This window comes from Chiloscyllium punctatum, chromosome 3 (genome assembly GCF_047496795.1).
Source record: "Chiloscyllium punctatum isolate Juve2018m chromosome 3, sChiPun1.3, whole genome shotgun sequence".
NCBI classification, from domain to species: domain Eukaryota; kingdom Metazoa; phylum Chordata; class Chondrichthyes; order Orectolobiformes; family Hemiscylliidae; genus Chiloscyllium; species Chiloscyllium punctatum.
In genome coordinates this window covers 35260796-35321743 of record NC_092741.1, presented here as the reverse complement: position 1 = coordinate 35321743, position 60948 = coordinate 35260796, and the positions used below count along the sequence as shown (strand labels likewise).

Genomic DNA, 60948 nt, shown 5'->3' with positions numbered 1-60948 from the left:
GTCACCCTTATTTAATTTATGTTTTTTGCTCAAGCTAAAAATAGTGTAATTCTTAAAGCGTGCTTTGATATTCTTTTTAAGTAATTGTAAAGTTGAAGGCATGTTTTGGTCTAAATTTTACAAGCTTCCTCCCCACCCCCTTTCCGTAAAGGGGCGGACCAACATCATCCTCAGAGGAACCTCACTCAGCCTTTCCCACTCTGACCAGGCAGTCCTGCAGAGATCACCCCCAGCTCCCGCAGCAAGAAAACAAACCGCAGGTTTTGTTGTGGGTCCTGTCGCGTCTGGAAAAGGAGCCCGTGGTAAACACTGCCAGCTGTTCTCATGTTCTCTCAGGAGTGAAACTCACTGGAAGCGATGCTCTCGCTGTAAATGCACCTGCAAGTGAGAGCCAGGGGTTTTCCTGGTTTGGGTGGGTGGGGGGGGGTTAGGGTGAAAACCCGATCCTGAAGGAATTCCCCAGGATTAGAGGAGGTCTGGCGATATGGTTGCTGCTGTTCAGCACGGTGTTTTTCTGTACCTCGTGCTCTCCTGCTTTCCCCCATCCCACGCAGCACAGGTAAGCAGCGACTTCAGCCTTCACTCTTGTTTAGAAAAACCGTGAAGCGAGAATAGGAGGGAGATGAGAGTTTATTTGTGGAAAAAAAGGTGAATGATTTCCAAAGTAAATGCCTTGGGGCAGGGATGGACGCTCTTGTCGGTTTGCAGACTTTCCCGCAAGCATGTTTAAAATTGATACGTCCGAGCCGTTGGAACAAATTTTACAGAAGAAAAAAAACATTTCAGGCAGTTGTACGCGTGAAACCCTTTGTTTAACGCGTGTTTTAAGCATTTTCACCAGCTATTTATGTGTGTACATTAAGGAGGAGCTGCTCACACAGAATGGTTTAAACAGTGCTGGAAGTAGTCGTTGTGCACTTTACAGAGAGAGCTCTAAACTTGAGAGGAGCTGTCTGTGTAATGAAAACAAGAGTGGAGATGCAAGCGTATTATTTCCCAATGTTCGAGTATAAGGTACAGCTGCAGAAGAGTAAACAGCTGTAATTGAACAAGCGTCCACAGGACAGGACAAAATTACAATACAGCACATAGCTACTGTGCAGTACACGGCCATAGTGCAGTGCAGGCGACAGTGAGGTCTGCAGATACTGGAGATCAGAGTTGAGAGTGTGTTGCTGGAAAAGCATAGCAGGTCAGGCAGTATCCGAGGAGCAGGATGCTGCCTGACCTATAGTGCAGTACAAGGTAAAAACAAGGTAAAAAAGGTAAAAAGGGCTTTTGCCCGAAACGTTGATTTCGCTGCTCGTTGGATGCTGCCTGAACTGCTGTGCTCTTCCAGCACCACTAATCCAGTATAGTGCAGTACAGTCGCTTCTGCTATAACACGCGTTTCTTCAACGCGAATTGGCTTTAACGCGATTAATGATTTTCGACATTTATTTGTAGAACGCCAAATTTCCTTACCTGTATTGACAATAAGGCGGTTCCCATCCTCATTAATTTAAATGGCGCGGCTATTCTGCGACCTTACAATCCAAGATTATAGTTCAATACACAGTTATAGTGCAGCGCAGAGTTATAACGCAGCGCACAGTTATAGCGCAATACACAGCTATAGTGCAGCACACAGCTATTATGTAGCATATAGCTTAGTGCAGCACACAGTTATAATGCAATACACAGCTATAGCGCAGCACACAGTTATAATGCAATACACAGCTATAGCGCAGCACACAGTTATAACGCAATACACAGCTGTAGCGCAGCACACAGCTATAGTGCAATACACAGTTATATTGCAGCACACAGTTATAGTGCAATACAGAGCTTTGGTGCAGCACACAGCTATTGTGTAGCATATAGCTTAGTGCAGCACACAGTTATAATGCAATACACAGCTATAGCGCAGCACACAGTTATAACGCAATACACAGCTGTAGCGCAATACACAGCTGTAGCGCAGCACACAGCTATAGTGCAATACACAGTTATATTGCAGCACACAGTTATAGTGCAATACAGAGCTATAGTGCAGCACACAGCTATTGTGTAGCATATAGCTTAGTGCAGCAAACAGTTATAGTGCAGCACACAGCTATAGCGCAATACACAGCTGTAGCGCAGCACACAGCTATAGCGCAATACACAGCTGTAGCGCAGCACACAGTTATAGTGCAATACACAGCTGTAGGGCAGCACACAGCTATAGTGCAATACACAGTTATATTGCAGCACACAGTTATAGTGCAATACACAGCTATAGTGCAGCACACAGCTATAGTGTAGCATATAGCTTAGTGCAGCACACAGTTATAGTGCAATACACAGCTACAGTGTAGCACAGAGCGATAGTGCAGCACACAGCGATAGTGTAGCATACAGCTATAGTGCAATACACGGTAATAGTGCAGCACACCGTTATTGTGCAATACACAGCTATAGTGCAGCACACAATTGTAGTTCAATACACAGTTATAGTACAGCACACAGTTATAGTGCAGCACACAATTATAGTTCAATACACAGTTATAGTGCAGCACACAATTATAGTTCAATACACAGCTATAGTGCAGCACACAGCTATAGTGCAATACAGTTATAGTGCAATACATACTTATAGTGCAGCACACAGTTATAGTGCAATTCACAACTATAGTGCAGCACACGGTTATTGTGCAACACACAGCTATAGTGCAGCACACAATTATAGTTCAATACACAGCTATAGTGCAGCACAGAGTTATAGTTCACAGAGTTGTAGTGGAATACACAGCTATAGTGCAGCACACATCTATAGTGCAATACAGTTATAGTGCAATACATACTTATAGTGCAGCACACAGTTATAGTGCAATACACAACTATAGTGCAGCACACGGTTATTGTGCAACACACAGCTATAGTGCAGCACACAATTATAGTTCAATACACAGCTATAGTGCAGCACAGAGTTATAGTTCACAGAGTTGTAGTGGAATACACAGCTATAGTGCAGCACACATCTATAGTGCAATACAGTTATAGTGCAATACATACTTATAGTGCAGCACACAGTTATAGTGCAATACACAACTATAGTGCAGCACACAGTTATAGTGCAGTCCGCAGTTATAGTGCAATACACAGCTACAGTACAATACACAGCTCTAGTGCAGCACACAGCTATTGTGTAGCATATAGCTTAGTGCAGCACACAGTTATAGTGCAATACACAGCTATAGTGCAGCACAGCTATAGTGCAGCACACAGCTATAGTGCAATACACAGCTATAGTGCAGCACACAGTTATAGTGTAATGCACAGATATAGTGCAGCACACAGATATAGTGCAGCACACAGCTATAGTGCAATAGATAGCTATAGTGCTGCACACAGCTATAGTGCAGCACACAGTTACAGTGCAATACACAGCTACAGTTCAATACACAGCTATAGTGCAGCACACAGCTATTGTGTAGCATATAGCTTAGTGCAGCACACAGCTATAGCGCAATACACAGCTGTAGCACAGCACACAGTTATAGTGCAGCATACAGCTATAGTGCAATACACAGCTATAGGGCAGCATACAGTTATAGTGCAGCACACAGTTATAATGCAATACACCGTTACAGTGCAGCACACAGCTGTAGTGCAACACACAGCTATAGTGCAAGCACAGCTATAGTGCAGCATGTAGCTATAGTGCAATACACACCTATAGTGGAATACACAGTTATAGAGCAGCACACAGCTATAATGAGCATACATCTATAGTGCTATGCATAGCTATTGTGCCACACACAGCTATAGCGCAGCATACAGCTATAGTGCAATACACAGCTATAGTGCAATAAACAGTTGTAGTGCAGCCCACAGCTATAGTGCAATGCACTGCTATAGTGCAGCACACAGCTATAGTGCAATACACAGTTATAGTGCAATACACATCTATAGTATAGCACAGTTATTTTGCTATACACAGCTATAGTGATCACACAACTATAGTGTAGCACACAGCTATAGTGCAGCACACACCTATAGTGCAATACACAGCTATAGTGCAGCACACAATTATTGTGCAATACACAGCTGTAGTGCAGCACACAGCTATAGTGCAATGCACAGCTATATTGCAGCACACAGCTATAGTGCAGCATTTGGCTATAGTGCAATGCACAGCTGTAGTGTAGCACACAGCTAGAGTGCAGCACACAGCCATAGTGCAGCATGTAGCTATAGTGCAAAACACACCTATACTGCAGCACAGTTATATTGTGATACACAGCTATAGTGAGCACACAACTATAGTGGAATACACAGTTATAGTGCAGCACACAGCTATAGTGAGCACACAACTATAGTGCTATGCATAGTTACAGTGCAGCACACAGCTATAGTGCAATACACGGTAACAGTGCAGCACAGCTATAGTGCAATACACAGTTATAGTGCAATACACAGTTATAGTGCAATACACAGTTATTTTGCAATACACAGCTATAGTGAGCACACAACTATAGTGGAATACACAGTTACAGTGCAGCACACAGTTGTAGTGAGCACACAGCTATAGTGCAGCACACAGCTATAGTGCAGCATACAGTTATCATGCAATACACAGCTGTAGTGCAGCACACAGCTATAGTGCAGCACACAGCTATAGTGCAATACACAGTTATAGTGCAGCACACAGTTATCCTGCAGCACACAGTTATAGTGCAATACACAGTTATAGTGCAGCACACAGCTATAGTGCAATACACAGCTATAGTGAAGCATATAGCTGTAGTGCAGCACAGTTATAGTGCAATACACAACTATAGTGCAGCACACAGTTATAGTGCAGCAAGATGATTGAAGTCAATGCTGGCACATTGGCAGATGGTTGTGGTTTTGAAGGTCAGTCATCTCAGCGCTAGGACATCTTTGCAGAAGTTCCTCAGAGTGGTGTCCTATGCCTAACCATCTTCAGCTACTTCATGAATGACCTTCATTTCATCATCAGGTCATAAGTCAGAATGTTGGTCAATGATTGCACTATGTTCAGAACCATTTGCAACATCTCAGATATTGAAGCAGTCCACATTCAAGATCTGAACAATATCCAGGCTTGGACTGTAAAGTTTAAAGTAATGTTTGTGTCACACAAAAGCCAGGAAGTGGTCATCTCCAATAAGAAAAACCCATGCACAATAATAAAACAACAAATCACAATTTTCTGGAATAACTGTAGTGCAGCACATGGCTAGAATATAATATTAGCTAGATTATGGCACACAAATACAATATAGTTTACATCTTGAATACAACATGCGGGTATAATACAAAGCAGATCTAGAATAAAGCACACACCTCTGACGCAGTATGCAATTGTAGAATAATGTAGATTTAGAATACAGGACACAGTTGTGGAATAACAGTCTGACCACATTTTGACCACATGTTTAAACAGTAAATATTAGGACTAAGACCTGATTCACCTCTGTTTTCATTGTGTAGGGTTGCCTGAACAAACAGAAAGTCCTAACTGTCATCCGACAAATGCAACAGTTCTTAAAAGGACAAGAAACACATTTCACTGATGGAATTCGTACCATGAAAGCCAAGCTTTCAGCCTTACAGATCTCTGTGACCAAACTGACAGCAGACCAACCCTCAGGTATGTTAACATCAGACCCATATCAGCAGAAACCTGTTACACCAAACAAGTGTCTATAAAGAAAAATCCAAAAGAACTGCAAATGCTGGAAATCAGAAACAAAACCAGAATTGCTGGAAAAGGTCAGCAGGTCTGGCAGTATCTGAGGAGAGAAATCAGAGTTAACATTTCTTACCCTTCTTCAGACCCAAAACATTGACTACAATGTTGTGCTTTCCCAACTACCTACTGATAAGGTCTCCTAACAAAAAGATCCTCTATGCATATCTGGGCAGGCATCCTTGATTGCTACCCCAAGGAAGGAGAATGAAACAAATCCTACAAAAGTTGAATGATGTGACTTTTGAGAACTCTTGAGCAAAGGGTTCTGAGGGTAAGGGAATTGGGTGCTGCCACTTTAATTTTGTGGAAACTTTGAGTCAGTGATTCTTGGCAATCCAAGCAGCCTGAACAAATGATGTTTCAAAGTGGGCTGATTCAATTTTTACCACTTCTTGAATGAACTTGACCTTTAAAAACAAATCATGAATGTGGGTGTCAGTGGTAAAACCAGTATTGGTTTTCTGGAATAACTTGCAGGCTAGGCTGAGTAAAAGTGGAAGATCACCTTCCAGAACAGATGTTGGTGATCCAGATGGGTTCTTAATAACAATAAATCCAGTCTCATGGTCACCATTACTGAGACTAGATTTTAAGTTGCTGATTTATTAAATTGAATTTCATCAGCTACCACAGTGGGATTCAAAACCATGTCCTCAGAGCATTAGCCCGGGCTCTGAATTGCTCATCCAGTTACATGACCATCTCCCAACTGCCTTCAGAGCTGGGATCTTCAAACTCTGATGGAACAAGCTAGTTTAAAGCAATTTATAGATTCAGAGCACCATAACCGTTGTCACACTGGGTCTGTTTCTTTTTACTTCACTTGATATGAAATGCCTTAACCCCTAAACATCCTTGAGAATGGTGAATGATATTGGAGAGGAGGCTGCTGAGTGAAGATGAGCTAGACCGTCTCCCCTTAGCCAACATCATCCTTCATTCAGCAAGCTCATGTGCCCAATAAACTGAGATCTTAGGAGGAGATTCTTAAAAAATATTCATTCATAGTATGTGGACGACGTTGGCTGGGTCAGCAATTAAAGCCCATCCCTAATTGTTGAGTGGGTTGCTTGGCATTACAGAGGACAGTTAAAAGTCTCCTTCATTGCTGTGGGTCTGGAGTCTCATATAGACTAGACAAGAGCAGATTTCCTTTCCAAAAGGGCATTAGAGAGCCAGATGAATATTTACAACAGTCAGCAATGGCTACCTGCTTGTCATTGCACTGGTTTTTAATTCCAGACTTTATAGATTGAATACAAATGGCATCATGCTGGGATTAAATCTTATGTGTCCAGAACCTTAGTCTAGGGTTCTGCATGAATAGTCCGAAGACTTTATAACCATTCCACCTCCTCCCCAGATACTCTGAAGCAAGTAGTTAAGTGTCCTCAATATTGACATCATCTCAAGTTTCATTTCTCCCCTAAGACTGAGCCAAAGTTTATGGCATGGGAATTCTGTTTCTGTCTCAGTCTGTCTTAGGATTTAAGAGCATCCAAAGCTCATAACATCGAATAAACATAAAAAGTTTGTTCAAAAGCATGTATAAACTGAAGGCTGTGTAGAGAAAAATGTTAAAAGCAACTTGCTGTGCTTTGCCTTTCTACCTCTTGTAACTTGCAGGTACTTGGAGTAATAGCTATAGCTTAATGTCTGGGTTAACACAAAATCTTCATGGATTTATTATAGCTTAATAGTTCATATTATTTTACATCATACTTACTAATGTGCCGAATTACAAAGCAGTTGCGTAAGGATTTGCCAATTATATTGTTATAGAGTCATTGCAACACATTTCAACACGATCCAGTGTTCAAGGTGTCAAATGTTCTTATCATTACGGAGATACTGGGGATTAGAGGCTGGAGGTTGGAGTTTCCTTTGCATTAACATGCCAGGATAATAGCATAAAGTGGCAAAATCAGTGGTAAATCTTGGTAATGTGTTTCTGCATGGAGCCAAATTTATGACTCATTGCCTACACCGTACCCATTACTCTTTGTGACCTGCTCCATGTAAATAAAAGCCTTGGATCGCTGGTTTAGAGTACCTAGTGAGTTCTTCTACTGCCATCCTGTTGCAGACTCTTCCTGGGATCATGTGGTGACAGTGTTAGTAGGCTTGGGATAGCTGTGAAAAAGGTCAATAGTGCATTGATTACATTATTTAATCTGAGATGCAATAGAAGGGGAAGGCTGAAGCCAAACCCAAAACTTACCTTTTTAGGAGTCATTTCTTCTGATTGTGCTTTGTTCTGTTCAATAAAGTGACATAACATTTGATGCTTCAGCACAATCACAGCTTCATGCTGCTAATGGTTTGTAGGTTCTAAAGCTTCATGCATCTTTATTCCATTTGAGCAAATCTTGTAAAACAAATGGGTCAGCAGCCTCAGGATACAAGGCCCTTCTCTTGTTTGTCCCATCTTTAATTCTCCTGTGCAGAGTAGAATCCTATCTGTGGTATCCTGACACCATTTAGATTCAGATCTGATAATGGGATTGATACGTTAAGCTCCAAAGTTATTACAGCAGTGCAAACTGTTTGGTAAAGGTAAACCAAGGAATTGGAAGAATGGCAATCGAAAGTCTTGTACTAGTGCTAAATGTTGCTCCATATCTTGGATGGGATCTTAATCCGAGTTCCATGACAGATTCAAAAGTTTCAATACATGTCAAGAACTCTCCAAAGACAAAAATGGAAACAAATCCAGTGAAGAATTGTTGACATCTATCCAAGCATGGTTGCCGCTGTTTCTGATATAGAACATAGAACCTAGAACAATACAGCGCAGAACAGGCCCTTTGGCCCTCAATGTTGCGCCGACCCGTGAACTATTCTCAGTTCCCCCTACACTATCCCATCATGCATGTGCTTATCCAAGGATTGTTTAAATCTCCCTAATGTGGCTGAGTTAACTACATTAGCAGGTAGGGCATTCCACGCCCTTACCACTCTCTGAGTAAAGAATCTGCCTCTGACATTTGTCTTAAATCCATCACCCCTCAAATTGTAGTTATGCCCCCTCGTACAAGCTGACATCATCATTCTAGGAAAAAGACTTTCACTGTCTACCCTATCTAATCCTCTGATTATCCTGTGTATCTCTATCAAATCCCCTCTTAGCCTTCTTCTTTGCAATGAGAACAGACCCAAGTCTCTCAGCCTTTCCTCATAAGACCTTCCCTCCAGACCAGGCGACATCCTTGTAAATCTCCTCTGCACCTTTTCCAATGCTTCCACAACCTTCCCAAAATATTCCAAGTGTGGCCGTAATAACGTTTTGTATAGTTGCAGCATAATATTGCGGCTCCGGAACTCAATCCCTCTACAAATGAAACCTAACACACCATATGCCTTCTTAACAGCACTATCAACCTGGGTGGCAACTTTCAGGGATCTATGTACATGGACTCCGAGATCCCTCTGCACATCCACACTACCAAGAATCTTTCCATTGACTCAGTACTCTGCCTTCCTGTTATTCTTCCCAAAGTGCATCACCTCACATTTAGCTGCATTGAACTCCATTTGCCACCTCTCAGCCCAATTCTGCAGTTTATCTAAGTCCCCCTGCAATCTGTAACATTCTTACAAACTGTCCACTACTCCACCGACTTTAGGGTCATCTGCAAATTTACTAAACCATCCACCTATGTTTGCCACCTAAACCATCCACCTATCTAAGTCGTTTCTAAAAGTGACAAACAGCAGTGGTCCCAAAACAGATCCTTGTGCCATACCACTAGTAACTGGACTCCAGGCTGAATATTTTCCATCAACCACTACTCGCTGCTTTCTTTCAGAAAGCCAGTTTCTAATTCAAACTGCTAAATCACTCCCATGCCTCTGCATTTTTTCCAACAGCTTACCATGTAGAACTTTATCAAAGGCTTTACTGAAGTCCATGTATGTCACGTCAACTGCCCTACCTTCATCCACATGCTTGGTCACCTTCTCAAAAAACTCAATGAGGTTTGTGAGACACGACCTGCCCTTGACGACACCATGTTAACTATCTGAAATCAAATTGTTGCTTGCTAGATTATTATAAATTTCATCTCATAATCCTTTCCAAAACATTTCCTACAACAGAAGTAAGGCTCACTGGTCTATAATTACCTGGGTCATCTCTACTGCCCTTCTTGAACAAGGGCACAACATTTGCAATCCTCCAGTCCTCTGGTACTAAACCTGCAGACAATGATGACTCAAATATCAAAGCTAAAGGCTCTGCTATCTCCTCCCTAGCTTCCCAAAGAATCCTCGGATAGATCCCATCTGGCCCAGGGGACTTGTCTACTATCACTCCTTCTAGAATTGATAACACCTGTTTGTAACTAACCTCGATCCTTTCTAGTCTAATATCTCATACCTCATTCCTCTCCTCTACAATATTCTCTTTTTCCTGAGTGAAAACCGAGGAGAAATGTTCATTTAGCACCTCTCCAATCTCCACAGGGTCCACACTTAAGTTCCTACTTCTGTCTTTGACTGTCCCTATTCCGACGCTAGTCATTCTCTTTTTCTTCACATACCTATGGAAAGCTTTAGGATTCTCCTTTATTCTATTTGCTAAAGACTGCTCGAGTCCTCTCTTTACTCTTCTTAACTTTCTCTTTAAATCCTTCCGAGCTGATCTGTAACTCTCCATCGCCTCATCTGAACAACTTGCCTCATCAACACATAAGACTCCTTCTGCTTAACATGAGATGCAATTTCTGTAGTAAACCACAATTTCCTTATCTTATCATTCCCTCCCTGCTTGACAGAGATATACCTATCAAGGACATGCATTATCTGTTCCTTAAACCAGCTCTACATTTCGATTGTCCCCATCCCCTGCATTTTGCTACCCCATTCTGTGCATCCTAATTCTTGCCTAATCACATTATAATTGCCCTTGCCCCATCGGTAACTCTTGCCCTGTGCTAAGTACCTATCCCTTTCCATCGCAACACTAAACATAACTGAATTATGGTCACTCTATCCAAAGTGCTCACCTACAACTAAATCAAACACCTGGCCTGGTTCATTACCAAGTACCAGATCCAGTGTGGCCTCCCCTCTTGTCGGCCCTTCGACATACTGAGTCAGGAAACCCTCCTGTACACATTGAACAAAAACTGATCCATCCGACAGACTAGAGTTATAGCATTTCCAGTCAATGTTGGGGAAGTTAAAGTCCCCCATAATGACCACCCTGTTCCTTTCACTCCTACGCAGAATAATTTTGCCAATCCCCTCTTCCACCTCCCTGGAACTCTGCGGAGGCCTATTAAAAAAAACTCCAAGCAGTGTGACCTCTCCTCCTGTTTCTAACCTCAGCCCACCCTACCTCAGTAGACGAACCCTCATCAAAAGTTCTTTCAGCCACCGTTGTACTATCCTTGACTAACAAGGCCACACCTCTCCCCCCCCCTCTTTTACCGCCTTGCCTGTTCTTAATGAAAGATCTATACCCTGGAACCTGCAACATCCATTCCTCACCCTGCTCTATCCATGTCTCCAAAATGGCCATAACATCAAAGTCCTAGATACCTACCCAAGCTGCAAGCTCACCTACCTTATTTCGAATACTTCTGGCTTTGAAGTAGACACACTTCAAACCAGCTTGCTCTCTGCCAGCACATTCCTGTGAACCTGAAATCTTGTCCCTGTCCTCCCTACTCTCATCCCCCTCTGCATTGCAGCTACATCTCAGGTTCCCATCCCCCTGAGTAGAAGAAATTGCATTTCAGTTTCTCAAGATGTTCCAATGGGCTACTTGAAATAACTCCACAGCAAAGGTATCCTACCTCCCAGCCACCCTTTATTTATACATGCATAATATTTGTCGCTGGTCCAGCTGCTTCAGAGCCAGCTCTCTGAATGAGCTGAAGTTCTGACAGTCCTGTTTATATCTGTCAGCCAGGGCTCTGTGATTGCAATGAGTAACAACCCCAATCAAGAATTCATATTCTATGAGGTCCATCTCGCTGACTTCGTTACAATCACTACAAATACATAACACTACACAGATAATTATTTCTTAAGTATTGTTGCTTGCATATGGGTAGGTCTGCAAGAAGACAAAATGAATTGATCTGTTATTTGATGGTGTTGGTTAATTACTATGGGAGAATGTACTTGCTCTTTCTTGAATAATCATGTGGAATTTCTTTACATGGCCAACCCACCTGGGACCTTGGTTTAAAGATTATTTCGAAAGACCAGCAATGTAAATTTGTAATATGCAAGCTTGCTCAATGTTGTATGGAAGTGGCAAATAAGATTATGGGGTAGAACTTCACCTGAAATCAATCAGAACAATAACCAAGGAATTTCAGGCACAAAATGGTGTTTAGTACTAATTGAGTGTAATAACTTTTTGCACTACTTTTCACCCACTAAACAAAGCCATGCCCAAGGATAAGTTCATTGTGGGGTAGATTTGTGCCAATTAATCTTGTCTTTTCTCCCTCCCATGTTCTTTCATAGTATGTGGGTGTCACTGATAGGACCAGGGTTTGCCCATCTCTCAACATCCTTGGGCTGAGAGCTTTTCTTGTTTGTCATTTTCAGAAAGCAGTTAAGAGTTGACCCTATAGCTACAGGTCTGGAGGATGGCAGATTTCCTTCCCTAAAGAACTTCAACAAATTGCACCTATTACCAGTAGCTTTGCGGTTACCAGTGCTGAGACTGGCTGTCAGTTCCAGATGTATTAAGACATTTTATCCCTAGGGCAATAACCTATGATAGTGACACTATGGTACCATCTCCTCTTTGAGGAGGCTTTTAAAACATCCTTTGTTTAAGTGCAAATGCACTAATAGGTATCTTTTAAAGGCTTTTAAATGCAAACATGCACTTAACTTCCTAAGAACCTAACTACCAATGAATTTAGGAAAGGTTTAAGTATAATTTTTGAATGTCACTGTCATTGACCCAGTGAGGACAAAGTGGTCTGTGTTCAACTGAGCTTGGTCCATGACTTGGAAGGGAATTTGATGGTTCCTGACACTCCTGTTTAACATTTTGAATTTAAGGCAGTGTCTAAATTCACCAGAAGCTGCTTCTTATTCATATGGCAGGGGAAACAGAAAGTTTGATATTGTATTTTGGTAATATCATAGGCGTGTAATCCAGAACCCCAAATTAAGATTCTGTTTAATATATAATTAATTTAAATTAATATATTTGAACCTGGGTTCAAATCCTGCAATGGCAGATGGTGAAATTTGAATTCAATAAAACCTAGAATAAAAAGTTGATCTAATGATGACCATTGTCGTTTGTCATAAAAACCCACCTGGTTCATTTCTATCCTTTAGGGAAGGAAATATGCTATCCTTAGCTGGTCTGGCCTACCTGTGACTTCAGATCCACAGCAATGTTGTTGACTCTTAACTGCCTTCTGGGAAATTATGGACGGGCAATAAATGTTGACCTAGCCAGTGATGCCTATGCCCCACCAGCAAATAAAGAATCCACTCAGCTGACAATGGGAGTGATTGTGACTTCCACCAGGAGTGAATCTCTCAGGACAGATGTTCAGTTTATGGAGCATAATGTGGGAAAATGTAAGTGTTTCACCTTGGCAAGCAGAATAGGCAAGCTGAATATTATTTAAATGGAGAGAGATTGCAGAATGTTGTGCCGCACAGGGATTTGGAATCGAACTTGCATGTAAAACAAGTAATTAGGAAAGCAGGGCATTAGTGAGACAATAAGCTGAATCTTCCTAGTCCCTAAATGACGTGGACAATGGTGACTCAGTTGGGTAAATAAGATGTTTTGCTGAAATGAAATTCTCAATGCCAAGAGCAAATACTTTTAATCTTTAACCAAGTGGTGAATGGTGACACGAGAACCTCGCTATTGCCCAGCGTGAGACCTATTTGCTTGAATTGGCATGTTTTATTACTGAGCACACTTCATGATATGCAGTTTCCCATGTTCTTACCTGCTGAATAGAAACTTGATGGTTTCGAGGAAAGACAGACGACTCCATGCCGTTTGCTCCTCCAGACCTTCCTCTTGGACAATAATCACCAAGGTCTCAGGACATGCTCCCTTGGTTCATGGCACCCTCATGACACATCTCCGATTCACTTATAACATGGTTAGAATCAGAGAATCCCCACAGTGTCGAAACGGGCCTTCAACCCAACAAGTCCACACTGACCCTCCAATTAGCATCCCACCTAGACCTGTTCCCCTACCCTATTATTCTACATTTCCCATGACTAATTCCCCTGGACACTGTGGGCAATTTAACGCAGCCAGTTCACCTAACCTGCACATCTTTGGACTGTGGGAGGATACTGGAGCACCCGGGGGAAACCCACACAGACACGGGGAGAGAGTGCAAACTCCATAAAGACAGTTGCCCGTGACTGGAATGAAAGCCGGGTCCCTGGTGCTGTGAGACAGCAGTGCTAACCAATGAGCTAACATGCCAGCCTTCCATGCTGCTCTTCCGTGCTGTACTCTGGAGTGTCCCAGCATGTTCCATTGGACTTTTGCTGCCCGAACACGTGGCAAGCTCCCAGCTCACAGATTTGATCAGGGCATCTGTCAGGGAGTCCTGCTTACTCCTGAAACTGATGACTCACTTTGCACTGACTTGGACTCTCAAAGGATTCCTGCTTTCCCTTGTCTTTCTTGCACGTTGATTTTTCAGCCAGAGCAAAAGTCTCACAGTACTTCAGTCTTGCCTTGTTGTTTAGTGCAGACACGAAGTCAGGGAGCTTGCCTTGATTGTCATCATTGTTTTGGATCACAGTGTGTATCCAAGAGGTTTTTTAGGTACGGTTAAATGTAGTTAAGAGAAGACTCGACAACAGCAATTTGCTTAACTATGGATGTTTATTAAATAATAATATTGATAATAACAATACTAAAGAAAGGAAAAAATTGCAGTAAGTCTCACGCCCTTCTGCCCATCAGGGACTCCTCGATCAATGGCTGGTCTGGAGGCTTAAGTTTGTTCCTGGCACCATTCGCGATCCTAGTTCAAGGTGAAGTCCAAAATCTCAACGAAATCTTTCTCTTATACAGTGTAACAAACAGCCAGTGCAGAAAAGCAGATACAGAAAACAAGCTGCTTGCAAGTACAGAAAACAAGTTTTGATTTTGCCATCTGCAACATATACAGGAATGTTCACAGGGCTCATTCAAGGTCATGCAGCTGTCAAATATCATCAATAATTTTAGCCCTTCGGCCCATCCTATACAATCAGTCAGTCAGGCGGGTGTGTTGCTGTACAACACTGTATTACTACACCAATATCACATCTGCCATATACATGGAAACACACTGCAACCAAATGGCCATGTTACAAAAGTCTAACTGAAAAGTTCTTCACTCAGATCAAAGGTAACAGCCTTTAGTGAAGAGGTTCTGGCACAGTACGTTTAGGCTTAGTCAGCTGCTTGAGCAGGTAGGGTCAGAGGCATCCATTTCACAACCATTTCAGCGTGAGCAGAGTAAGTGTTTCATGATGTGAAGGAAGGGCTCCACTTTTGAGCAATATGAGACCCTTCAAGAGGAAATAGCATTAACCAGGTACTGTCACAATGCAGGTGAAAATGCTGTATGCGAGCCTTACACATTGACCTAGTGTGTAGACTCTCCCAGAAGTAGACATAGATAATCCTAAATGACATACAAGTCTCAATTGAAAACTTGTTTTTCTCTCTCTCTCTCTCTCTCTCTCTCTCTCTCTCTCTGCTTTGTTATAGTAACGTGGTGTCCATCGCTGGAGATTCCTAAACACGGCAAGAAGCTTGGCTCCAGGTACAGCGCAGATCATGAGGTGCATTTTGTCTGTCTGCCTGGCTACCAGCTCATCGGCTCCAGTACCAGGGTCTGTCAGCCCAACGGGCGCTGGACAGGGGTGAATGCTAGCTGCACAGGTACTCCAGTTTAAAGTTTCATAGTAGGTTGGCGCTGTTCACACCAAAGACTAAAGCACTAATTATTTACTTTAGTAGGTAACAAAACACCATCATTAGATATTAGCTGGAACCAAATCACCACAATAATGTGTTCCTTTAATACATTACACTTTCTCATTTACTCTTTTTTTTCTGAAATTTTAGAAGTAAAAGTGCGAACACTTACTTGCTGGATTGTCAGGGTGTGATTTCCAATTTTAGAAAATAGCTCTTGAATCAGAACAGCCATTCAGTCTCTCGAGTCTGTTCCACCTTTTTAATGGCTGATTTGCAACCTAACTCCATGTGATATTAACTTAATGCTTCCATGCACAATTACTATTTAAAAGGTGTTAAACCCTCCAATTTTTTTCCTTTTAACAAAATCAAGTTGAGATGCAATTATATGTCACGTGTGACACAGTTGTAACACTCTCTGAGTTAGGAGATTGTCCATCCAGAGAGTTGAACATAAAATCTATACTGACATCTCGGTGTGGTACTGAGGGTGTGCTGCACTTTTAGAGCTGCTATCTTTCAGTGAAAGTATTAAACCAATGTCCAATTTTCTCTCTCACAATAGTGCAAGATCCCATGCACTGTTCCAAACAGCTGGGTAGTTAGTTATCCCTGCTATCCTGACCAAAATTTATTTCTCAACCAAGTTCACTAAAAACAGACTATCTGTCACATATTGGCTTTTGCATGTCCTGCGCTATACATTGTTGATAACACTTCATGGACTGTGAAGGTTTTTGATGTTTTTAACCCTTTGTGGATTCAATATTTTCTTTTATTCATTCAAGGGATGTGGTCATCGCTGGTTATGGCCCACCTCTAATTGCCCAGAGGGCAGTCAAGAGTCAACCACATTGCTGTGGGTCTGGAGTCACATGTAGGTCAGATCAGGCAAAGATGGCAGATTACCTACGCTAAAGGATATCAGTGTTTTTCCGACAATTAGAATTTAATTTCCAGATTTGTTATTGAATTCAAATTCTACCACCTGCCATGGCAGGATTTGAACCCGGGTTTTGCTTTCCTAGAAAAATTATTTGGAAGAAATATACTTGTGCACAACGGTTTAGTGTATGGAATAATCACAATGAGTTATCCAAGTAAATTCAATCATAACGTCTTGAAACGAGTCAGATAAATACTTGGGAGTAGTTTCAATAACACCATTTAATATCCTTGTATAAGAACATCATAACAAGAGAAGGCCATTCAGTCGATTGGGTCTGCCCCACCAATCAACATGATCATATCTGATCAAACCCATTGATATCTGTTTTACCCATCCCCATAACATCATTGGTCAGCGGAAATCTATCAATCTCCAGAAAGATCTCTCCGGGGTGTTGCTAAGTAATGAATAATGGTTGGTTGAACAAATCTTTTCATATATTTATATGTATTTTTGGAGGATTATAATATTTTAAAAAGTATTGTGAAATACTAAAGCTAAATAAATTTGTTACCAAATCGACCATATAAGCATGCAGTTTGAAAAGAAAAAACTGACAATGCTCATGTGTGATACATTTTTATCAAAGGCATTGATTTAAAGTAAATGGGTTAATACCTCCATAACAATTGTAACATTAAGAACGTCTGCTGAACATTTGCACATTAATATAATATGATTTGAAGACTCACACCATTAGGTTGAATTGGGTCAGGAATTGATCATTAATTGTTGATAATTGTTCTTGATGGGATCCCAAATAGGAAACTCCTACATTACACAAATGTTTAGCCAAAAATGCATGTCGGTACCTAGATTAAAGAGGAGGCAATGAATAATGAGAGAGTTTGTGTCTCTTGTCACACAAAACTGCTTTGATCAAAGTCGGCAGAATGTTCTCACTCCTAAGTGTTAAAAAAAAAGACAACGTTATATTCCCCATGTGGGAATACCTGCATATCTCTCCTTAGCTTAATGATATTTGGTCACACATTCCACCCTGAGCTTTCTATCTTTCCCATCAAGCAGTCTTTGCCAGCGTGAAGTGGCCTGTGCTCACTTGTCCTGGTAACCCAGCCATGCTCCAGCTGCCGGGGTGATGGGTTTTGGAGGTCAAGGATGTATTTAGTTAATGGTCTCAGACATTTCATTAAATAATTTCATGGTCTAATGGTCTGGAGATATTCCAGGCATGCTATTGATAGCCAGCAGCACCTCGTTCTGGTGGAGTTAGTTCTCTGTGATGTTGCACTGGCTGGTTGTAGTGTAACGTAAACGAGCTCTGTGAGTCAGGATGCACAGGGCCTGGATCTTTTTGTCCTGTTTGAATGAAGCAAAATGTGGAGCCGATGCTATTGTGATTGAAATCCCTTAAGAAATGTTATAGGCTGCTTTACAAGATCACACATGTATAAAGATGAAGGAGATAATTCTGCTCACTTGGACTAATTCTTCCACAATAAATAGGAAAAGGAGGTGGTTGTTTAGCCCCTTAGAGTCTGTTCTACCATTCAGTTAGACCATGACTGATTTATACCTTGTTTCCTTTACCCACATTGGTTCCATTGCCTTTACTACCCTGGCAAAATGTTTAATAAATCCCCAGCCTCTGAGGCTTGTGAGAAAATACATTGAAGATTTGCACTTTGTGTGAAGAAGTGCTTTTTGACATCAGTCCTGAAAAGTTTGCTCTAATTTTAGTTTCAACTTATGTCCCCTTATTCAGGACTTCTCCACTAGAGGAGATAGTTTCCATTATTCTCATTTCAAATCCTTGAATCGTCTTAATCACCTCAAATAGATCATACCTCCTTCTTCTACATGAAAAGGTATACAAAGCTAATCCATGCATGTTGCTGTCAAATGTCACCTTTATTAGTTTCAATATCACTCTGGTGCATCTGGGCTGCATATCCTTCTCCCTCCTCATCCTCCTGAATCTCCCCAACACAAAATCGGTGTATCCATTCTGAGGGGCGTGACCAAGAAGTAGATAGGCTCAGACTTTTTTTCACTGGAATGTAGGAGGATGAGAGGTGAGAGATGTTTATAAAATCATGAGGGGGTAGAGATAAGATGACCGGCCGGTGTCTTTTCCCTAGACTGGACTATTTCAAGACTAGAGGCATATTTTTAAAGTGAGAGGAGAAAGATTTTAAAAAGACACAAGGGGCAATTTCTTTATACAAAGAGTGGTTCATGTGTGAAATGAACTTCCAGAGAAAATGGTGGATGTAGGTACAGTTTCAGCATTTAAAAGGCATTTAGAGAAGTCCATGAATAAGAAATGTTTGGAGGGATATATGGGCCAAGCGCAGGCAAGTGGGACGAGTTTAGTTTGGGATCATGGTCAACATGGACTGGTTGGACCGAAGGGTCTGTTTCTGTGCTGTATGACTTTACAACTGAATGCCATTCTTCATATTCAGTATAACCAGGGCTTTGTGGGTGGCACAGTGGCAAAGTGGTTAGCACTGCTGCCTCACAGCGCCAGAGACCTGGGTTCAAGTCCCGCCTCAGGCAATTGACTGTGTGGAGTTTGCACACTCTACCCGTGTCTGCATGGGTTTCCTCCAGGTGCTCCGGTTTCCTCCCACAGTCCAAAAAAAAATGCGCAGGTTAGGTGAATTGGCCATGCTAAATTGCCCGTAGTGTTATGGGGCCGGGGTAAATGTAGGGGAATGGGTCTGGGTGGGTTGCGGGTCGGTGTGGACTTGTTGGGCTGAAGGGCCTGTTTCCACACTAAGTAATCTAATCTAATTTTGTACAATCGTAATTAATTTTAATCAATACAAGCTCCACCTTCTCCTTTTCCTAAAGCACCTAATATCCTGACCTCCAGAACTTCCTTAGAAATTGTTTCACTTATTCCCCACCTTGTTTTTTTTTTAACTTGTGGGATATGGGTGTCACTGGCCAGGCCTAGTTGCCCTTAAGGTGGTGTTGAACCACTGCAGTCCACTATCGACAGCCCCACAATGCTGTTAGGGAGGAAGTTCCAGGATTTTGGCACAGTGACACTGAAGGAAGGGTGATATATTTTGCTGTAAGGAGGACTTGTGGCTTGGAGGGGAACTTGGTGGTGGTTCCCATGTATCTGCTACGCTGTTTTTCCAGATGAAAGTGATCATGGATTTAGAAGGCGCTGTTTGAGAATCCTTGGGGAATTTCTGCAGTGCATCATGTAGACAGTACATACTGCTGCTTCTGAACATTGGTGATGGAATGATTGAATATTTCTGGATATGGTGCCAATTAGGAGGGCTGCTTTGTCCTGGATGCTGTCAAACCTCTTGAGTGTCTTTGGAGCTGCACTCATCCAGGCAACTGCGAAATATTCCATCATTCTCCTGATTTGTGCCTTGTAGATGGTGGACAGACTTTGGAGAGTCAGGAGGTGAGTTACATGCCATACTATTCCTAGCCTGTGACCTACTTTTGTAGCCACACTATGTATATGGCAAGTTGAGTTGAGTCCAGTTGAGATTCTGGCCAATGGTAACTCCCAGAATGTTGTTAGTAGGGATTCAGTGACGATGGCAGTATTGAATGTCAAGGGGCAGTGGTTAGATTATTTCTTATTGGAGAGGGTGATTACTTGACATTTGTGTGGCATGAATGTAACTTGCCACTTGTCAGCCCAAGCCTGGATATTGCCCAGAACTTGCCACATTTGAACATGGATTGCTTCAGCATCTGAGGAGTCACAAAGGGTGCTGACCATTTTGCAATTATCAGTGAACATCTCCATTTTTGACCTTACGATGGAAGGAAGGTCATTGATAAAGTAGTAGAAGATGGTTGGGCCTAGGACACTGCCCTGAGGAACTCCTGCAGAGTTGTCCTGGAGATACAGATCATTACAGCACATTACAGGCCGTTCCGCTCTCAACCTTGCACCAACCTGTCAAACCAACCTGAAGCCCATCAACCTACACTCTTCCATTTTCATCCATATGTCTATCCAATTACCATTTAAATGCCCTTAAAGTTGGCGAGTCTACTACTGTTGCAGGCAGGCTGTTCCAAGCACCTACTCTGAGTAAAGAAACTACCCTGACATCTGTCCTATATCTATTACCCCTCAATTTAAAGCTGTGTCCCCTCGTGCTAGCCATCACCATCTGAGGAAAAAGGCTCTCACTGTCCATCCTGTCTACCCCTCTGATTATCTTCTATGTCTCAATTAAGTCACCTCTTGTTCCTGTTCGCTTAAGTCCACAGTCCCTAACCTATTTTCCTAACCAAATATTCTGCTAAGTTAAAAATCATACAACACCAGGTTAATGTTGAGTTAGACTAGTTCTATTTCCAAAGTGGGTTTTACAGGGTTTTACATGGATTCATGCAATTTTTGAGCAAAATAAAATAGAATTCTGCAAAAACAAATTCACCCCCATAAACTGTGCATGTGTAGGAGAGAGAGAGCGTGCACGTGGATGTGAGTGCATGTGATAGAGTGTGTGTGTGTAAACTTGGTTAAGTGTGTGTGTGTGTGTGTGTGTGTGTGTGTGTGTGTGTGTGTGTGTGAGATGAGGTATATGCCTGTGAGAGGGTGTGTAAAATTTGATCTTGCTTATTCAGCAGCCTTTGCCGAACCACCACTCATAAAACTTTCAATCAACATTGATTTACTTGCTGGAGTTTCTTTGTGATAATGCAAAGTGATTGCTCCACGGAGAGGCAGAGGATGGAGTCATGGCGACACCATGCGGATCTGCAGCATGGCCTGTGAGCTGCAAATTTGTACAGCTTTTATAAACCCCTTGTAGTTTATTGGGTACACAGATTTCAAAACAAGTGCCAGCAGTAAAGCTTCAGTCAAAAACAGGATAAAGGTGAGTTTATTGAGAAACTACTGGTGAAATTGCTGTGTAAAAGAAAATGGTACAATTATAGGTAAAATACAGATATAAAGATTAAAATCGTTATGGATACAGATGAAAGCAAGTTCTGTCTGTTATTGTTGCAAACCTGTTTCTTTGAGGTGAAGTGGTTGAAATCTTGAAGTCAGAATTCAGCAGCTGTGATGGTTTCTGTTGTTGAATAGTTGGATATTGCTTCAAGAGGTAGCCTGAGTAGAACAGGTGCAGGGAGGAAGTGAAGGCTGCTTTATTTTCCTTTCACGGCATTGCAGGTTCTAGTAGCTGGGTTTAGTACTCCAGTCCTTTTTTGCAGTTTGTTTTTTTTCCATCTCCCTTTTGAGAACCCTCTTTCTGGCTCTCCCTCCCCCTTTCTCACTGACCATCTGTCTATGATTGTGTCTCTTTCAGACCTTCTTGGAGTTATGTTTAACATGGTGTCTCACAATGTGTCCAATACAAATGGCTGCTCTGTTCATTTTTGATGCATCATTGTTTCACAAAGCAAAGTCAGTCGTGCTACAGTTTCCTACGGGATCATTCTAGTTTTCTGTTTCTCTTGGAAGCTTTGAATTTTCAGATCTTTAGGCAACGCATGGCATTGATCATGAATTAATTGAAGTTTTGATGTCTGCTTCTTGTGATTTAGTGCCATCAAAGCATACAGTGTAGGAACAGGTCCTTTGGTCTAGTATGTCTATGCTGACCAATAAGCCACCACACCACGCTAATCCCATTTACTTGCACTTGATCCATAGCTTACTATAACCTGGCATTTTAATTACTCATCCAGACGTTTTTTAAATGTTGGGCAGCACGTTCCATATTTTTAGCACCCTCTGTGTAATAAAATGTTTTCTCAAATCCCCTCTAAACTAGTCATTCCTCGCCCTCTGATATGAAATACATCTGCAATGGAAACATATTCTCACAATCTCCTAAGTTTCTCACAATTTTGTAAACCTCAATCAGATTCCCCCCCCTCAGCTTCAGTTGCTCCAGGTTCAGCAAACTCAGCCTATCCAGTCTCTCCTTGTAACTGTGACTTTTCATCTCAGGCAGCAACCTGGAGAATCTCCTCTGCACCCTCTCCAGTGCAGTCACGTCCTTCCGATAGTGTGTCCACCAGAGATAATACACGATCTGTCTGCTTAATGAATTGATAAGAACAGTAAAGTGACTTTTGGAGTCATATTGTAAGATGCTGCATTCATTTTGAAAATTCAGATTAACCTTTTATACAAATATAGTATTAATAAGATACATCTAATTTAAAATCAATCAGATGAGAATAAAACAGAAACACAAGAATACATACTATTATAGTTAGACAGTCATGACAAAAGACAACAGCAGAGTAGTTACAAAGACAACCGAGCACAAGGACTCTGTGGTACAAGAGCAATGCATAACACTGTTTAACTACACTGTTTAATATAGTCAAATAACAGTGATTTATTCATTGACAGTAGCTTTGTGCTATTCTTAAATATGAAATTAATTTAAAGCTGTATTTGTTTTAGAAAATCAAGGTGGAGTTACGGTATAGATCACTCATGATCCAAGTTAATTCCACTGGTAGCAAGTTTTTATCTGGACATTAAAAAATTGGAAATCAAAGAGCAATGGTCTTATTATCAATTTACTGTTCACTCTTCAGCTGCAGTATTGTGGTGTGACATTGGTGCCATGCAGACAGGTATGGTCTGTAAAGCAGCAATCTCTCCACTTTGGCTGAAAACTGTAGTTCCAACTTCCAGTGGGACACCAGAGGGGCAGAATCTTTAGTGGGCTGGGCAGGAGGCAAAGATGAATTTGCAGTGGGTTAAAGTTTTGTGATTAAGCTCCCGGAATGTTTGAAGCAGGTCAGCTCAATGGGCTGAAGGACCTTTCTCTGAACTGTAGGCCTCTCAGACTATGACCCCATGGTCAGGAACCTGTTGTGCATTCTGTAGCACATCATCAATACTCATGAACACCCCAGCCCATTGGAATTATATTCAGAGATTCAGCTCTATTAGTCAAAAAAGGGAAACATAAAGAGTTGGCTGTGTTAATCCACAATGAGATGTATAACTGGTCACATAGAGCCTACCTTCAAAGTCTGGTAAGTAGAAACCTCTTAATTCTTTCATAGACAAGGTGTTTATTTGAGAACAGTGTTTGGGTTTTATTTACAATAAAACAAGGTCAGACAGTCCTTTTGGAACAGGGGCCTAATCCAGCATTCTTCAGAAATGAAGTGGCTGGAGACTCCTGTGATGCGCTCAAAAAAAATTGTTTTTTATACTATGGTGGTTCATGACAGATGAATAAATATTGAAGGCCATTATCATGTTTTCAGTTCAGAATAATCAAGGATGATATTTAGTTTAGAAGACCCAGAGACTGAAAGATTTTACAGCAGCTCAGAGTAGACCTGACTGGAGTCATACAGTCGAGCAGACCCTTCGGTCCAAATCATCCATGCTGACCAGGTTTCCGAAGCTGAACTAGTCCCATTTGCCTGCATTTGGCCCATATCCCTCTAAACCTTTCTATTCATGTACATATCCAAATATCTTTTAAATGTAGTAACTGTACTTAGGTTCTCTCTCAGAAATGAGTCCTTCAGAGTGGTTCAAGGATAACGTTAGCATGGCTGACATTAGTTTTTTGCATAAATAACTTTTAAAAGGCATACTGACAGGACAAGAATTTGCAGGGCTGTAGGAACCAGGCAGGGGACAGGAATCAGTCGCTGTGTTCTTTTGACACCGATGGTCAAATGGACCCCTTCTTTGCTGCATCATTCATTGATTCTATAGTTAATAAGTGTTACTGGGATCTACATCCCAAGGAAATGATTTAAAATTCGTCTAAATGTTACCTGGACTGTAGTGTTTGGCTTACCCATTTTTTTTTCAACTCTGTTTGATTTCTCTCATAGAAATTAATGAATGTGCCAGTAACCCCTGTCAGAATGGAGGGATCTGTGTGGATGCTGTGAACCAATACACGTGTTCTTGCCCAAACAACTGGATGGGGCGCCACTGTCAATATCCGGGACAGACAGGTTTGTAATAGTGCGGAGGCTGAATACTGTCTGGATTTGAGTAGGTGAGAACAGTATGTCTTTATACTGAAAGTTGAGGAACAAATCTATTGACATGGAAAATGTGCTGTGAAGGATTTTAGAAAGCCAAGCATTTTTTAAAAAATCGACCTAATAATTGAAAAGTATTTTCTGCTCTGTTATGAAGTAATTTTGCACATGCTGTGGTTTTGACTTGTTTGAAAAGCCATGTGGATTCCGTTCCAGGAGCTTCCCTTTGAAGTGGTGTTATTATTGTGTGGGATGCAAGCACATTCCACTGCAGGGAACGTCATCCTGTGCTGTGAATAATATTTCTTTCCTTCTCGTTTGAGATGTATAAACAAACTATTGGAGAGCAGGATGAGAAGGCTGAATAGCTGAATAGCCTTTTCAGTAATACACTGCTCTGAGATTATAATTACTCCATGATCTTATTGAATAGTAAAGCAGACTCGATGGGCCGAATGGTCTAATTCTGCTCCTACATCTTAGGGCATCACATGTTTGCTGTTCCTGTCGGTAACTTTATCCAGGTGAGAATTACAGGCCTAATTCTGATTTCTGACCTTTTGTTGGAAAAAACCCTCAGTGTCTTTTTATTCATTCATGGGATGAACATGATACAGGTTAGGCCAGCGTTTATTATCCAGGCCTACCTGCCCAGAGCTTAGTAAAGAGTAATCCATATTGCTGTGGGTCTGCAGTCAAGGCCAGACCAAGTAAGAATGGTAGTTTCCTTCCCTAAATGACATTAGTGAACAAGTTGGGTTTTTCTAACAATCAACAGTAGATTCACGGTCATTGTTAGACTCTTAATCCCAGATTTTTAAAATTAAATTTAAATTCAACCATATACCGTGGCAGGATTGAACCCAAGATCCTGGAACATTACTTGGGTCTTTGGATTAATAGTCCAGCACTTACACCACAAGGCAATCACCTCCTCAAACCTAGACCAGATTGCATTGAACCACCTTCCTTACTCGGTGGTTTGTCTGAGGTTTCTTCCTTTATATACTAAACTATAATTTATGACCATTAAAGTGAAATAATTCTTTGTGACACTGGAACCAAATGTTGGCACCTTTCTGTGAAATCCCTGTCACTACTATTTTTACAAAAAAAAATCACTAACCAATTATTGTGAGCAAGAGGATTTTGGAGCATTTCATACTGTGTGATTCCAACTAACTTTGCAGGTTAAAGTAGAATGTGGTTATGTTGTAACTGTTATCTTTTCGTTATATTTTAAAAGAAACAATTGGGGAATTCATTTTGGGGTCCTAAGCGCCACTATTTTATTGCTGAGAGGTAGCCTTGGATATTATAATGATGGATATTATAAGTGAGGACTGCAGATGCTGGAAATCAGAGTCTAAATTAGAGTGGTGCTGGAAAAGCACAGCAGATCAGGCAGCATCCGAGGAGCAGGAAAATCGACGTTTCGGGCAAAAGCCCTTCATCAGGAATATTACAGTGATGCCTGACTGTTTAATTATCCATTACATATATTGACAGCATCTAAATCCTCAGGAACATAATAACCTGTACAAATATGTTTTGATCAGTGCATGATAGAATCCATTTGTTTTGCAAAGTTAACTTCTGAAATTTGCCTAACCTTAGGGGAGAACAATAAAACTTGCATTTACAAAGTGCCTTTCACAGCATTGGAATTTTCCAAAATACATTACAGCCAGTTTTGATGTCTGTTGTAGTCTAGAAAAAAGAGACAATTTGTAAAGTTGCAATGAAGTCCTATAAAACAACAATGTGTTAAGAAGTGATATTTGAGTGATATTGGCAGCAGGATGAATATTGGCCATCTTTGGAATAGTGACATGGGTTTTTAACATTGACCTGAGTTAATACCCCATACAAAGAGATAACATCTTCAACAATGCAGCACTCCCTCAGCACAATTTTGAAATGTCAGGTTAGATTTGGTTCTGGTAGGACTTGCATTCAGAAAAATCTAAAGCAAAAGATGAGCGTGCTTTGCAGTAAGAGGTAGAATTTTCATCCTGTCTGTGTTCAGTCAAGAAGCTGCAGAGGCATTTTAATAAACATTTTAGGTTTGGTTAGTTTTCTTTGTCAAAGAATTCTTACCAGAATGTCAACAATCCTAAATGTTCGAAGGCAGTGAGTAATGCTGCAAACTGCAGCCCTCTGATCATGTAAGATCCACAGAGCAAGGTCAAATCTGTCACAAAATTGGAACAGAAATAGCTGGAGAAACTTGTGGCAGCATTTGTGGAAAGACGAGCAGGGTTAACATTTTGGGTCTAGTGACCCTTCTTCAAATCTGTATCTATGGCTTCACTGTCTCAGCTCAATGTGCTGGAATTCCTTCCTACTCCGCTGCATCTTTCTCATCCATTAAGATGCCCCTCAAAACCTAATTTTTTGATGAACTGCTCGATATTTTTGTGGTGTTAGGGGTGGGGGCACTTGGTTGACTTTCTGAGCATGGTGCCTGGGGTCTGGTTGTAACAGTCCACTCCCATTCCTAACAGATCCAATTTTCGTAGGAAACACAAATTCAACACGACCTTCAAGTAGACACCATTTTGCCTGGTTCAAGCACATTGACCCAGAGAGTGAGTCACAGTTTGATGGAGCAGATGTTAATGCTCAGAAATGGTGAAGAAAGTCTGTTTTAAATGTCACATTCGCAAGGCTTTTTTTTTCAATATCCCTGGCTGTTTAAAAATGGAAAAAGTGTTTAACCTGTCAGTAAGAAATTTAAAAATGAATAAGCCTGACTGCTTTGGAAACAGGCCAATTGGAGAGAGTTAGAAAATAAATTGGCATTGTAGGCAGTTCAGAGAAGGTTCACTCGGCTGACTCTGGATACTGAAGGATTTTCTTGTGAGGACATGTGAGTAGTTTGGGCATGGATTCGTTTGAGTTTAGAAGAATGAGAGGTAGTCTTATTGAAATCTACAAGATTCTTAGAGGACTTGACAGGGTGGATGCAGAAAGGTTGTTATCCCTTGTTAGGAGTCTGTGACATAATCTCAGAATGGAGGGTCACACATTTAAGACAGAGATGAGGAGGAATTTCTTCTATCGGAGCATTGTGAATCAGTGGAATGTTTCATCATCAAGGGAATCAAGGGCTATCGGGAAAAGGCAAGAAAATAGAGTTTGAAATAACTCCACAGAGGCCAGTATCCTGTCACCAAATCATGTCTTATTTACAGAAGGGGAGTCCTTGACACTGACCCAGCTCCCTCAGAGCCAGCTGTCAGAGTGAACAGAAAACCTCTGACACTCCTGTTTTTTTTTTCTTTTTTTTTCTTCTTCCTTTGCTTGTTTTTCCCTGGCACCCATGTCGTGTATGTGTAGGTGTCAGACACAGTGAAGAACAACAAGTTTTTAAATCTTTATTTATATCCCACCACCAGGAAGAAAGGAAACACCTGAGTGGCCAGTGACAAGCAGTGCCCTTCTTAGAGGGCATTGCTGCATGATCAAACCGTGAAGGGGAAGGCAGGGCTTAAATAAAAACAGAGTTGGAGGGGGAAATAATGCACTCCACTCCCTGTCATGTCCACCTCTCCCTGAACAGCTCAAGGGTGTTGGTGGACACCGCGTGCTCCTCCTCCAGAGACACCCAGGCTCGGATGCAACCACGGAAGAGGGGAAGGCAATTGGCCCTAACGACCCCCTCCACGGCCTGCTGCCTGGACCTGTTTATGGTCAGTTTGACCAACATTCATGTTTTTATCTGTCAGCTAGGGCTCCCTGATTGGGGCTGTTAATGTGGTCCAATCAGGGAACTCATATCCACCTGACTGACCTCGTTATAATCTCTACAGAGCTGAGGGTATCAGACCACCCATCATCTCATCAAATGGCAGGGCAGACTTGACGGGCTGAATGGCCTAAAACTGTTTCTACATCTTAAAGTAATATTGCAGTCTGTACAATTTCAACAGAGAACTTTGTTGACAATTCCCAAGGGCTCAACTTAAGTTACTATGGATGCTTGGCTGAGCTCTAAAAACTACAATTATCGTAGCAAGGTATTCTGAGTTCACAGTTTGATTGATGATTTAAAGAAACTATTAAAGGATCAGTTGTCTTGGAGGTGGGGTCTGAATAGAAGTTTTCTTTTTTATAAGAGATTAATAATTTGAGGAGATTTAAAACCTTTCAATGAGTTTCCTGAATAGGAGTTGCTTTCACTATCAGATGTGTATGAGTAACAGTTATACAGTCAGTTCTTCTATAACGCAACCCCACATTATAGAAAGATCACACTTTAGAAACAACCTTGAAGTGTTGGTGATGTAAACGCGTTACAGCCACCATATGTTTTAAAAGTTCACGCCTTAGAAACAGCATCTCCAATTCATCAATAGCGTTGCAGTGAATTCACGTTGAAGAAATGTGCGTTATAGCAGAACGACCTGTATGACATTGTATGACATATGCCCATGATGGATACCATTGAGTGGCTATCGAGGTAACATGAAGCTATGAGAGGGCATGGGAAGTATGGGCATAAACTGGCATCGAGGTGATGTACCTATTTAAATACTGTGACTACAGAGCAGATTAGAAGCTCAGAATTGTGCAATGAGTAACTCATCTCCTGACCTGAAAGGGAATGTTAATGAGCTGTACAGGGTGGGTACTGGAGGACCTAACAGCTTCGAAAAGGTTTGGGACAAATTCCCAAAGGATCAAATTGTGCCCTCCAATAGGGCACTCACCTGCCTCTTTGGCCACCGAGACTGTGCTTCTGGGGTCAACAGACCAGACTCAATCTGGTCCTGGAAGGAGAAAGTGAGGTTCCTGAAGAAGGGCTCATGCCCGAAACGTCAATTCTCCTGCTCCTTGGATGCTGCCTGACCTGCTGCGCTTTTCCAGCAACACATTTTCAGCGCAATCTAGTCCTGGCCTACTTGGAGTCAAAACCTGGTCGTGTGGGGGTCCTGTAAACTGAGGCAGCTCTGCTGAATTGGGAAAGCTCCTGACTCAGGCGACCTGCAAAAAAGAATCAGCTGTTTCCATTTGTTTGAACGTTAATCCGATAATGTCCTTCTGAAATGCTTTGGGACTTTTGGCTACGTTAAAGACACTATACAAATGCAAGTTGTTTGTTGTTGAAGTTCCTAAAAATCACAAAAATGTAAAGTTGAACTTTTAGTTATTGCCCATTTGGTTTCCCCTGGCTCAATACTGCCCAAACTAATTGGAAGAATTCATGTAATGGCCTTTTCAAAGAACATTACAGATGTGTTTTGCAAAGAGCAAGGTGTCTGCTCAGTAACACTTAACTGAAGCCTGACAGAGTCACATGGGGAAATTGTAAACTTATGTTCTCCATTGAGTGACACCTTTCCAAATAAAACAAGTATCAAAACCAGAATCCAGAATAAATAGAAGCGTGGTGTGATGGAATCATTAAATTTAGTTAAAGCCTTTGTACTTATTGCCACACCTTTTGTTTTTCTGACGTTTATCAAGAGCAGGGATTTAACTCCCCAGGTGTTGCATTGCAATTACAGACTACTTGTGACCTGTTGAAAACAGAGCAGTGCAAGCAACTTTTCTGGTATGTCACTTCCTCTTCCTGTCTGCCACCCTTCTCCCACCACCCCCACCCCCGGCCTGCATCCCATTGCTGTAGAATGGAGTGACCTGTCCTTTAATCGGAAACCCCGTTGTGCAAAGGTGGAGAGAACCCAACACTGCAGCTGTGATGCTGGCTTCCACATGAGTGGGAGCAGTGAGAACAGTGTGTGCCAAGGTATGTGCATGTGCTTATCGTAATAACATGTGGTCGCATGCAGAGCGTACAAATTGCTAGAACATTCTCAGACATGCAAACGTTACTTCTATTGTAAGATTAGATTTCCTACAGTGCGGAAACAGGCCCTTCAGCTCAATCAGTCCACACCGATCCTCCGAAGAGTAACCCACCCAGACCCATTCCCTTCTGACTAATTGACCTAACACTATGGGGCAATTTAGCGTGGCCAATTCACCTGACCTGCACATCTTTGGACTGTGGGAGGAAACTGGAGCACCTGGAGGAAACCCATGCAGACACAGGGAGAATGTGCAAACTCCACACAGACAGCCATCTGAGGCTGGAATCGAACCTGGGACCCTGGTGCTGTGAGGCATCAGTGCTAACCACTGAGCCACTGTGTCACCCAAATCAATACAGACAAATGTCCAAAGGTGAAATCGAACTTGCATCCCTGGTGCTATGAGGCAGCAGTGCTAACCACTGAGCCACCATGCCACCGTAAGTTAATGGTGGTTAAATTACAATTATCACCGACCCTACTTTTTACCCTCTCTTTGAAAAATATACACTCCCATTTCCCAACTCAATGGCCTCCTTCCTATTTCCATCATCGATTAATCATGGCTTATTCAGAAAATTATATTTTGCACCTTCTAAGTTCCACAACACATTATCCTGTCCATTTCACTCCCTGTTGACTGACCATAACCCCAGGAAAGTGACCTTAATGTCCTCATCTTGCCTTTCAGTTGATCTGTGGTCTTGCTGCAGACCGTCTTACCAACCCACTCCAGGAGCTAGCATCACACATTCTGTCTTTACATCTAATAAATCTTGGTTTCCCTCTACTGTTCCATCATTGCTATCTCTCAAGTCAGCCATTAGACTATGTCTTCCAACCCTATTCCTGAGTCTTCCAACTTATCTCCCTCTCTTTTCAAAACCTCCCTCTTTTTGACAATATCTCACCATCCCTTTAATTTTTGCAACATTTCCATTCTTTGCTACTGGTTGGTTTTCATTCCACATTGCTCTGCAGGGTCTCTCTAGACCAAAGGAGTGCTAGCGAAAGATGAATGTGAGTTTTTATTTCACATTGATTAGCCCAAAGCTTTTAAAACAGAATGAACATGGTTTCTCAGTGTACCTAACAGGGAAAGGATTTATTATCTATCCCTAATTATTCTTGAGGAGGAGGTAGTGTGAGGCCTCCAGATCTTGTACTCACGAGTCTACATTACCCACCTTGTCCGAAGGATATGGCGGAATTCATAGATAATCTTCTATGGGCAGGAAATGAGTTTGAGACGGCAATGCAGGATGATCATATGGGGAATAGAGAGGGTTTGTAGATGAAACCAAGCAGTGGCAGAGCCTCAGACATGTTTTAGGGTCAGCTGAGTTGATTTGCCATTAACACGCATTAAAACCTGTGATTTAAGTAATGGATCTTTTATAAGTACCATTATGATGAGGAATCATTTGCCTCACTGCACAGTGCAATGGAACTAAATCTGTACCTGCTCCTGAGGAATGTAATAGCATCTCTGAAAAGCTTGATTAGAAAATATCCATCGTAGGGAACAGAATAATGCAATTGAGGAACACGTTGCGCATCATGCTGGCCTCCATTCTTAGTGGCTTGTCCTTTACAACAGAAAGTGAGGACTGGAGATCAGAGCTGAAAATGTGTTGCTAGAAAAGCGCAGCAGGTCAGGCAGCATCCAAGGAGCAGGAGAATCGACGTTTCGGGCATGAACCCTTCTTCAGGAATGAGCTCATTCCTGAAGCTCATTCCTGAAGAAGGGTTCATGCCCGAAACGTCGATTCTCCTGCTCCTTGGATGCTGCCTGACCTGCTGCGCTTTTCTAGCAACACATTTTCAGCCCTTTACAACAGAACTCAAACATAACCAACTAGTAACCTCTGTTAAAAGTTATTACTAATTGTGTAAATAAAAATAATTTTGCATCAGATCAGTTCGCCTCAGACCACATCTGTATGTTTCTGTACTCTGATGTAAAGCCAAATTGGCTGAAGCATGGGAAAAAAAGACAATTTCCTGCTAAACCTTTTGAAAAACATATCAAGGCCTTCGTGAATGAGACTAACTTGACTTAGAACTGTCTCACTGGATTCCGGTTATGCGGTTAGATTAGAAATGCTGGCTGTCTCTAGAGCAGAGAGGTGAAAGAGGGATTTAATAGCCATGTTGTACATCACGAAAAGTCATCGTTATATTTGTGAAGAGTGAATAGGAAGAAACTGTAGTAGAAGAGCTGTTCACCACACAGTATGTTTACCATAATTGGTAAAAGAACAGGAGCAGAAATGAAGAGATTTCATTTAGAAACAGAGACACACAGAAAATATGATTAGGAGTAGGTCGTTATTTCCCCCTCACCCACTTCAGCATAATCATGGCAATCCTTCATCTCTGTGCCATATTCCCATCTGTCTCCATTCTCCTGACAAATTTATTCTTGATAAATCTATTTCTTTCTATGGACCCACAGCCTTCTGTGGTAGAAAATTCTCTGTCTGAATGAAACTATTTCTCCACATCTCTGTCCAAAATGGCCTGTCCCAACCCTGAGACTGTGGCTCCCTGATATAGCACCCTCAACCATAGCCAAGAGAAACATCATTCTTGCATCCAGTCAGTCTAGCCCTTTGGGAATTTTATATATTTCAGTGAGATCCCTTCTCATTTTCTAAACTCAAGTGAGTGCAGGTTCAGTTCAGCCAATCTCCCCTCATACGACAAACCTGCCATCCCAAGAATCAATCTGGCGAACCTTCTCTGTATTCCCTGTGTGGAAAGTATCACTTTTCTTAGAATAAGGAGGTCAGACCTGCATGTAATTCTCTAGATGTGATCCTACCAAAGTCCTGCACAACTACAATGATACTTTCTTGCTGGTGTACTCCAGTACTCAAACCCTCTTGCAATCAAGGCCAACATACCATTTTCTTTCCTGATTACTTGCTGACCACGTATGTTTGCTTTCAGTGACTCTGAAGTCCCTTCATACGTTAACATTTCCCAGTCTACTGCCAATTAAATAATACTGACTTTGTGTTTTTTGTAATAAACTGGATAACTTCACACTGAGCCAAATCATACGACATCTGCCATCTATTTGCCCACTCAGCTTGAAGCCTCTTCCCCACCACTCACATTCTCACCAGCTTTGTGTTATCAGTCACTTTAAACATATTACACTCAATTCCCTTATCCAGAGTCCTGATTTATTTTGTGAATAGCTGGGGTCCAAGCACTGATCACTGCAGTATTCCACTAGTCACCGCCTTGAAGACTGAAAATGACCCGTTTCTATGCTCTGCTTCCTGACTGCTAACCGGTTTTCTGTCCAGGCTTCTACATTACCCAGAGCACCCAGAGGAAACCCACCCACACACACACAGACACGGGAGAATGTGCAAATTCCACATAGACAATGGCCCAGTAGCGAATTTAGCCCGAGTCCCTGGCGCTGAGGTGGTAGCGCTATCCACTGAGCAACTGTGCTGCCCAATGCCTGTGTGATCATGTAACCATTCAGGTTAGAAACCACAGGTGCTGCAGGGTTATTTTCCTGAGAGTTGAACACTGAGGAGTATTTGTCCAAGTTCTTCGTAACTGCCAATTCAATTTGTAAAGCATGTCCAACGGGAGAGCTCGGCTGTACCCAGTGTGCTACAGACACTCGTTTGAAGGTAATACTTTTCATTTTTCCACGCACAGATGTGAACGAGTGCGAGGTTTTCCAACTGGATGGGCTTGCCAAACTCTGCATGTACACATGTGTTAACATCCCTGGGTCCTACCGCTGTACCTGTCCTCCTGCATACAAACTTCTCAACGACGGAAGGAGCTGTGCTGGTAAGCAGCTTTTAACTGTTAAGCTTTGATAGTGGATTCAGTGGGTTGTAACAAAACCTTCTACAGGTTGAGTGATCCAAATTAATATGTTTATTAATGGTAATATACATAGTAAGTGGATATTAATCAATAAATGTATTAAGTATGGGGGGAGCTTGAGGTGGTTGTTTTTGAGACCCTGTTTCTTTGGAGTTTTTTCGATTGTTAAATGTTAGTGTGTCATGTGTATTGTCAATTTGTATAATGTTGCATAAAATACAAAAAGAAAGTAAATATATTAAGCAGTAAATTGATGTATTAAATGGTAAATGCAAAATAAGCAGTAAATGTATATATAGCTGTAAATTTGTGTGAAGCAGTAAATGTTTATTGACTATGAGTCTCATGCCTTTCTACCTGTTGGAGATCCCACTTTACAACGGCTAGTCTGGAGAACACGGGATTCCCGGCACCCTTCACCAATCCTAACCTCAGGTGAAGCCCAACAGTCAATACTACACGTGTCAAGTTAACAACAAGTCTCCCTGTCTTACAGTGGCAAATCCCAGCCCGAGGTGAAGTCCACTGAAGTGGGCAAAGTCCCTGATATTAGAACCAATCTGCATCTAAGACTACATGCTGTGTCATCATTTTGTGGTATATGTAGCACTTTTCCAGCCATTCCATTATACGAAAAAAAACTCCAAGTGTCTCAGTATGAAGTCTAACTGGACAGTTCACTCAGACAATTCAGTGACATATGGTTACCCTGTAATGAAAACAGACTGATTTTGCATTCGGCCTGTTTTCCACTGCTCGTTGTCAGATCCAACTAATCCTTAATTATTAACCCTTAATGGTCTGGTTTGAAGATGTCATTTCAATCCTAACACTGCATTAACCCATTCTTGCAAACTGTGTATTGTTGACCATCTGTACTTATCTTTGACAAGGCGATAGTCAGCATCCTTCCAAATATGTATATGGTGACAATGTCTCAACTGTGCTGTTAGATCTCTTGAATTTTAGCGCTGATGAAGGAATGGAAATCCACTAGTAACAAGTGTCAAATGTTAACTGGCTTTACAAAAGTTTGTGTAAACGTGCGATGGATGCTGGGACAATGAGTAAATTTAATGACGAGCTAGACATTTTGAATTGGTAATGGGTTGAAGGGTTATGGGGAGAAGGCAGTAAAATGGGGTGAGGATCAAATGGTGGAGCAGACTCAATGGGCCAAATGGCCTCATTCTGCTCCTATATCTTATGAACTTACGAACATCTGGACAATAGAACACATAAGTTCATCCATCTCTCTTCTTTTTAGTTGTATGTGAGAAGCCAAGTGAAATCAACACTATCCGACCTCAAGCCAGTGATGTTGAGTTTTGGGGTTTGAATTGAGCCCACAAGAAAAACGCACATAAAAAGCATCTGCGACAGTGCCAAATGAGTTTAAAATACTGTCCAAAAGAGATAGGGTTACATACCCTAAGGCATTTCCTATCAATTGACTCAGAAAAACTTTGGCAAATGCCAGGAAGAGGTCTCCAGTCAAAGACTCAGAAGCTGGGAAAATCACACTCACATGTCACATGAAGAGCGAGAATGAAACATGGGCCGAAGTACAAGATAATAATGAACTGCATTAAATTGTGTTAGTTGAAATTAAGTAAAATTATTACAAAAATGCTAAGTTTGGTTGCACCGCTTATAAAAGTTCAAAGACTGTTTGGTGTGTTTAAAACATGCTCTCAGTTGTGGTCTGCTTTATTCCAGATGTAGATGAATGTGCGACATTGCAACACAACTGCACAGCAGGAGAGACTTGTATCAATACAGGAGGAGGATTTCAGTGTGTTAACCCACAGTGTCCGGAGCCACGTGGGAATACCAGCTATGTTAAAACATCACCCTTGTAAGTCAAACTGCACATGAATTCATATATTCAGTCATGCCTTGCTTTCAGAATATTGTGGCTTTAAGATTCAGGTGCGTCCATTATCCAGCTCAGACAATTTGAGTTGTTTTGGACGAGACCAAACCCTCTCAAAACATATCAAGGACTTTATCTAGATCCTGCCTTTTGTCTTATTTAAAGACAAGTGTAAGGTGCTGCATTTCAGAAGCAATTCAACTACTAGGCTTTAAGCATTTCACTCTTACGCCATGGTTAAAATATAAACAAAAAAGAAGAAATGGCATAACTTTAACCTCTGTTGAGATACTTAACAAAATGATATGTATTTTTGAAATATCTCCACAGAGGCTGAAATCCTGTCACCCAGTGACCATTTATTTACACATGGAGAGTCCTTGACACTGATCCAGCTTCCTCAGACCCAGCTCCCAGAGTAGACAGAACCTCTGGACTATGTTAACAGCTGCAATCAGGGAACTCATATTCTATGAGGTCCACCTGGCAGGCCTCATTACAATCACTACCTTCCTACCCCTGTGAGTGTGAGGACATAGGCTACTTTTTTTTGTAGCTCCTCCTGGGGCTTTTTAGCACTGGTTCAGGTTCCTCCAACTCTGATTCTGATACGGGTAATGTGTAATGCGCATAGCTTGCCTCTTGTGCCTGGAGTATCTAAGAAGAAACTCGTTCTCTTCTTCAGACGGCAAAGATGTCAATGTAGTGATATCTGCCATGTCCATCTAGGATTCTAAGGTATCTTCAAGGCTTGACAGAGAGGGAGAACCCATCGGCTCCGGAACAGTCAGAACGGCTGTTGGGGAGCTGGGCACGTTTTGCTCCCATGCTGTCTGTGAGTTTGCAGTTTTCATATGATCCACGTGTTTGTTCAAGACAATCGTACCGACCTGAACTTTATATATCACTGGATCTGACCTCATGTTGACCATGCCTCTAATCCATGCAGGGCCATTCCTGTGCGAAACTTCATCCCTGAAATAAATTGTCTCTCTCCCTTAGCAGAGTCTTGTGTCTAGATTTGGCATTCTTCATGCTGTTTCACTGCTCCCCCCACCCCAACCCCCCCACATCCCACACATGAGGTTTGGGAATATCAAGTTTAACTTGGTGCAGAGTCTTTTCTCCATTAGCAACTCTGCTGGGCCTATCCCTATCGTTTCATGAGGGGACGGTCCTATAATCAAATAGGAACTAGGACGTTTGGTATCTAGTGAAGCTGGAGGCTGTTTCTTTAAGCCTGCCTTCAAAGTTTGGACTGCTCTTTTTGCCATACCATTGGATGTTGGATGATATGGAGCTGTCCTTATATTTCGAATACCATTCGACTTTAGGGAATACTCAAATTCCCTGCTAGTAAACAATGGCCCATTATTGGTGATCAACATTTCCGGGAATCTATATGGTGCAAAAGATGCACACAGTTTTGCTATCATCGTCCTCGTGTTTAATGAATAAACTTAGTGCATGCCCAATCAGTTTGAGTGGGCGTTCACAATGACCAAGAGCTCTGAGCCCATGAAAGGACCATTTCTAAGGCTGACCCTTTTTAAAGTGTTGATGCAAAGGTGCCAGATGCCCACGTAATAATTCACCAGCCCAAAGAAATACTTAAGCTCTGCTACAGATATTGGAATCCAAGGTACCCTTGATCATCCTCACTTTATCTTCCAGTGGGTGTATCGACTCTGCAGTGCATTAGCCCAAAGCAAAATTAAAACCTTGGGTCGGTGTGAGCCCAACTCCACACACTCTTGCTTCTTTTGTCTCATTTTAAAAACAAAGCTATTTACTTTTTCCATGAAGCAGACACCTCATCAGCAGCTTTACAGCACCCCCCCTTCAAGAGAACCAGGACAGACAAAAGGTACATGTCATCACAGGTCTGTTGTCAGATATTGCAGTATTGCCCTGTCAGAGATAGTAAAAAAGGGTCCCATTTTCTCTCATTAGCACCTTTTGAACCTGTAACCTCTACTACTTTGAAGGACAAGGGCAGCAAATGCCTGGGAATACCACCACTATCCCCTCCAAATGACAGAGCACCCTGACTTGGAACTATATTGCCATTCCTTCACTGTCACTGGACCAGAATCATAGAACTCCCTTCTGAACAGTGTTGTGAGCATTCTTACTGCCCAAGGACACAGCAGTTCAAAATGGTGGCTCGTTGCCAACTACCAGGGCATTTAGTGTTGGGCAATAAATGCTGGCCTAATCAACGATACCTAGAATTAAATAAAACCCTAAACTTGGTTCTCATTGCTCTGATCAAGGTGCTGACCAGAGGCCAGACAAATAATGTTATGCAAAGTGGTGAATGACAGCGCAAAGATATTTGATAGGCCTTGGTGAAGGCTTTAGGTAGGTTAGTCTTAAGTCCACACTTTTAGTGAGGACTTTATTCTGTTAGCCACATTTCCATAAAACTCACATCATGATTACTGGCTCCCCATATTTATACAACTAATTCTCTCCCAGTTAACCATTAATTAATATACCCATCACCTTGTTCCATTAGGTCTTAGGCCTCCCTTCAGACCATTTTAGAGGACAACTGATTCCCTTTTTCTGCTTTTTAAATAAATCAATATCTGTCACAAAAAAATCAATATACAATAATGATAAATCAACGTGCATCTATAAGAGAAGAGACAAACAAAATATACAAAATGACAACCCTATATTCCTGACTTTTCATTGCACATTAAAGTTCCAAACTTCCTTTTTCCAGTGTGCCTTACAGTTTCTTTAAGCTTGCACTTTTCTTTAATAAAACATTCAGATAGCTCACTGCTGCTATTATCCATTCTCTAACTGCAATTTAAATCCTCAAGTCTTTTTCATCCACACATTTTGTTGAGTGTACAGTATCCCTTAGTAGGTTATTATTAATAAAGCACTCAATGGATATTGCAATGGGGATCCCTTTCTGGAAATTCTTCCAATATTTTCAGTAATAAAAATGTCATATGTACCACCTCACCAAGAATGAGAGTTTCTGCTGCTGAAGTCCTTTTAACTACTGCTATGGACCAGACCAGATTCCCTCAAAACATTTCAAGAAAGTAGCCCAGACCCTAACTTTGTTGTTATAAACAGGTGTAAAGCGGATATTCCAGGAATGATGCAGCTGGTCAAAACACTTCGTTTTAAACAAGTCAGAATTTATTTACAAGATTACAGAATAAAACACAAACAAAAGAGAACAGAATACTGAATACCTTAACCTATCCAAAAGCCCAACAGATTATTCTGACTTAATGATGCTGTTCCAAATATTTGCAAAAATCCCCATAAATACTCCTTGGCACAAAACGTAAAATCAAGCACAGAGCTTTACAGGAGAGGGGAGCATCAGCATGGACCTGAGAAAAGAAGCCAAGGACAGTATTACCTTGTTAATGGAGCAGCATCATCACACTAGTCTTTTGACATTTTTCGCTCCCCAAACTAAAGTGCAACATTTACCTCCTTTTTTCACAAGAAAAATGTGAATTCTCCTGCACTTGAGAACCCATCACAGATTTCCATAAGAATCACCATTAGAAACAAGAGGCTTCAAGTTCCTGGCATCTCTCACTGACGGAAATTTTTTTTTAAATGCTCCATTTTTAATTTTGCCAATGTTTGGTACACATGACTGCTATTTATGATCTTGGGATTTTTCATATTTTATATTTTTCTAAAACTGCAAAACTGGCATTTGGCCTTGTTTGGTAAGCAGGCCATTCAGCCCATCGAGACCACACCAACCTTCCGAGGAGTATTCTACCCACCACCCTATCCTTGTAATTCCCATGACCAATCCACCTCACCTGGACTGTGGAAGGAGACCAGAGCACCAAAGGAAACCCATGTAGATGCAGGGAGAAAGTGCAAACTCCACACAGACAATCGTCTGATGGTAAAATTGAACCTGGGTCCCAGCACTGTGAGACAACAGTGCTAACCACTAAGCCACTGTTGCCAACCAGGTTGATAGGGTTGTTAAGAAGGCGTATGGTGTATTGGCTTTTATTGTTAGAGGAATTGAGTTTCGGAGCCATGGCACCATGTTACAGCTGTACAAAACTCTGCTGTGGCTGCACTTGGAGTATTGCATGCAGTTCTGGTCACCGCATTATAGGAAGGGTGTGAAAGCTTTGGAAAACGTTCAGAGGAGATTTAGTAGGATGTTGCCTGGTATGGAGGGAAGGTCTTATGAGAAGAAGCTGAGGGACTTGAGAGTATTTTCATTAGAGAGAAGAAGTTTGAGACATATAAGATAATCAGTTAGATAGGGTGGACAGTGAGAGTCTTTTTCCTCGATTGGGGAATGGCCAGCACGAGGGGATATAGCTTTTAAATTGAGGGGTGATAGATATAGGACTGATGTCAGAGGTTGTTCCTTTACTCCGAGAGTAGGAGGGGTGTGGAGTGCCCTGCCTGCAACAGTAGTAGACTCGCCAATCTTCAGGGCATTTAAATGGCCATTGGAAATACAAATGGATGAAAACGGAATAGTTTAGGTTGGATGGGCTTCAGATTGGTTTCACAGGTCGGTGCAACATCGAGAGCCGAAGGGCCTCTAATACACTGTAATGTTCTACGTTCTATGCCTCTCATTCTTCTAAACTCCAATGAGTATGAATCCAACCTACTCATCCTCTCCTCATAGACAGTCTCTCCATCCCAGGTATAAGTATAGTGAACCTTCTTTGGACTTCATGCAATGCCAGTATATCTTACCTTAGATAAGGGGACAAAAACTGTTCACAGTATTCCATTAAAGTCTGACTAGTGCTTTATATAGTTTTATCCTGACCTCCCTATTATACTGGATTCCCTTTGAAATAAAGACCAACATTACATTTGCCTTCCCTATTATCCACTGAACTTTTGTGCCAGTTTTTTATGATTTATGCATGAAGTTTCCTAAATCTCTCTGAGAGAGAGAAAATAGTGCGAAATTTGTGAAAATCTGACCACACCCCTTAAGCAATCAACAAATTATCTTTTTGACAAATTTTATCCATCCAGTTTTACAATTTGTCCAAACGCTCATCCTTGTTCAAATCATCAGGCTCCAATTCATCAGCCTGTATGAGGAGAAAGCAGTTGTTGCTAGACCTATTAATCTGGAGAACCAGGGTTCAAATCTCACCATGACAGATGATGGAGCTGAAAATGTGTTGCTGGAAAAGCGCAGCAGGTCAGGCAGCATCCAAGGAACAGGAGAATCGACGTTTCGGGCATAAGCCCTTCTTCGGGCTTATGCCCGAAACGTCGATTCTCCTGCTCCTTGGATGCTGCCTGACCTGCTGCGCTTTTCCAGCAACACATTTTCAGCTCTGGTCTCCAGCATCTGCAGTCCTCACTTTCTCCATGACAGATGATGGAATCTGAATTAAGAACCTAACAATGGCCATGAACCCTATCTGGTTCAATTAAGCTCTTTATAGTAGGAAACTTCTGTCCTTACCCTGTGATTCTAGATCCTCAGCAATGTGATTTGATTCTCAAGTGCCCTTTGCATGATTAGGGATAGACTCAAATAGTGACGCCCACATGATTTAAAGAAAAATTAGATAACTCTGCCCTTGTGGCATCAGAAGTTGGCAAACCCAAGAGAGCGGTATATGAAAGAAAATTCAGGATTATCATGGTATTATTTTAAAAAGTAAGAACAATATTTTCATCAGTATTTATACTACAAATACATTTAAGTTGAAGCTAGATGGACACATGAGGACAAAGAAGTAGAGAGCTATGCTAATAAGGTGAGACAAGGTAGCATGGTGGAAGGCTGATGTTGGCTAGAAATATTGGTGTAGATCATCTGAGCCAAGTGCTTTGTTTCTGTAATTCCATTTTTCTTTTAAAAAAAAATGTTGCTGTAATATGTCTTCTGCTTTTCTTTTTTCTAGTCAGTGTGAACGTCACCCGTGCCCTATGAATAGCAAATCATGCCATCATGCAGCAAAAACCATCTCTTTCCATTACCTGTCATTGCCCTCAAAACTGAAAACTCCAGTCACCTTATTCCGTATGGCTACAGCTGCTGCTCCTGGAAGGCCTGGACCCGATAATCTGCGTTTCGGCATTGTAGGAAAGAATAATCAAGGGCAGTTTGTAGTCCAGCGTTCTGATAGACAAACCGGTGAGCTCATACTTGTTCAGCCTTTGAAAGGTCCTTGTACTGTAGAAGTGGATGTGGACATGTCCGAATACCGTGACCGCACTTTCCAGGCCAAGCATGTGTCAAAGGTTACACTTTTCATTTCAGCCAATGGATTTTGAGAAAATATTCAGGGACCCCGAATCTTCAGTTCAAGGGATTTGTTTGAATTATGACTTTTATTGTGGGAGTTTATGGATCACATCCCAGAGAGAAGGATACGTTATCCGAGTCCAAATGCCACAATATAATGATCAGAACCTGTTACGTTATCGATTTCTCTTCAATTGTATATTCACAGTCATGTTAGGCTCAGCTGGAGTCTTCAACACTCTACTGAACTCTGTCATTGTATGTGGCCCAAATCTTTTGGCATTTGTATAGCTGTCCCTGTTTGCCATAGTATTTGTCAGTGCTTGTTTTTCCCCATTTTATTATAGATCTTCAGTTTCCTGTTCACTATTAAATGTCCTATCTCCAATGCAATCTAATCAATTAATTAGAATATTCAGTGAAGAAAACCAAACCCCGGCCTGCTACTTACTTGATATTTAAGTGGGAACGTGACATTGAGATAAAGGATCAGCCATGATCATATTGAATGGTGGAGCAGGCTCAAAGGGCCAAATGGCCTACTCCAGGTCCTAGTTTTATGTTTCTATGTATACTCGTATCCCTTATAGGCAGCACCAATAAATTGAATTCTCATTAATCTTGGGCTGTCTGGTGCAAACAAGTTAATCTATTATTGTGTTCTGTACAACACAATGCAGTGTTTAATCTACATCAGGCAATTAGTGAAAGCAGCGAGGGACAATGAGAAATATCATCATGACCTCCTAACAAGATGTGTTCTTTGCCTTGATGCATATAGAAAATTGACGGATTGACCAACATCAAATTGCCTGAGTTTGTTATAACAGTATAACAACGTATACGGTCTGAAGCTGTTAGTTTATTTTTACCATATCTTTAGGAGCAGTCTCCAGGTAAAAACTATCAATGCAATTATAGATATGCACTGGAAGTTCTAAGATGGTTTCTTGTGGAAACTCTTTATTCCGACACCAGGCATTGTTTTACCAATTGTTTTAATAAAAATATTTCACACTGCACTTGGTGTCACGCTGATGGTTGCACATTACACAGTTGCAGATGATTTTTTTTTTCTTTGTGTCACTGCAGTTGCTTCTTTAATAAGTACAGACATTGGAGATTGGTGAACACTGTTGGAAAATTTTGGATTAGTGGTGCTGGAAGAGTGGTGCTGGTGCTGGCAGTTCAGGCAGCATCCAAGGAGCAACCATTGATATGATGAACATTGGGATAATGCCTAGGAAATTCCTGGCAGTAGATGGAAACCATTTTGGCAAAAGGTGAGGGCACTGTGCTAACGGGGATACAATAGCAAGTAGCAAGTGATGTGGCCATCAAGTTTTCTACTGTCCAGAATTGCTTTGAGTCACCGGGAGCAAACAGTTAATCAACAGGACAGCATTAAACAACCCAGGAAGAACAGTTAATCGACAGGACAGCATTAAGCAACCCAGGAGAAAATGCATTAAGTAATTTTTTTTCACACTTTTATTGTTCCTTGGAAAACTATTGGAGATGGGAGACAAGGATCATCATATTGAGTGATGAGAAATCCATTTTCTTTGCATTGAGAAAGTCGAACATATTGAGGACAGGTATACTTGGAGTACGGTGAGACAGGGCATTTGGATTTGGGAAATCATATGATCAGCTGGTGCAGATATGATGTTCTGATTGGCCTCATTCTGAGTGGTAACACTCATGAGATTCTGTGGTAAGCTTCAGGAATCTGTCCCACCAGAGATGGCAGCCCTTAGTATCACAGAAAAGGAGATTTACAGTAGGTTGGTCAACATAGAGAACAGTGAAGCAACTGTCAATGGGTTTTTAAAATTATATATTTACTATCAATGATATCAATAGCATAGTTTGCTTGAGTTCAGACAGTGGTAGAGGGGAAAGAACACGTTAAGATTCCAGCCCAATGGTTTTGTCTTAAATTTGAGCAAAAGGTGACAACAATATTCTCCAGAAAGTTACTTGAATTGTGCAAAATTAAATTGTATCAGAAATCATTTTATTACCCCTACAATTATGATCATGCTATTGGCTGTGGTACAGGGTGTGTGTTTGAGCCCTGTCCAAGAGTGTAAAACTAGATGTTTGTTTGCTGCATTGTTGGATATGCAATCTTTAAGTTCAGATATTAACAAAGGCCTTTCCCCCTGTGTGGGGCTTTGCTCTCTACAAAGTGAATGCTTTGGGCTAAATCCTATCTTTCTTTTGCGAAGTCCAAGTTGTGTTGCGTTTTTTGGATGGATTACTGCTGCAAGGCCTAGTGGGTTTTCTCACTGAGTCATTCTGAACTCGCCTCATTAACTCTCTACCCCAACTCAATGGTGTCCTTCATGTCTGATTCCCATATTACCATGTGACCTTTCCACAACTATTTGCACCTCAGCGGATATCAATGAATTGACGAGCATCCCTGGTACTGGTACCATCTTTAAAAGCCTGTTAGGTACCCGGCAAGCACTGTCAGTCAAAGGCTGCCCCACACAGATCCTAATATTTGCCTCAGACATGGCAGACAATGTGAAAACCAGTGCTAATCAGTGTCCCGCTTTGCAGGCAGAGACTTGGAGATCCTGGTGAATGAGAAGGTATAGAGGCAAGACTTCCTCTTCCCCGAGGACCAGCAGTTGAGACCACGATAAGAGACCATGATCCAAAGTGGTCACTTGGGTTAAAGCCATCAGCGGTCTGGAGCAATGCCAGCTCAATGTCCTTCTCCAGTCTGAAGTCACATGACAGGTTTATTTGAAATCACAAGCTTCCGGAGATGAAGTGGAGGGATGCACTTAGGCACAGAATTTAAAGGCAGAGAAATCATTGCAAAGTAATTCTAGGTAATTTAAGAGCATCAAAAGATAATACAAATGGCATGAGTGGAATGTCAATAGGCTGAATAACAAGTCTTTGCAGGTGATCACAAATGTCAAATGGTGGAAGGTGTAACTAGCTGAATAGTAAGTGAAGGGATGACCTTACTTCACAGGTCATCTCTTCACTTGCTATTCAGCTATTTACACCTTACACTGTTTGACACTTGTAATCACTTGCAAAGACTTGTTAGTCAGCCTGTCAACTCACTCACACTATTTGTACTATCTTTTGACACTCTTAAATTACTTAGAATACCAAACTCTTTCTTCACTATCCTATCTACCTTCGACTCCACTTTCAAGGAGCTATAAACCTGCCCTCCAAGGTCTCTTTGTTCAGCAAAACTCCCAAGGACCTCATCATTAAGTGTATAAGTCCTGCTAGGATTTGCTTTCCCAAAATGCAGTGTCTTGCATTTATCTGAATTAAACTCCATCTGCCACTTCTCAGCCCATTGGCCCATCTGGTCCAGATCCTGTTGTAATCTGAGGTAACCCTCTTCGCTGTCCACTACACCTCCAATTTTGGTGTCATCTGCAAACTTACTAACTATACCTCTTATACTCACATCCAACTCATTGTAAATGATGAAAAGTAGTGGACCCAGCATTGATCCTTGTGGCACTCCACTGGTCACAGGCCTCCAGTCTGAAAAACAACCCTCCACCACCACCCTCTGTCTTCTACCTTTGAGCCAGTTCTGTATCCAAATGGATAGTTATCCCTTTTTTCCATGAGATCTAACCTTGCTAACCAGTCTCCCATGGGGAACCTTGTCGAATGCCTTACTGAAGTCCATATAGATCACATCTACCGCTCTGCCCTCATCAATCCTCGGTTGGACGGAAGGGTCTGTTTATATCTGTGACTCTATGACCTTGGAATGATCTCTCTGGCTATAAATTCTGTACCTGTGTGCTGCTCTTCACTTCACCTAATGGAGCAATGCTCTGAAAGCTTGTAATTTCAAATAAACCTGTTGAACTATAATCTGGTGTCATGTGACTTCTGACTTTGTCCACCCAAGTCCAACACCAACATCTCCACATCATGGCTTTTCCAGTCTGCCAAAGCAAATGCCACCGTCTTCTCTCCAATACCTCATCCTCTGTCTATCTCTGATACTGGGCCCACCTCCCACTCAGGCTCATGCTCTGCCACTCTCATTATTGTCTGCTCATCTTCACTATGGACGTCCTGTCCCTATACACTCCCATCCACCGTGACGAAGGCCTCCAAGCCCTCTTTCTTCCTCTCCCAACGTCCCCATCAGTACCCTTCCACTGACAATTATTTAGCTGAACTGGTCCTCACCCTCAATAATTTCTCCTTTGAATCCTCCCACTTCCTCCAGATGAAAGGGGTAGCCATGGGCACCCGCATGGACCCCAGCTATGCCTCTCTCCTGGTCAGTTATGTGGAACAGGCCATCTTCAATAGTTACACCGGCATCACTTCCCACCTTTTCCTCTACTACATTGATGACTGCATCGGTGCCACCTCGTTCTTCCACGAGGAGGTGGAACAATTCATCAACTTCACCAACACATTCCACCCTGACCTCAAGTTCACCTGGACCATCTCAGACACCTCCCTCACCTTTGTGGACCTCTCCATCTTCATCAACGCTGACCAACTCAACATTGACATCTTCTATAAACCCACCGACTCCCACAGCCACCTGGACCATGCCTCCTCCCACCCGGCCTCCTGTAAAAATGCTATCCCTTATTCCCAATTCCTCCGCCTCTGCCGCATCTGTTCCTAGGAGGACCAGTTGTGCCACAGAACACACCAGATGGCCTCCTTCTTTAAAGACTGTAATTTCTCCTCCCAACTGGTTGATGATGCCCTCCAGCACATCTCATCCACTTCCCATACCTTCCCCCTCAAACCCCATCCCTCCAAACCAACAAGGACAGAACGCCCCCTGGTCCTCACCTTCTACCCCACCAACATCCACATAAACCACATCATCCTCAGCCATTTCTGCCACCTACAAATGGACTCCACCACCAGAGATATATTTGCCTCCCCACCCCTATCCTTGTTCCATAAAGGCCTTTCCCTCCGTGACTACCTCGTCAGATCCACGCCCCCCACTAACCCACCATCCCCTCCCGGCACCTTCCCCTGCCACCACAGGAATTGCAAAACCTGCGCCCACACCTCCCCCCTCACCTCCATCCAAGGCCCTGAAGGAGCCTTCCACATCCATCAAAGTTTCACTTGCACTTCCACATGTCATTTATGGCATCCGTTGCTCCTGATACGGTCTCCTCTATATTAGGGAGACTGGACGCCTTCTCGCAGAGCGCTTTAGAGAACATCTCCGGGACACCCGCACCAATCAACCACATGCCCCATGGCCGAACATTTCAACTCCCCCTCCCACTCTGCCGAGGACATGCGAGTCCTGGGCCTCCTCCACCACCACTCCCTCACCACCCAATACCTGGAGGAAGAACGCCTCATCTTCCTCCAACTCCATGATATCAATGTGGACTTCACCAGTTTCCTCATTTTCCCCTTCCCCCACCTTACCCCCATTCTAACCTTCCAGCTCAGTACTGTCTCACCTGTCAAGCTTCCTTCCCATCTATCCACTCCACCCTCCTAACCCAGCTATCACCTTCACCCCTACCTCCATCCACCTATTGCACTCTCAGCTCCAACCCTACGACCTCAATGTGGATTTCACCGGTTTCCTAATTTCCCCTCTCTCCACCTTATCCCAGTTCCAACCTTCCAGCTCGGCACCACCCTCATGACCTGTCCTACTGATCCATCTTTCTTCCCACTTATCCACTCCATACTCCTCTCCGACTTATCACTCCTCTTCCTCCATCCACCTATTGCACTCTCAGCTACCTTCCGCCCCGCCCAGCCCCCGCCCAGCCCCTACCCCCTCCCATTTATCTCACCACCCGCTCAGCTCACAGCCTCATTCCTGATGAAGGGCTTTTGCGCAAAATGTCAATTCTCCTCCTCCTCAGATGCTGCCTGACCTGGTGTGCTTTTCCAGTGCCACACTCTCAACTCAGCATCTTTCCTCAGTTGTTCCACTCCAATCCTCAGCACTGCTAACCATCTGCAATGCCTACTCATTCACTCAGGGCACCTCCTCAACATGCACCAAAAGTGACAGGTGTGTCGCCCACTTTCATCTCCCTCCATCTTATTCCAGGAGCAAAGCAGCTCCCAGTAGGGCAAAAAGCCTGAAGATGGGTGGTGAGCTGCCTGATATTCACCTCCTCACTCTTTACATGGAGAGTCTCCTAACTCTGACCAAATGGTTGCCTGACTCTTCCAGGCCCCCAATCTGATATTGGAGATTACTCTTGACTTACTGTGACTGGCTCCCTTGAATTAATAAGTAACATGAGCCTTATTCTCTGGCTCAGGGGAAGAAAACATAAAAAGGCAAAGGTGCCAAGAGAGAGAGTGAATGCTATGACTGTGAGCAAAGAGTTCAGAGATGCAGCCTGGTCCAGTCCACGAGCTGGGTGTGTATCCCTGAGCATTACACTGAGAGTTGCTAATGCAGCCTGAGGTGAAGCATTGAAGTGCAGAGCATCCTGTAAGTGGATTGGAGATGGGTCATGAGTGTTATTAGGGGTTGGTACATGTTTGATGCCAACTTCTGTAAATGTGGGGTGGGTGTGACCAGTGACCATGGAGTGTGCCCTGAGATGTTGGTGCCCAGTGTACAACATGAAGGTTGTTTGGAGAATAGAATGAACTGGGGCTGCCAGGTACCTGCTCTGGTATTCACAATAAGTATGGTAAGTTAGAAACCCGAATATTAATGAGGTAAAATGGGCCATCAACAAGGCATTTAATAAACAATTATTCCCCCTTCATTAACAACTTGCTGCTGACTAGTAAGAAACTTGCCGCACCATTTGTGAAAAGCATAGAAGATGGAATGAGATGGGACATCAAGTTGGGCTTCTCATCTGATTCTGCAACAAATCTTGCCAAAGCCCACATTGCTCAGAACCCATTGTTACATTACAACAGTGACTCTGCCATGTTAATGGTAATGATCTAATAACCATCATTCATCAGGGATTGATTAACACTACAGGTTTGTTTACGTGAAACAGTAAAACAAGTTTAATCATAAAGTAACTGGTTTCTGTGTGTCTGTGGCAGTTTACAATCCCCCAGCTGACATACTAGCAGGCAGAGTCCCAACATTGTATACACACAGCATGTGGAATCCCTGAAGGTAAACTCTCTTAAACATGCAACAGTGACTCAAAATCAAAAATATTTAATTAACTGAAAACCACTTGAGACAGTTTTCATGTGTGAAAAGTGGCCTGCAAGAGGTAGCAGAAAGGGTTGACGACAGCAAGGCTATTTACTGAATTGGTGTTCTTAGACCTTCGAACAATGAGACAGTGCCCTACTACAGACCTGTCAGCAAAGTGATTATTCATATCATAAAAGGAGCAACAACAATATTGGTACAAGATTATGTGAGTCATATGAAGTAGGGAGTCGTGGCTAATTTTCGGGCTGGGGGAAGGTTTATAGTGGAGACTGCCAGTGTTGATACTGGGATCCTTACTTTTCCTGATGCATATGATGTAGTGCAAAAGTTTTCATGGGGCACACATTCTTTGCACTGTACCCCCGTTCACATTACTGGATATCATGACTTGAAGACGTTAATTGTGGAATTCCTACATTTGTCAGCTCCTCAACAGCTGCATTAAAAATGAAATAACATTGGCCAGAGTCCAAGACAAAACTCACTTACAGTGCTGCCCCACATACCTAGACACTATGTTAGTCTGCTTTGGGCATGGTTCACTTGCATAGCTACATTCAGGGAATATGTTTCCAGACACTTTTATGCTGCTGTTGAATTCGGAAAGATGATTTTAAACTTGCTGTCGGATGTCAAAGCCCAGGGGCAAAATTAGTCTTTGACATCCATTGAAGTTATTGGGAAAGAAAATTTGGTGCCTCTTAAAACAGACAGTTGATTTCACTTGGGAGAAAGTGAGGACTGCAGATGCTGGAGATCAAGCTCGAGAGTGTGGTGCTGGAAAAGCACAGCAGATCAGGCAGCATCCGAGGAGCAGGAGAATCGACATTATATGCATAAGCCCTTCATTAGGAATGAGCTGATTTCACTTGTTGAGTTTTCCAAGAATCACGATTTCACCTGCATACCTTTTACAGCACCGATCTCTACACCAGGGATGACTTTTTGTAGAAGTGTTTCTTTTGGTATTTCTTTGTTGGCAAAGATTTTAGAAAGCTTGTACTCATTAGTACTGCTGGTGTCTGGTCAGGCCTATCCATTCCCAGCATGATCTCCTACAGTGGGTATAAGTGAAGGTGTACTTGCTGCTGGATGCATTTGAATCTATCTTTCTCCTCCTTTTCTTTATAATGCTGGCTCTTTGCTGAATCTCAAAGTTTTCTGTAGTACTCCTGATGTTTACTGCAATGCCAATTCCTTGTCTTTTTTCTTTTCGTGTTCTTCATTTTCAAATACTTGTCCAACTCCCTTTTAAGGGATGAGTATTTTGGTGCCATATCAGTGTATATCTCTTAAGTCAGCTTTAACTTATTTTCCTAATGTTAACAAATCTTTTCAAAATTACAAAATCTGGATTGAACCCTTGAACCAGGCCCTATCTGAGTACCAAGTTTTGTTTAAAGTCATCCTTCAGTGTTTGAGGCATATTGTTCACAGACTAACAAATGGGGGCAAAAATATTCTGCTTCCTACCATGAAGCAATAAAATGATACCTGGACTTCAAAGGTTAAGTTACGAGGAGACATTATACAAATTAGACCAATTTTGTCCAGAATTTAGAAGGTTAGGGTGTGATCTGATCAAAGTCTTCAAGAACTGGAAAAGACAGAGTAGATAAAGATAGACTATTTCTACTGGTTGGGGAATCCTAGAACTAGGAGCATAGTCTGAGAATTAGGGGCAGACTGTTCAGAAAAGGTATTAGGAAGCACTTCTACATGCAAAGGGTGGTAGATCTTTTGAACCTTCTTCCACAAACAGAAAAGAGTGGATACTGAATCAGTTGTTAATTTTAAATCTGACATCGGCAAATATTTAGGGAGAAAGGACTGCAGATGCTAAAGATCAGAATCAAAAGTGTGGAGCTGGAAAAGCACAGCCAGTCAGGCAGCACCCAAGGGGCAGGGGAGTTGATGTTTTGAGCATAAGCCCTTCTTCCTGATGAAGAGCTTATGCTCGAAACATCAACTCTCCTGCTCCTCGGATACTGCCTGACTGGCTCTGCTTTTGCAGGACCACATTGTTTGGATCAGTAAATCTTTGTTTTGCAAAGGTATTCAGGAGTATGGGGCCAAAGGCAGGTAAATGGAATTAGGACACGGATCAACCATGATTTTATTGAATGGTGGAACAGGCTCGAGGAACTGAATAGTCTACTTCTGTTCCTGTATTTCTATGCAAATGCATGTATAATATTAAATATGCCACATATAGTTGTGCTAATTCTGGTCAGATGAGCTAAAATGAGTTGACGACACAAAACTAGTTGGCAGTGAGAAAAGAAGGAAAAGAGGCTTCCAGGGGATTTAGACAAGCTCAGTGAGTTGGCAAGAACGTGACAGATGGCGCATCAGACTGGAACTTGTGAAGTTATCTATTTTGGGAGGAAACACAAAAATAAAGTGTATTTTTTAAATGGTTAGAGATTGGTAATCCAAAGGGACCTGGAGTCTTTGAAAGCTATTATGCAGGTGCAATAATCAGTTAAGAAGACAGTGTGTATTGGTCTTTATTGCAAGAGGATTTGAGTCTAGGAGTAAAGAAATTTTGATGCAGTTGTATAGAGCCTTGGTGAAACCTCACCTGGACTGTTGTTTACAGTTCTGGTCCCCTTGCCTAAGGAAGGATATACTTTTCTGAAAGGGAGTAGAACAAAGGTTCACCTGGCTGATTCCTGGGATGGTGGGTTTGTCCTGTGAGGAGAGATTGAGGAGAATGGATTTATATTCTCTAGTGTTCAGAAAAATGAGAAGTGAGCTCATCGAAGTATACAAAATTCCTATCAGCGTTCAACATACTGTATGAAAGTTTCTGAAGAAATACTATACCACTGAGTGTAGTTGGCATCACCCAGTCTTCTAATGTCATGGGGACTTCAGTCAGAATAAAGTAAGTGACACTAGTGCCACTGTGCTCCTAACAATCTCCATCGTAATTTGGCCATATTCATGTAACCTGAAAAAGTTGCAGCAATGCAACAAACTCCATATTGTCTACTCAAAAGGCTCTTCTCATTAGATCAGAAAGGTAGATCTCCTAATCATACTAGACTACTTTGAGCTTGAAGCAAACCATACACAGCAGACAAGGGAGATACAGGAAGGCTGTTACTCCATCTGAGAAGTAAGAGATGGGTGTAGGTATGGAGAAAGTGAGGACTGCAAATGCTGGAGATCAGAGCTGAAAAATGTGTTGCTGGAAAAGTGCAGCAGGTCAGGCAGCATCAAAGGAACAGGAGAATCGACGTTTCGGACACCTGAAGAAGGGCTTTTGCCTGAAACATTGATTCTCCTGTTCCTTGGATGCTGCCTGACCTGCTGCGCTTTTCCACCAACACATTTTTCAGCATGGGTGTAGGTATGTAGTCTAGAACCAGGGAAAGCTCTCAGATTTGAGGTCAGTAAGGACTGAGGTGAGATGTCTGGAGGCTGAGTACATTCAAGATAGGGGTCAATAGATTTCTAGATAGTGAAGACATCAAAGAGAATGGGAATATGATGTTCAGACAGAAGGTCAGTCACAATCTAGTTAAATGGTGAAGCAGGTTCAATGGGCTGAATGGCCTTCTCTGGCTAATTCATATATTTTATGAGCTAAGGATGTCCATCATCTAAACCAACCTTGTGATTATCACCTTTTTAACCTCTTCTGGTTACTGTCTCTCCTCTTGTATTCCAAACTTTTCTCTCCTTCCCTCAGATACTGACTCCTACAAAGGTATGATTCCATGTGTACTGGTCCATCAGCAAAATTTTCATTTGTCACAAAGGATAATGACAGAGTGTTCATGCACAGGGATCATTACAACTGAGTCCATTCTCCCCTTAGCAGATATTCCCTCATGCTGAAGCCACTTCATAATAATCACCAGTAGATTCCCTAGTTTCTTTCTTCCCACTTCAAAGAAAACCAATTGTTGCAATTCAACAGCCACCTCAAGTCATCTGAGATTTTCTGATCAGAATAGTTCCAAGAAAGAAGTTTCAGTTGGCCAAGGTAAACTAAAAATGTAAAGTTTACATGAAATATGTATGATTTGGAGATGCCAGTGTTGGACTGGAGTGTACAAAGTTAAAAATCACACATTACCAGGTTATAGTCCAACAGGTTTAATTGGAAGCACTAGCTTTCGGAGCGACACTCCTTCATCAGGTGGTTGACAATCACCTGACGAAGGAGCAGCGCTCCGAAAGCTAGTGCTTCCAATTAAACCTGTTGGACTATAACCTGGTAATGTGTGATTTTTAACTTTGTACACCCCAGTCCAACACTGGCATCTCCAAATCACTGCTTCATCAGTTGGTTGTGGAGGACACAATTGTAACACACAGAATTTATAGCAAAAGTTTACAGTGTGATGTAACTCAAATTATACATTGAAAAATACCTTGATTGTTTGTTAAGTCTCTCATCTGTTCCAGTAACCATGATAGTTTTACTTCTTTCATATGTAAATCACAAAACTTGTTTTAAGAAGGTTACATTCTCAAGTAAATCAATTGTTTAAGTTAACCTGAGAGTGTAACTTCTAAAAAAAAGTTTTGTGATTTACATATGAAAGAAGTGAAACTAACATGGTCATCCTAACAGATGAGAGATTTAACAAACAATCAAGGTATTTTTCAAGGTATAATTTCAGTTACATCACACTGTAAACTTTTGCTATACATTCTGTGTGTTACAATTGTGTCCTGCACAACCACCAGATGAAAGTGCAGTGCTCCAAAAGCTAGTGCTTCCAATTAAACCTGCTGGACTATAACCTGGTGTTGAATGAAATATGTAAGTGCAGCTCTTGGTGAAACAGCTTAGAGAATCATTAAGCTGTGACAAAAACAGATGCTGGAATCTGAAACCAAAAGAGAAAATGCTGGAAAATCTCAGCAGGTCTGGCAGCATCTGTAAAGAGAGAAAAGAACTGATGTTTCAAGTCTAACTGACCCTTTGTCAAAGCTAAACAAAAGGGAGAAATAGGGAGGCATTTATATTAGGCTGAGAGAAGATGAGTCATGGCTCCAGAAGAAGGAGCACATATTAAGAGCTATAAATCCACAGCTCTCCTCACGCAATGTCCTGTCAGGACTCTATCCCTTTCTCTCAGCTTCGCCTCCGCTGCATTTGTTTCAATGAGTCCACTTTCCAAAGTGGTGCTCTTAATATGTGCTCCTTCTTCTCCAACCGTGGCTTCCCACCTACAGTTGTTGACAGGGCTCTCGACAGTGTGTGGTCCATCTCCCGCGCCACGACCTTCACCCCCTCCCTCCCCTCCCAGAATAAGGGTAGGGTCCCTCTTGTTCTCACCTTTCACCCCACCAGCCTTCACATGCAAAGAATAATCCTCTGCCATTTTTGCCAACTCCAACACGACGCCACCACTAAACACATCTTCCCTTCCCTCCTCCTATCTGCATTCCGCAGAGATCGTTCCCTCTGGGACAACCTAGTCCACTCCTCCATCACACCCGGCACCTCTCCCATCACACCTAACACCTCTTCCATCACACACGGCACCTTCCCATGCAATCGCAGAAGGTGCAAAAGCTGCCCCTTAACCTCTTCCATGCTCAACATCCAAGGCCCCAAACACTCATTTCAGATTAAGCAGCGTTTCACTTGTACCTCTTTCAATTTGATCTATTGCATTCGTTGCTCCCAATGTGGTTTCCTCTATATCGGAGAGACAAAACGCCAACTTGGGTGATCGCTTTGCTGAACACCTTCGGTCTGTACGCAGTCAGGTCCCGGACCTTCCCATGGCTTGTCACTTCAACACCCAACCCTGCTCCCATACCCACATGTCTGTCCTTGGCCTGCTGCAATGTTCCAGTGAAGCTCAATGCAAACTGGAGGAGCAGCATTTCATCTTTCGACTAGGCACATTACAGCCTGCCCGTCTCAACATTGAATTCAGCAACTTCAGATGATTATCCCATCTCGACCCCTCTGTTTTTATTCTGCTCCGTAATTTTATTTCATTTATTTTATTTATCCTTTTTAAAATTTTTTTCACTGTTCTGTACCTCTTATTTCTTGATTGCCTCTCTTTCTCTTGCTCCCCACTCTCTCATCACCTTTTTCCTCTCCTCTTCCCCCTTTGCTACCCTTCTCCCCGTTTTCCATTTTGCCTCTGCTTCACCCCCCCCAATTCCCCACATATTTTGTCACATAGCACTGGCTTCAGCCTTGGTCATTCACAGTTCCTAATCTCCCTATAATCTCTCTATGCACTGTCATTATCACCTCTTTATTGCTACCTGCTGAGATTTTCCAGCATTTTCTCTTTTGGATTAAGCTGTGACATTTAGTCCAGTCATATCTGCGGTTAGTTATTTGCAACTGCCAACAAATAGTAAGGCTGCACCAAGTTTGAAGCTAATATGTTCCAACATGGCTCTTAGAGTGCCAGTCTTGATGCAAATATCAGATGCTTCTCTCTGAGCTGAAGAATTAAGCAGATGCAGATTTAATAGAAGTATGTGAGCAATAATCCCCTTACACAGCACTCATACAGTTTGCAAACAAACAGGGGAGCAGTTTAAGCTTCTTGAGTAATTTCCATTCAATCTCTGACAGATTTAGCATAAACTCTACCCTTGCTCCATTTGTGTGATCTCTATGACAGAACTAAAACATCAACATTTCTGCAGCAACTCGAACTTATTTGAATCTGCACAACGTTTTTCTAATTTTCTGAATATTTACATCTCCCTGTGGGAGAGGCAGTGTGGGGAGTAGCATAAAATATTGGGTTCAAGTCCGAAACATGGAGATTTAAGTAAAAAAAATCTAGCCCTACACTCTAGTGCACCACTGAGGGAATGTCACACTGTTGGAGATGCTGTTTTTTGAATGTGACATTAAACCAAGGCTCTGTTTGCTTTATCAAGTGGATATAAAAGATCCCCATTCTGAACCCAGAGCCATAGCAATGTAATTGATTCTTAACTGCCCTATGAAATGGCTCAGCAAGTCCCTTAGTTGTATCAATCCACAATGTTTTATTTAATAGGAATAAGACTGGCTGAACAATCCAACATCAGCCTAGAAATAGCATACAACCATATCGCAGCTAGTGCAAGTAATCTTGATACTATTCATTCATGACATGGGATGTGAGTATTGCTGACTGGGCCAGCATTTATTGCCCATCACTAGATGCCCTTGAGTAAGTGACTTTCAGGGGTTTGGGTGGGGGGGGGGGGGGGCGGAAGCAGGGATTGCCTTCTTGAGCTGTTGAAGTCTGTTTGGACTGGAGAGAGCCCACAATGCTGTGAGGGAGGGAGATCCAGAATTTTGACACAGCCACAGTGAATGGAATTATGATATATTTCCAAGTCAGGATGATGAGTATCTTACAGTCATAGAGATGTACAGCATGGAAACAGACCCTTCAGTCCAACCCGTCCATGCCGACCAGATAACTTCTAGGTAGTGGTGTTGCCATGAATCTGCTGCCCTTGTCCTTCTACGTGGAAGTGACTGTGAGTTTGAAAAGTATTGTGTAAGAAGACCTGATGAATTTTTGCAGTGCATCTTGTAGATGGTGCACACTGCTGTTATTGAGTGTCAGCATTGAAGGGAGTGAAAACAACTGCTCTGCTTTAAAATTGGTCACAGCAAAAGTCTTCCGAGGGACAGTAGAAATGCTTGAGAGATGTCCTTATTGGCAACCCTGAAGATGTCAAATATGTTTGTTACTTCATGGGAGACTGGCATGTGACTGACCAAAATGGGAAAAGCTCATCCAGGAAGACACCAAACTCAAGAAATGTTGTCAGGAATAGGCAGCAGTGTATTTAAGCTGTTAGAGGAAGCTCGCAAACCTCCAAGCAACCCATCTACCCAAATCTTCAAAAGTTCGTAAACTGTTGCATTGGACTTTTCAGATAGAGTCATCGAGATTGTACAGCATGGAAACAGACCCTTCGGTCCAACCCGTCCATGTCGACCAGATATCCCAACCCAATCTAGTCCCACTTGCCAGCACCCGGCCCATATCCCTCCAAACCCTTCCTATTCATATACCCATCCAAATGCCTCTTAAATGTTGCAATGGAACCAGCCTCCACCACTTCCTCTGGCAGCTCATTCCATACACGTATCACCATCTGTGTGAAAAAGTTGCCCCTTAGGTCTCTTTTATATCTTCCCCCCCTCACCCTAAACCTAGATATTTCAGAACCTACTGAGCCAGAGTGGAAGCAAGTTATCCTCAATCTGGAAGGACTGCCTAAGAAAGATGGGAATTACACAGTCCTTGTAAAGTATAAGTTCCATCGTCACAGTGAGGACATTATCCAGTGAATTGTGTGGTACAGCCACTAAGGTGAAAGAGATATATTCAGAACAGATTCGGCAACCCAAAACACTCGGAAGCAAAAGCCCAGGCGTTCGCCATTGAACAAAACTGATCCACTGGTGGAACTGGGGGTTTGGTAATAAGAATAAACTTGGTACAAATTACGGTCAGTTGAAGTGTGCAGATTCTATCTTCCAACTGCTGAAATTAATTACTCACCATGTTTCCTTAAATGGTGCAATTTACTTTGTTGGGTTTTTAAGAAGGTTTTATTCCGAAATCACTGTTTTGGAGAGTTTGACTTAGAAAATAAGGTGATTTATGAAGAACAATTAGGCGGGAAATGATGGAATATTTCAGGAATGTGGAGAACATAACAAACTGCATTAATCTTAAAAATAAAACTACTAGCATTGCTCCCTTAAGGGGATTTAATGGGATTAAAATACAAAACGGTACTGTTGCAGCTGCTGTCACCAAAGTGTCACCATTCATTGGCACCTCCACGTGAACATGTTTTGTGAGTGTAAGAGTATCAGATATATGCCAGCAAACATTTCAATTCTACAATTACACCATCACTCCAGCGCAATGATCACCTTTAATTCAAATTCTTAAGCGAAACAGAAAACAGTTGCAATATTCTCCATTTTAAAAATGCATATGAAACCTATTAATGCTTATGTCAGTACTGACTGATTGTAAAGTTGTCTCATCGAGAAAGGGCTATATTTTAAAGTTTATGAGTTGCTGCACATTTGCAGTATTTGAAAGGATCCAAAACCTTGAGCAATTTTGCCTTTGTGTGTTATTAGTTTCAAATATACAGATTATTCACATAATGTTTTCAATTCAAATGGGAACCAAAACATTCTTACCAGCTGAAGTTTGTTTATTCAGTCATGGGTTGTATCACCAGGATTTATTGTCCATCTTTAATTGCCTTGAGAAGTTGGAGAATCTACTTTTAAATTGCTGCAGTTCATATGGTAAAGGTCCACCCCTGTTGTTTTAGGATTTCCAGGATTTTTACTCATTGAAGGTGAAGGATCGGCAGTATAATTCCAAGTCAGGATGGAGGGAAACTTGTGGATGACAGTGTACCCATGTATCTGCTGCCCTTTTCCTTCTACATGGCATGCTTAGAATGTAGTTTAAGGATCTTTGGTCAGTTGCAACGATGAATCCCATTGATGGTACACACTGCTCACACTGTAGTCTTGTGACATTAAAGTGCTAAATGGGCTACTTTATCTTTGAATGTTGTTGGAGCTGCACACATTCAGGCAAGTTGTAAGTATTCCATCATCGTCCTGACTTGTGCTGGTAGTCAATGGAAAGGCTTGCCGAATCAGGTGGTGAACTGTTTACCACAGAATTTCAAACCTTTGACTTTTTCTTGTAGCTCCAGTATGTGTGAAACTTACTCAGTTAAGTTTCTGATTAACGATGACTCCCTAGAATGTTGTTAATGGGATTTTGGCCATGGTAATCCCATTTACTATCAAGGAGAGATTAGTAGATTCTCGCTTGTTGGAGATGGTAATTGCCTGAGACTTATAAGGCTTAAATTTTACTTGCCATTTATCAGTACAAGCTTGAACATTGTCGAGGTCGTGCTCCATGCAGGTATAGAAGTATCTGCAGTCACAAGTGGGTGCTGAACATTATGCAGTCGTCAGTAAGCATCACTGCTTCTGATTAATAGAGGAAGGTCAATACTGGCTGAAGATACTTTGACCAAAGGCACTACTCTGAGGATTTCCTGCAGTAATGCCCTGGGAGTGAGATGACACATCTCTAAAAACCACAATAATCTTCTGTTGTGCCAGGTATGACTCCAACCAGTGTGGAATTTTCCCCTAGATTCCTACTGATACCAGTCTTGGTAGAGCATCTTGATGCTACACTTGGTCAAATGCCACTTACTTCATGGGCAGTCATTATCACTTCACCTCCCAAAATTCAGTTTCACCATATTTTTGACAAAATTGTTATCAGGTCTGGATTTCAGTACCTCTAAATGCCCATGAGCAGATTACCACTGAATAAGTGTTGCTTGATAGCACTGTCATTGACACCTCCCAGCACTTTGCTTACAATTATGAATAGATGCCTGGACCAGTAAGAGGCCAGATTGGACTTACCCTACTTTTGATGGACAGGCCGTAACACAGGTAATTTTCTACATTGTCGAATGGATGCCATACTAAAGCGTGCTATTTCTGGAGCACACATGTTTAACATTCCAGCTGAGGTGTTGTCAAAGCCAATTACATCTGCTGCATTCAGAGCCTTCAGCCATTTCTTGAAGTTGTTTAAAGTCAATTGGCTGAAGTTTGGCATCTGTGATTGTAGGGACCTCAGGTGGAGGGGAAATGGAACATCAGTACAGCACAACTGATTGAGGTTAGTTGCAAAGATTTCAGCCTTATCGCTTGCATTCAGAGGATGTGGATGTTCATGGTATCTCCTCTTTCAATTAAATGTTTAATTGTTCACTAACATGTGGCATATCTGCAGAACATTGACTTGATCCATTGCTTGTGTGATTGATTTGTTCTGTGTATCACAAAATGCTAACGTGTATTTAATCCTGCATAGCTTCACCAGAACAGCACTGCATTTTTAGTTGTTTCATGCTGTTCTTGACATATTCTCCGAGCTTCTCATTGAAGAAAGTTTGATCCCCTGACTTGATGGGAACAGTAGATTGAGGGAGATGCAATGAAATGAGGTTCTGATTGTACTGGAATAAAATCCTGCAGCTGCTGATGGCTCATACATGCCATGAATGCCCATGTGAAAATAACTAAATAAATGCAAGTCCTTTCTTTCTGCTGGAGGAGCAGGAAGTTCACTAGATGTCCTAACTGACACTCCAGCTGCATTCTAAATCACACACACAAAAAAAATATTGATGGCTGATTTATCTTGTTTGTGAAATGACTAACTATACTATTTGGCAAAGCTTTAAACCTTTAACTAATTTAACACCTTTATCTCACTCCTTTTTGGCACTTGGCCTAACCCAAATTAATGATAATCCTTTTCCCTTTATGTCCCACTGCCCATAGTTA

The 60948-nt window shown here is 42.0% G+C and overlaps 1 protein-coding gene across 3 annotated transcripts; it reads left to right on the top strand.

Moving 5' to 3' along the window:
* The first annotated feature begins 414 nt into the window (after positions 1-414).
* Positions 415-43435, top strand: fbln7 (fibulin 7). 3 transcript variants are annotated; one of them, XM_072551405.1, is made up of 8 exons: positions 415-559; positions 5482-5641; positions 15474-15647; positions 24427-24552; positions 30218-30337; positions 34092-34229; positions 35988-36126; positions 42054-43434. In XM_072551405.1, the coding sequence occupies exons 1-8, from the start codon at positions 485-487 to the stop codon at positions 42424-42426; spliced, it is 1305 nt and encodes a 434-aa protein (XP_072407506.1). In that variant the 5' UTR covers positions 415-484; the 3' UTR covers positions 42427-43434. The 3 variants fall into 3 exon arrangements, with proteins under 3 accessions (XP_072407506.1, XP_072407508.1, XP_072407507.1); XM_072551406.1 differs by lacking the exon at positions 415-559 and adding an exon at positions 13061-13309 and having other exon boundaries at positions 5551-5641; positions 42054-43435; XM_072551407.1 differs by lacking the exon at positions 30218-30337 and having other exon boundaries at positions 42054-43435.
* Positions 43436-60948: the final 17513 nt, after the last annotated feature.

What these genes read in the sequence shown, in the direction of transcription:
- fbln7 (XM_072551405.1), top strand. Translation starts at nt 485, where the DNA reads ATGGTTGCTGCTGTTCAGCACGGTGTTTTTCTGTACCTCGTGCTCTCC. An exon ending in TCAATATCCGGGACAGACAG is followed by an intron (nt 24,553 to 30,217) that starts GTTTGTAATAGT and finishes CCATTGCTGTAG; the next exon opens with AATGGAGTGACCTGTCCTTT. An exon ending in TGAGAACAGTGTGTGCCAAG is followed by an intron (nt 30,338 to 34,091) that starts GTATGTGCATGT and finishes TTCCACGCACAG; the next exon opens with ATGTGAACGAGTGCGAGGTT.